Raw genomic sequence first — 72,089 nt, forward strand, 5'->3', positions numbered from 1 at the left:
CGGAAAGCTTTAGACGTTGGATACTCTTCAAAAGTGGGAAGAAGGGCTACTGCAGCGAAACAGATAGGGACTGCCAACAACTGAAATCGGAGTTGTAAAATGTGCCGTGAAAGCTCCCTGTTGTTAAATTGATCATAAAGTTATTAGTAATAAAACGTTTTAAAATGTCGTTCACCACACGGTAAAGCGAAGCCGCAAAAAAAGAAGAAAAATATTTCATGGAAATTATGTTTCATGTAGATTCATGTTACTCTCACGTGGGTGGATATTTTTCCCCTTACATACTGGAGGCTTGTTCACTTGGGTACTGACCAGGGTTGCCACTGACTTTCGAGTAAATGTCGCCAAACGACGAGCAAAAAGTCGCCAGAAGTCGCCATTCTTTCACAAATTTCGCCAAAAAAGTCGCCATTATAGATGTGTGCGGCATACCTAGTAATAAAAATTTCCACTCACGTATAGCCCCGTAGAATACAGTAATATCCAAGACCCCGAAATTATATGGCTGTTTCTCATTGCCAGTCGTATCGCCTACTTCACCATGCGAGTGCATGGTGCTGCTTCTCCGACTAGCCGCAAGATGTGCGTGGTGGCACAAGAATGAATGAATGAAACGCTCATGACATCTTTCGATCGCTGTCCGCCCGTTTCGAAGGTAAAAGGTGGTGAACCTTGGGCGAAAACCATGAAAGCGTTGTTTGTAGACAGCTTTACGTACCCTTATATGAATTAAAAGGATTAAAAGGTTTATGATAAACAGAAAGGCGCGATAATACGGTACAGAAAGAAGAAGATGGACACGGGACGACATCTTCTTCCTTGTGTGCCGTATTATCGCGCCCTTCTGTTTATCATGAACCAACACCAACTCGCCCAACTTTTCACCTTGCTTAAAAGGTTTATTGATGGTAACACGACAGAACTCTTACAGGAACCGATCATTAGTGAGTCTTACACCTTTTCAGTGTGAACTAATCTGATACCGAACGCCACCGACCCTTTCTTATAGTCACCTATATCTACACGCGTCCATCCCATGCGTTATTAATAATGAGGTAGAAATGTAAAACGTTATAGAGCAATTGTTTTCATCGTACACGCTCATCGAGGACTGTAGAAAATGCCCCAATAAATATTTTTTATTGCACGAGTAGCCACGTATCGGCCTCTCTTTGCTATTCCAAAACAGTCTTTACGAGCTGAATTGGGAGTACTGCAACAGTGAATAAGTCGCCAAGCTATTCAGAACAGTTGGAGCTTTCGCGGAACAAATGGTCGAAACACGCGGCCAACCCGTCGTCTAGCCCCTTTAGAAACGAAACTTTAGAGAAGCTTAAAGCACCTAAAGCCATAAACTTATAGTCAAACACCACCTCCTCGCGGTACACAAGACAGTCCACTGACTTACATTTGCTAGAATGTCGCTGGGGAACGTTCCAGTACCTCCTGCAACACATGAGTTACAGGACGGACATACCGAATGACGCATAATGTCCACATTCTACTCAGGGATCTGAAACCAAGAAAAATACAGAGAATGTTGCCGCTAATTTATTGGGAAGACACAAGGCTTAGGATGCATAAGTCTGCGGAGACCTAAGCCGAAAATCGCCAAAAATTCGCCATGTCGCCATTCATAATTTTAGGTCGCCACGGGCCTCTCAAATTCGCCAATTTGGCGAAAAGTAGCCACCATTGGCAACCCTGGTGCTGACCGCATGCAGTTGATTGCATACCTGTACAAAATGCATCACCTTTTTGTTCAATACCGGGTGTAAGATTGATGGTACACCCTGTATTACCTGTAGGGGGCCAACAATAGTTGACTAGCACGTAAGAACACTTACACACGCCAGCAACCAGCAAACACAAACAGTACACGTAGCTCAAGGGAACAGATACATTATGTAAATATGCGTGACCAGTAGGAACTGAGAATGTTCCAGTGAAAACCATTAGTGCTCGCCGCCTTCGTGGCTTTCTTGTAGTGCACTATGCCACCTTCGTCAGAAAAAAAATGAAGGAAATAAAAACACCCCGAGACCATTACAACGGCATGGAGGAAGGCGATCACGCGCTCCGCCGAGCTGACGGGAGTTTCTCGTCCGCTCGTTGGGAGCCCGCGGAATTGCGGAGGAGATGCCAGACGATGGATGCAACGAGGCACCACGCCTGCGCAGCATACAGACAAGTGTAATAAACAAGAAAAATAAGAAAAGGAAAGATAGCGAAAGCTGCGCTCCCTTGCAGAAGCAGCAACTGCCAAGTAAAGCATCGCAAGCCGGGGAGCGCAATCGTATTAACGGCTTCCTCGAAGGCCAGCGGCCCGGAGCGGCGAAATTGTTCCGACTCGGCAAGCCGCGACGTGTACTGAGAAGAATGAAAAGAACGCACAGACACGAGGAAATCAGATTCTAGCGAAAGTGTGGGGGCGCGGGCCGACGTCTATCGGCGCTGACCTTTCCTATTTCATTTAGGTTAAGCTACACTGACGGGCCACTTCCTCTTCGAAACACTCCTCTTTATTTTCTGTTTTCCTCGTCTATCGCTCTTTATTGGGCGAAAAATTGTACGATCGTTTCGCTTTACGAACAAGAAAAAACAAACAAAAAACAGCAGAGCTATGGGTACGCAGAAGAGGAAAACATACATTGCGAATACTATGACCTGAGCATCATTTCTTCGATGCGTCGTCGGGTGCGAACTTCCTTTATCGCGTTTCTACAATGTCCTTTCACGTCTAAAATTTTTCTTCTTTCCGTCTTGTTCTACCGTTCCTATGCTTTCTCGCGTATTCGGGGCTTTCCATTCCGGGGGTTGCAGGCAGCCGATATGCGAAACCACGTGCGATCGACTGTGTATAGTTTTTCGAACTCCGGCTGAAATTGACAGCGAGAAGCAAGAATGAAATGAGAAAAACTTGCTCTTCGCTGTTTGTGGAAGAATAGTGCGCAATGCAGCGCACGAAGCTTCTCGTCCCTGCATACTGAGGCTCGCGGAGGAGGAGGATCGCTATTTACATGCAGCTTACGTATAGAGATGGTATCGAGAAACATGAAATGGCGTGAAATTTGATTTTGTGGCGTTACAGGTTGACGATCGTCGTGTTTTCTTTTTTTTTTATATATATATCTCAGCGAAACCCGAGCCATCACACGTCTGCTGAGTTCTTTTCGTCGCCATGCATGGTCGAAGGAAACCATAGAATTCTGGAAGCTGACACGTGCATGACGCGCCGCGCCTATTTCCGGGCAGACGTGTTCGTTTTGAACAAGTGGAAATACGCATTCGAGACGTTGAAATGTAGGAACAATGCTAGCTATACCCCCGTTTCTTCAGTTGCGTGCAGCGCATCGAAAGCTATTCAGGAGGAGGTGGAGGGAAACGACTGGTAACTAGGAGGATAGTGGTGTGTCAGTCCTCTGTCTTGGTTTTTTTTTCTGTACAGAACATTAGAATTGAGTATTTTATATTCCCAGAAAGTATTGCTCCCAGGGACTTATCTGGCCCAATGTTGTTTGGCTTGAGTAGTTTGACGTGTAGAGACCCCTGAGCACCTACATTTATTTGCCGCGAGCCGTGGGCACGCAGTCGGTTTACCTAATAGAAGTTCGGCTGACACGTCGTAATTGTGTGTTAGAAACACCTAGGTGAGTGTTAGTAGTATGCAAAAACAAGTAGTTGCAGCGTTGAAGAAAAGTCTGCTTGTCCAAACGTCGGCTCCAGCGACAGCCTGTATTCACGAATCTTTCATCTCTTAAGCAGCATGTAGTATAATGGGGCAAATACCGAACTGCATTAACTGCTATACGCTTGATTGATCTTACAGCAAGCATTACAATGCATAAAAAGCTTAGGGTTGGATTAGAGCACGCGTAGTTTGGTTTTTTTTTTCTTTAGCAGTGTGGACACAACGACCACTTACGAGTACCTATCGTGAGAACAGCCTTGCCAACTCGACATCCGCGTCATATAAAACCGGAACACATTACGCATAGCTTGCCTGATGTTCGCTCGATCATCCTCCGATTCCACACGTTGTATCTTATCTAACGTTCTTTTTTAACGCCAGATAGCAACTGCCAGAGTAATATGTGGTCCTTTCATTTCACATTCACACCGCTAAGACCAGACGCTAGGGCAAAGCGAAGCCAGTCAAAATAATTGATGCTCTCCCTATCGTGGGCTTGTCGGCAATCGGCCGTTTCTGATACGGCAGTGTGGTCTTATATCGAGGGGACCTGTCACGTCACGTTGACGCTTTTCATTGCTGCCTCGACCGTTGTTGTTGCCTGTAGCAACTGAAGTGTTGCGCTGATGAGCATGTGGATGATTCCTGGCATGGAAGAAAGAAACAGTTCGGAGGGAGCATTGCCCAATGCGATAGAAAGAAAAAAAAAAGAAGAGTAGTAGGTCAGGCACGCACACGCCAAGCATCGCTTGCGCCTATTTTGCCGGTACACAGAGGCCTCCTGACTTTTAAGTGAAATGCGCTTACAGACCGAAGGCGATCGGCGTCCATCCGTGGTCACGCAGTTCCAAGCGAAACAGCCGCCGAGCTTCGCCGCTAGGTCGAGAGAGGGCGCCACCATCACATAATCGAAAAGTTTGAGGGTTTTGCTACCAGGGGCGCTCCCACGCAGCAGCTAATAGAAAGGCGCTGGCTAGCGATGAGGGTTGCAACGTGGGTTTGTTGGTTACTCATTTGAACAGCTTTTGGTGTAGCGCGAAAAGGAAACACGGACACGAGAAGGCCCAAAGGAACACCGCACAGCGCTACTAGCAACAACATGTTTATTTTCAAGAAACAGACCGCTTATATACCATCAAAATCAGGCAGACAGCTGAACACATGGGATCACTCAGATAATTCGTAAAAAACCACTTCACTAAGCAAAGTCATGAGAGGATAAAACTGTAAATCACCGCTTTCGCAAGAATCCCAACTCTTTAGGTGACAATGTTATCGATGGCTTGCTCACACACAACTCACCGAGCGCATCGATAAGCTCGGCTTCAACTATAAGACGGGTGATCTCTTCTTTATGTTGACCAACAATGACGGTGTTATGAAAAAATTACACCATCTCCCGCTAAAGGGGACCATGAGGCGATGCGAAGCCGGAGCACTTGCACGATCGCTTTTCGTTGGCGTTCGTTGGGCAAGCTACCGACCTCGCGTCGTGGAACGCGAAGAGGGACGCTACGCGCGTCGTATCTTCCATCTAGGCCGGCCGTTAATTCTCACAGGGCGAGCGGGGAACGCGGTCGACAGGCGGGTGAGAGGGGGGCAGCGTAGGAGAGGAGGGAGAAGGGGAGGGGACGCGCATGCGCTCGAGGTCATCGCGGCGTTGCGCAGGAGAGAATTTCGGCATGTCTAGCCCGCGTTTCAGTGGAAGAGTGGAAAGTTGGAGGGGAGAGGGGTATGGGAGAGGGGGAGGGGAGAGTGAACGTGGAGAGAGGAAGGGGAGAGGGAAATTGGAGAGGGGAGGGAGGGGAGATGGGAGGGGAGAGGGGAGGGGAGAGGGAAAGTGGAGATAGGAAGGAGAGAGGGAAAGTGGAAAGGGGAAAGGGAAAGGGAAAGTGGCGAGGGGAAGAGGAGAGGGTGAGTGGAGAGGAGGTGTGGGGAGAGGGTATGCGCATGCGCAGTAAGGGTGGTCACGCCGCACACCACCACCACCACCACCACCACCGGATTGAGCTCCGCCTTAAGATACTTCGCATCTAAAATGGTCGGCAAACGCATGCATGCACCTGGAGTGCTAAAAACCCATCAGGCGCCACTCTGTTCGATTTGTAATGGTGCTCTCTTAATCGCTCATTGACACATCGGCTGGTTTGGCCGACGTATTGCTTTCCACAAGTGATCCCATGTGTTCAGCTGTCTGCCTGATTTTGATGGTATATAAGCGGTCTGTTTCTTGAAAATAAACATGTTGCTAGTAGCGCTGTGTGGTGTTCCTTTGTGCCTTCTCGTGCCCGTGTTTCCTTTTCGCGCTACACCAAAAGCTGGCTAGCGGTGGGTCTTTTCCGCTATGGTCATTGCTAGCCGAGAACGCTAGCACGCGCTCGCCCGAGAACGGCAGTGCCGACGAAGAGCGGATCCCGCCGTCAGGGCTAAGTGAGCAGAGGAAGAATGACCACGCCGATTGCTCAACAGGACACAGCCGTCAAACGGCGTAAGGAAAATCCGAAAGCGGCAGCCATAGAAACACAAGCGAAACGCCAGTATCGAGCCGATCCCGAGGTGCGGAAGCGGAAAAATGCTGCGAAAAGAGAAACTCAGGGCATGGTGTACACCGTGACACAGGGACATGGCGTGCGTGGTACTTTCCCAGCATTCACTTAAAAGTGGAGCTGCTCACAATTTTTTTTTTCGTTTTTCTTTTTTCTTCGAGCATGGTGGCAGACATGTCACCGCCCCGTTATAAAGGGGACGCTCATAGCATCCATCCATCCAACACGAAAGTGTTTTATGCCGGGGTCCACCAAGTATATCCGTCACGGATATGACGTTTATAAATTGGACGCCAACGGGTAAGAAAGAAAAAAATTAAGAAAAAGACACCCCGCTGGGAATCGAACCCACGACGTTGCGGCCGCGACGGCAAGCGCCCGACGCCCTACCGAGATGCTAGACACGGCGCGAACGCGCCTTATATCTTTCACACATTCTCTTTCGCGGCGGGCGGAGCGGGGCGGTGCCGCCGTCTGTGAGATGTGAAAAGAAGTAATGCTTCACGATCGACACCTACTAGCGCTTACTCCGAGATTGCGCGCGATATCGGAGGCCATGGTTAAAGCGTCTCGATACCAGAGAGGTAGACTGGCCGCGCTGGCGTCGCCGAGGCACCCTTGACGCAGTTACGTTCTTTGCCTTTGGTTTCGTGTTAGCGTGCGTCGGCTCACCGGAGTAGTGCAGCTTCCGCGTGCACCAACGGGATTTCTCCGCCGCCGACTGCTTCAATTGCGAGAGCACCGACTAACAAAACTGCTGCAATATGCGTTGCAGAAAGGGCGCGATTTCGACGGGCGAATGTCGTGCCTTGGTGGAGCGAGAGCAGCGCCTGCGAGACAGAGGCCAGCGGGACGCACGAACCTCTACCTCCCGTGTTACTGAAGCGCAGTGTGTGTTATGTATGCGTGAGCACAGGCGTCGGCTACCCTTTACTAGAAAGCACACACCGTGCCGTTTCTCTCCTTAATTGACGACGCTTTGAAGAAGTGCATACCGGGTACCAGTGTTGATTATGAGCTTGTTGATATCATCCTTACGCGGGATTCACGATTCGCTGTGTCTAAATATATGTTCACACCGTCAGCTACCACAGCTGTTTAATCATGATCATGGGCGTTAGTCGTCGCGATAGAGACGTGCTGTCAACATGGGTGCATCCACGTCAAACGGTGCTATAGCTGCCAAACACGAATAGACATTGTACAAGCTCTCATATATCACTACACAATAAGCACTACTTCTGTGAAGACACGTTTCACTTTCGTGTTATACCGATTCCTATGACGGAGGGATCAGCCATGTTTTTTTTTCAGTTTTGCTGAAAAACAAAAGATTTACGAAACGTTTTCCAATTGCCTCACTTTCAACTCCTCTGTATGAGCTGTTCTCTTAGCTCTTAGGGTTGAAAACCCTGAATTCCAGCTTGTTTAGCAAAGAAGGATGCAATGAAACAGATTTTTGAATTTGTGGCTTTGGTTTCGACGCCGCGGGCGCCGCCGACGAAAAGTGGCCTTGCGCCGCCGACTCGGTACGCGCTTCCCGCCAAGCGTTCCTGTGGGACGCGGGCCGCGTTTGCCAGGGACGCCGATGAGTGTTCTTTGCGGCGCGCTCGCAGGTACCGTGGAGTTCCGCGTTCCCGGCGTATCCACCTCGATCGCAGTGCCCTCTGTTCTCTCGACGGCCGGCGTCTCACTTTGAGCCCCCTCGTTCGGCCTATTCAGAACGCTTTTAGTACACTCCAGCGTAGAGGCACCGCATAGAACCACGCTGCAGCTGTTCCTCCGCTCTGATAGACTATGGCTACGTTCACCTACAGCGAACACGATCTGGTTCAGTGCCCGTACGACCCGGATCACAAGGTAAAGCGGACTCGGATAGACATCCACATATCAAGGTGCAGGAGACAAGTCGGCCGCCCGTTTCTTAGGCCTTGCTTGTTCAACCCAGAGCATCTCGTGCCGTCCATGGCGAGCGAGTTCCGCAGGCACCTAGAGACATGCCCTGACCGGTCGTCGACCTTGCCGGTGAGTCGGGAGGATGTGGAGAGGCCATATGTGGTTCCAGTTGCCGGTGCTTCAAGGGGTATTCAGACGGGGGAGGAATGCTCAGGGGAGACGGGGGGATTGCGTATCACGTGACCGCGACGTCACGGATTAGCGAGTGGGCGTGACCCCCCCGCGCCTCCTCGGAGGAGACGGGGACGTTTTCCCCGAAAGGACAAACGATCCCCCTGCGGTGGGGGATGTGGCGGAATTTCGGGCTCTTGTTTGGCCACATTGTTGCACTTGCTCCTGCAGAGAGCGGCAGTGGGTGTCCAGTCTGCAGCTGGATGGTCGTCTGCAGCTCGTCAAACGGGTGGTGCAAGCCACCAGAGTAGTCTAGTAACACTGGTCTCCCCCTCCGTTTGCCTCGTCCGTGTGAGTGGGGGCCATTTGTGGAGACTTCTCCTCGCGAGCTGACGTCACTAGGCTCCGCCTTTACCCCCCGAGCATTTCTCCCCCGTCTGAATACCCCTTCAAGGTCGGTGTTTCCCGAGCCAGAGGAAATGTGGGAAGTGGGGCTCACTGCAACGTCTGAACCACGGGAGCTGCCTGTGCCCCCAGTCTTCCGACAAGTGCACGGGTTGAGGCCTGCAGAGCGACGTCTTTATTACCGCTCGCTTTTTGAAAATGGCCTTCCAGTGGATTACGCGCCTGCTAAAGGGGTATTCAGACGGGGGAGGAATGCTCGGGGGAGATGGGGGGGTTGCGTATCACGTGACCGCGACGTCACGGATTAGCGAGTGGGCGTGACCCCCCCGCGCCTCCTCGGAGGAGACGGGGACGTTTTCCCCGAAAGGACAAACGATCCCCATGCGGTGGGGGATGTGGCGGAATTTCGGGCTCTTGTTTGGCCACATTGTTGCACTTGCTCCTGCACAGAGCGGCAGTGGGTGTCCAGTGTGCAGCTGGATGATCGTCTGCAGCTCGTCAAACGGGTGGTGCAAGCCACCAGAGTAGTCTAGTAACACTGGTCTCCCCCAACGTTTGCCTCGTCCGTGTGAGTGGGGGGCATTTGTGGAGACTTCTCCTCGCGAGCTGACGTCACTAGGCTCCGCCTTTACCCCCCGAGCATTCCTCCCCCGTCTGAATACCCCTTAAGCAGCCAAAAGTTCAGGCTAGCAGTCCCTGTTTCAACCAGCCAACCCATGCTGTCCATGCCCAGGCCGAGGCTAGAAAGCCTCTTGGCGCCCAGGCTGCCTCTCCCAGGACCGTTCTCAACGATGTCAACTGGCCCAGCTGTGCCCAGGCCTGTCAGGCCCAGACAGGCCACGCTCCGACCCGCAAACCTTGGGTCCAGAAGGCTGCCCATACCACGAACAGCCAGCCTCGTAGCACGCAGGCCAATCAGCCCTGTAGCACCAAGGCCAATCAATCCCGTAGTACCCAGGTCAGCCAGCCACGTAGCACCCAGCCCAGCCACAGCCGCGGCACCCAGGCCAGGCAGCCCCGTGGTGCCCAGGCCCAGACCAGCAATCCATGGGCCGTCCATGCTGCTCAAAGTAACCAGCGCCTTGGTGATCAGACATCTCCGACTCCTGGACGGACCTGGGATGACCTGTTCCGCAATACGACGGTTTCAACGAGGAGCACGGATATGAATGAACTTGCGGAAAGGGTGAAGGAGCTGGGATTTGCTGGACCGAAGGGAAAGTGAACGCTGATTATGCTGTGTTCAGTCATTTTTCTTTTGAAGAGGCCCTGCACCCCAATTTACGCATGACATTGTTATCGGCCGTTTGCTTGCTATGGGTCTTGATGATTTCTCTGGCACCAGTGAAATTGGCGAGAGCAAAGTGTTTGATATTTTGTGTCCGATATGGGTTTCTGCGCCGACTGCAGCGTCGTACGTCAACAGCTTCGGCTGCCGGAAGAGAGGTTTCGCTGAGCTTATGCTGGTCATATTTATTGCTTGGAAATAAAGAATATATTCCGCACGCTTGCGATGTACTCATTCTGAAAAATTAACAAATTGTACTGTGTTTAAATACTTGTTAGAGCTGCAAAAAAGACCAGTTTGTGCATAAACTTCAATTTTTGTGCACCTGTGATACCGGTAGCGCTATCGAATGGCCCTACGCAAAGCGCAGCCTTCATCAATGCACCGTACTTTGTATTTCTGCATTAAGGCAAAACCATTCATTCCTTTATGGCAAAACGCAGAATTTCCCTGCACTGTCAACTGCTGGTGTTATAGTTTTCACCTGCCAGCGTTATTCTGTACAGTCAATTTATTTGAGCGTGCGCGCGTTTCTCATTCCACCGCATTCAATTCCGTATTTCTGCATGGCCCTCGGTGGCGTCCCTGGAACCTTTTATAGCGGCGTCTCTTCGTACGTAACGACGCATGGCGCGTCGCTTCCTCGTGGGAGCTCGCGTCCAAAGTCCGTCCAGTTGGAGCAGCTCATCGTTTCTGAGGCGTTTTGACCTCTCATTTGCCAACATAGAGTCGTCTGCTAAACAGTTCGGCACCGAATCCTTCAGAAAGTTTCAGTATAGCAAAATGCAAGCCGCGTTTTGATTGGAACCAGACTAAACTAGCCTGACAAGTCGCTGTGTGAGTGAAATAAGAAAGGGTACGCGAATTTCTGTCGTCTGCTTTTATTTCTAATTTGCAAGTCCAATAACTTCTGTGTGCATGCGTCTACCCCAAAATTCTTTTTGCATTCATCTTCATCATTCAGCCGAAAGCATAAGCTTGGGGAATATTGGTATCGACACTTCGGATAAAACAGTGCGCAGTCATTGTGCAGCAATCAGCGTAGCTGAGAATTTGCAGATCACGGGCACGCTTGCCCGACGATAAGCGAGCGAGGATGCCTTATCTAATGTATGTCGCATCCCTCCTTTCTTGCCTCATCCACTCGCTAGTCTCTGTTCTGGCGTTGATGCCCCATCTGGAAAGCTTCATTACATGGTGCCTATATATGCGTACGCACTTGACCTTAAGGGCTTAGATTTCAGGAGCGTAGAACATGCTTCTCTTCGATTGAACACAGCATGACCAGTGCTCTGGAGACGCCCCTCGACATACCAGCGTCGCCCTGTGGCTGAGAACACAACAACCGCCTTTTTTTGTGACAACGGAACACGATTGCGCTACACACAGCGATATCGGTCGATAGTTGCTGCATTCAGCGCTTTATAGGATATACGCTTCCCTGCACTATAAAATATGAAGAGGACGGTTAATCAGGAAAACGCGCTTGTAATGGGGGTTTATCTGGGGTTTATTTGGGGTTTTACGTGCCAAAACCACGTTATGATTATGGTGCACGCCGTAGGGGAGGGAATTTTCGATTTTCGCGTGCACTGACATCGCAGAGTACACGGGCCTCTAGCATTTCACCTCCATCGAAATGCGACCGTCGCATGACATCCGGCCAGTCCCGCAAATCTTGGGCCCGGAATCTGGCGGGATTGAACCCGCGATTTTTGGGTCAGTAGCCGAACACCGTAACTATTGTACCATCAAAGTGGACAAAAAAAGTGCCCTGTTGGCTACTCTCCACATGAGAATGTGAAAGAGGAAGTACGAAGACCTCGCATGCGCGCAAGGGACTTGGTAATATTTCTTGATACCAAGTCAAAGCATCATTGCAATTTTGTCTAGTTGGCGTAGCTTCATCTTCAAAAAGCGCGCACACGCAAATACTCCAGAAAGACCCGAGGACACGAGCACCGATCAATTCAATCAACAATTATCCTGTAATGTGTATTGATGCCGTAGGGCAAACTAACGAAATAAAAATAACGTATATATATATATGTTACGCTTTGTCTTATTCTCCTTAATGTTTGCAGTGAAATGTGCCAAAACAAGAAATAACCGAGAAATTTGTGCCTCTGTAGGCAGTCTTTAATAACTATGGTAGCACAAGGTAACGGGACACAAGAAGAACACGGAGACACACACACAGCGCTACATTGCAGTCCGTCGATTGCGCTCTCAAGAATTTTGTTCCGTTCGCGATAAGAAAAAGTTGTGCGCAAAAAAGTGTATAAGAACCACGTGGTTCCCAAAAATAAACCATTTAAGTAGCGCTGTGTGTGTGTCTCCGTGTTCTTGTGTCCCGTTACGTCGTGCTACCATAGTTATTCCAGAATGCCGCAGCAACGAGCCCGTCTTGCAGCTTTACTCTGTAGGCAGCCTTCAACTCGTTTACGGTATCGTACCACGGCCACGGCAAACGGCTGTTGCTTGTGAGGCCCACGAAGGCATTCGGCGAGATTGATTTCGTCATCGCAAATCGCTCTCCCGCAATTAAGCAAGAAGCATGGCGAATGAGCCGGACTCAGTAAAATGTTTTGCGATTCCGCAACATTTCTGTTTTGGGGCACAAGTCCACTGAAAGTTTATTTTCGCACAAAAGCCTTGCTGTAAAAACTAAAACATTAAAGTAAAAGAACTTGCATGCCCAATAAATAGTAAAGGGCGCGTGACGGAGGCCAGGACTTATAAAGAGCGAAGTCAATCAAGGCGTAAAGAAAGAAAAAAAAAAGCGAGCGGAGCACGTTTGTGGCGTAGACCAGCGCACATTGAAAAGAAGTGTTCTGCACATGACGTCAGACATAAACGAGTAAAATTGATGCTTGTATAAAGTGGCGATCATCTAAAATGTAGAAAACAGCTTTATCACAAAGTGTGCTCTCAAAATGTCACAGTAACTAATATGTACATTACATTAATTGCCGGCGATGTCCCATGAGACATTTCACACGTACAATTATTGGAATATTTGGAGACGCGTGGGCATTAGAAAGAAAGCTCAAGTCATCTTCGGCGAGAGGATCACAGATTGCAGGTATCACAGCTTGTCGGAACAGATGCGTTGTCTTGCTTCGTAATGCGGCGTCGGTATATATATATATATATATATATATATATATATATATATATATATATATATATATATATATATATATATATATATATATATATATATATATATATATGCTGGCACGGAACATCCTCCCTCAGTCAGATGCACGCGGAGCTATTGGCGTTCACGCGCAGTACATTGGTCGAAGTCTGTTGATGTGATAAGTTCATGATTCACCTACGGACCAGAGCGTTTTGCAAGTTACACACAAGGACGTAGGTCCCAACAAAAGAGATGGGAAAGAAGTCCTCACTACTGGGGCATCCAGTAGACAGCTGTGTCCACTCAGTCCAGCTTTCTACCGAAAACGCGATCGTAAATGCCATGTTGAAACTATTTGAAGAGTAACAGAAAACACCCAACCAATTCTAAGAACACTGAGATCAGGGAGAAAGAAAAAAAATCGTGGACGGAATGTTCACAGGTGTTCACGGTTGCTAAATCGTGGACGGAATGTTCACAGGTGTTCACGGTTGCTAACCTGCTGATGCGGTCGCCGACGTTGACTAGTGGAATGATTCGAGGGCTGCCTGAACATGTGGACCGGAAACTTGAGGTCCTATAGAGAACGACCACGCCGTGTTGTCGTTCACGAAGAAGTCCTCGGCATGCTGGAGTCTTCTATGGCAACACCGGGACGTAAAACACGGCGCGACGTTTTCACGTTGCGGTGTTAGAAGTGTTCGCTCCGAATTGGATGGCACTATAGCGTTCACTCGGCTTCGTATGCCGATTTCCAGACGTCGGCGAGGCACACGGATGAGTGGAACCGGTAGAAGAGCATTAGAGGCACGGTGGTGTGCTCGACGAACACCCAGGACCGCAGGCCGAAGTAACGCGTACCCGTGAACAGCTTGCCGACAGCCTTGCTCTCGAAGGTGTACACGATCCACATGGTGATGTTGACCACGATTAAGAAAGACACGATCTCCCGGCCGGGCTTCTTGTATCGAAGCGTGGGGCTGTTGCTGCACCGCCTCAGGGCGTCGATGATGAGCGGCGTCTGCGTCACCACTTGAATCACCGAGAATAACTGAAAGGACAAGAGAATCACTCGTTTTCACAGCAAGATAAAACTATGATTGCAAAGGATATGTGCAGCTATATGCACGTATGAATGATTTGTTGGAGTTTTACGTGCCAAAAATACGGTATGATTATGAGGCACGACGTAGCGGGCAACCCTGTATTAAGTGCGACCACCACCGGTTCTTTAAAATGTATAAAAATTATACATTTATGTATAATTTTGTATGTAAATTATGTATAAAATTATAAGTACGCGGGTGTTTTCACTACGCCCCCATCGAAATGCGGCTGCCGTGGCCAGGAATCGAACCCGAGACCTCTACATCCACGAGTAAATATACATATTGCCACGCCCGCTTCTTGTTTTATTTTGATGTATTCGGGTTTGAGCAGCAAGGTCGGTTATCAACGCTCGACGCTGACCGCGCCGCAGTGTTCGAGAAGCTTCGCGATTGTAGTACATCGCTTTGTTAAGATTGCGCGCAGGACGCGAATAGTCTAGATTATTCCAGGGCTTGCGCGACCACCAGTGATAAGAGTGGAAAGTTCAGTGCGTGGTGTATAAAAGATGGCGCGTCCCAGCTATGAGCAGTTTATCCACGGCCGACGCCTTGTTCGCCGCTATCAGTGCACAGCGTGTATTGCTGTAGTTTGACTTTCATTTCCCGGCCACAAGTTCGGCCAGATAAACAGTTTCATCTTGAACACACCGACTGCTGTCTTCTTCGACGTCACGACCACGTGACATCTAATGGAGGTGCTGGGTACACCTACCGCCGGTGCTAGTATACCGACAGATGGGATTGCGTGGGTTCGCCATTGACGCGCCGTGTCCGAGCGGGGTGGACGACCACGTGACAATATCTTTGATGTGTGCAGATTATATAAAGCTTGGAGGGCTAATTTGTCGGCGATTGACCTTACGCTCTTAGCGACACAAATGACGGTAATCGGCGGATTTAGCATATGTGGCTAATGTTTTCTTTTTTTTTTCAACTTGCGGCACTAGAACACTAAGGTTGATCTCACGTTGAACTTATTTCTACCTCTTAAACTGTCATCAACTAGATTATAACAGTGAGCAAGACTTGAACACTTATGTCCGAGAGACATAACACTGAATATCCAAAAAAAGGTAAGAAGTTCAGAGGCAGATGAAAGCTTGAAGAGATGAAAAATTCGTGAACACGGTGGGGTGTCGCTAGAGCCAACGTTTCGAAAAGCGGACTTTTCTTCAAGGCTGCAGTTGCAGCCTTAAACGGCAGCCTTGAAGAAGACAAGTCCTCGAGACGCCCCATGTTCCAACACCATTCATAACACTGCGGGTACACGCTCATTGTAGCAACTCGTGCTGAATGATAGCGAGCGCAATGGTAACCTTACGGGAGTCTCGGACTGCCACTCACCTGCAGTGTGAGGCGCACGTAGCTGCCGCCTACTACCAGCTCGGCGATGGCAACCAGAGTCGCGTGGGCAAAGTAGAACGGAATGGGTATGCACAAGAGGAAGTCATCGAGCATCGTGATGGGGTGGCTGTTCACATCCAAGGTGCCCACGCGGCCGTAGGCCAGCAGGCAGGCAGCGAACGCCAGAGCCACGAGCACAGCCTCCTGGCCAAGGTAGACGGCCACTCCAGTTTCGCTGTACCTACGCACGGAGCAAAGGAGCACGTTCTTTTGAAAGAAGCCGCGGCCACGACAACACGAGCAGCAATTGTTTGGTCACCAGCTGCCATTACGAACAATGTGAGTGTGCCGTTACTGATGTCGTTCGCAGCGACACAGGGTGCAAGCAAGTGTGGAAAGTTCCGTGTTTGATAAACGTTGGAGCTTACGCTCTGTACGTTTGCAGCTATACAACTTACTTTGATCAGTTTGTATAGGTGAACGAAAGTGGATCTATAACGTGAAACCAGGGGGCTACTACAAAAAGTTAGCTTAGCCTTGCAACGTAGCGATTTCAAACAGGCGTGCTTTTCAACTGTTTGTTGCGAAAGTAAAAACTGCTTTTCACAGCTTGTGAACTGAAGCAACTGTAAATGTTTCGAAAGGTGCGTTCCTAAAAAGGTCTACCTTGCTATTAAATGAAACCAACAGACAATGAACCCAATGAAGGTATGGGGGCATTATTTGTAGTCTTTAAGTGTAGTCTTTAACCTTCCCTGGCTACAATGTCTGTTTCATAAGGACGCGTCTAACAAAGAAAACGAGCCCTTGATTCATTCCTCTTTCATTTTGTCTTGCTTTTTGCAACATGAAAAAAGGCGCAACATAAAAAAGGGCAGCACTGCAAGAACGCTGTTAGTACAATTCGGCAGAAGTATGATATCAGAAGTTGACATTCAAACCCGGAGTACTAAAGGACTTAGGAAAGGATGGCACGACAAATTAACACGGACATGAAGGACAAAAAGTGTGGACAGGACGAGTGCACGAGGCCGTTCGGAGAAACCAAGACTGCCGTGTAACTAATTGGGCAATTTCATTGACTCGGTATGACTATACATATAGTTAAAATACGCCAGGACACACATACTTTTAACCACGCAGCCCAACTCACCTGTCTTCGAGGAGCGCGACGTAGAAGATTATCATGACCACGACCGAGCCCAGGAGCACGACGAAGCCGGCAAACAGGCCGCGGTTGGCCGAGTGGCAATCGGCTCTGATGATGAGGTTGTTCTGGGCAGCCTCCTGGGTGACCGCCCTGCAGGACTCGGCGGTGGAGTCGTGGCGACAGAACCTGTGCGCGGACGTGCCCACGTTCTGCAGGACGATGAACCAGACTCCGGCCAGCACGAGGTTGAACTCGATGGCGAACGGGTACAGGTACGGCATGGGACGGATGTACGCCGGCGAGAACAGGTCGGCCACGGCGCAGCTCCAGTTACTCTCGAACTCGGGTGGCCGCTCGGAGTAGTGCAACTTGAGACCTGCGAGTGCACGGGGCAGGAAACGCGGACGAAGACGTTCGTTACTGCATGCTCTATTCCTCTTTGCAAATGAGCTCCACGGAATACCGCAAGATGTCAGGAGGGTTATGAAAGGGACAATTGAAAACCACCAGTTTGTAGCACGAAGCCACAAGGAAATCCCTACGGATTTCCCTGAAACGAAAGCTTTGAGTTGAAGACAAATTCGTCCTGGTCCGAAGATCGAACCCGGGACCAGGACGAATTTTCCTTCAACTAGAAGCTTTAGTTTCTGAGAAATCCGCATGGATTTCCTTGTGCCTTCGTGCTACAAACTGGTGGTTTTCAATTGTCCCTTTCTATTCCCCTTTGTTGAGTATAACTGAACTGCGCTAATTACAAAGAAGATGAAACACTTAAATGCTCCTAGCGTTGTCCTTGAACACTTCATACGTCGCACCAGTATCAAGCGTTAATTGTGTTCCATATCCGATTGCCAATTGGCCCTGTGTATTTTGATTTGCTTGCGAAATGACACTTCAGTTCAACGTAGACGATGCCGATTAGCCCATGATTCGAAAAGTAAAGAGCTAAAGAGAAAAGAAAGGACAGGGCAACGAATAATCAGTCTTCGTTGTTGTGTCTAATGAGAAGCATGCTTAATTATAATAATATCTGAGGTTTTATTTACCAAAATATCGATATGATTATGAGTGGAGGGCTACGGAAATTTCGACCATCTAGTGTTCTTTAACGTGCACTGATGTCGCCTCCGCATTTCACCTCCGATGAATATGATTAGTTTGCGGCGTTAAGATTTGGGGCGTACTAAAAAAAAAGGTTGGGTTGACAAAGAATAGCGAAGAAAACACAGGTTTGAACGACACACGCGCGGGACGTGCACTACCTGCGATAAACAGCGCAATAATGCCAGCGCAGAATGACTTGATAGGGGGAACAAATACAAGCGATGAAGCGACAAAAATATATTCGGAGCAGCGCAAACTCGGGTAAAATAAATGATTTAGAAGATACGCGAATAGAACGTGACGTGCACGCCTGCCGATGTGAAAGAGGGCCCACGGAAGCTCGGCCCCATCAGCCATTTATTTGGCAACATGAATATAAGCGAACGTACCTGAGAAGCTGCCGTTTACTTGCAGGGCCATAGGGTTGGAGGTTTTGCCCTTGGAAGCCTTGACGACGTCTCCGTAGGCGTCGTTGACTACGGTGCGGAACCAGAACGTCAGCGTGGTGGCAAAACAGTGCATGATGCCGAACTTGGCCAGTGTGACCCATCGGTTGATTACGATCTGAAATGGCAAAGCGAACAAAATAAAATCTAAGGTTGTCATGAATGTTAGGGCAGTCGTGTCACATCACAAACAGTGGCGACATGGCAAAAGAAAAGAAAAGAAAAAAGAAACGCGCGAAAAGCAACGTAAAAGCTGCGTTCAACTGCATAGTTAATGTCGAAACCCAGAGTAGGCAATGAGCAATTATCCTAGTTGTGAAACACTAGATCAGTGAAGATATTGAGAGGCTAAAAGAATGCTTCCATGCTCTGAAATTAATATCTGGTGCTTAATTGTGGAAATAAAGTAGAAAGACGCAGAAATACGCTCGAATGCGAGAATTATTGGAAATGGAGCTGACTCGTGCGTGAGTTATATTCAGGCTTATACGTCATTAGCCATGCTATTGTGTAACAAGGTTGACCCAACCAGTTTCTAACGCCAAATTACAATTTCCTAGATTTATTTTTAATTTCATCGACTGCAAAAAAAGTAAGCTTTGTCATAAGTAGAGGCCCGATTTTTAGGCATTAAAAAGCTAGTTTTAGGCGCCAAAATAGGCAGGCAAGACATCGTTTTAGGCCTCCAATATCGTAAATATAGACACAGTAAACTTTCACATAAATGTAAATAATTTCAAACGAAGACATGCACGACCTCTATCTACGACAGCAAAACAAAAATGTTATTGCTTAAGATGGCAAAAAGGTGCCAACAGTTCGCAGAACACGGCCTCCCCCGTGTTCTGCACGGTGAGTCAAGTGTCCACTGTTGAATGAACTCAGTCCTAGGACTCCTGGGTGTCTTTTCGGCATGACCGAGAAAGGCAGCGCAGGAGCAGATAGCCAGACCGCTAAAAGACCGGAAGGGAGGGATTCTCCTTTTGGCCAGGTCGAATCGCGTAGAGCCAATTTCTCCCCTGGCAGTTAACCACTGGCGTAGCCCGGGAGGATTCACTACCCCCCCTCCCCCTCGAGACTTTTCAGCTTTGCATGTGTATATATACACGCACACATACAAACGCGCGCACGAACATATTTAAAGTATGGTTGCACCTAAACGTGCACCTAAATTTAAGTACATAGGCCTCAAGCATCCCGACTCCATCGAAATGCAGCTGCCGCGGCAGGGACTCAATCCCGCGACCTTCGGATCAGCAGTCGAGCACCGTAACCTCTAGACTACAGTGGCGGGTAAAGGCCTTGCACATGACAGTATTGTCTCTAAGACACTTAATTTGGCTTGAACGCTGTGTTGGTTTGAACGCTCTCTATTGGACCGGTCACTAGCCATTAAGGATGTCAGTCCAACTATTTATGTGCAAAATTTTCCAAAACCGTGTAATAAAGTTTCCCATTTTGGATGACTGGATAACTGACTGATTTATGCTCAGTATGCTCGCGATACTACAAAGTCATGGCAGTTTCGTGTGGGAACCGATTTAATATACTTTTGCGTGTTCTAACGGCGCTACAGCAAGATGGCATGTACTAACATTTGAATACTTGAAGAGGAAGTAGAGCTGGTAGAATGAGAAGAGCGGCCTCAACGAGTGAACCAGGAGGAGGGCCACGTCGGTGCACACTTCACCGGCGTGCATCCAAGCAATGATCTCCTGGCCCAGAAGCAGACCTTCGTGGATGAGGTGGCCGCAACAGAACACTGCAGCGAGAAACACCGACATTAATGTCACGCGGTAAAGATGGTTAAATGTGATAACCAAGCGAGTGATACGATATCTCATTTACGGTTTGTGCGAGTATATTTTCAGGCCTGTCAAGAAAACGAGAAGCAAGGAAAGATAAGGTCATTCATACGAACGTTGTTTACAATACCAACACTGGGGAGAGGGAACAAAGCGACGAATAGCGGGAGAAAAAAAGGAACAGCAATCGTTTGTTGTGCGCACACCCGAATTTGCAGGGAAGCTGTCTCTTCCCCGCATATCCATATCCTACCTTCTAAACAACAGTTGTACGGGCTTTAAAGAAGGGAATAAAACTAGTGCTAAATGGTGAAGCTTTTATTACTTTATTGAATTTCATAGCTAAAAGCACAATTGCGCCATGACTATGTCGCCATACGCAAGTCTACTAAAATACATACAGTTATAACTGCAAGTACTCAGAAAGGTCGAGTGGCCCAAGCGCAACTACGCTTGTCTTCTGTACTCGTTGCTTCATTTTTTACGTGTGAATCTGCCACCTTCAACGATCATCGCAGAACGGACAAGGGACAAGAAAGGGAACATAGACGAGCGCCGTCTTCCAACTGAGGGTTTACTGAAAAAACGCACGTGTAAGTATGTCACCATACCACATCACGTGAGCGCTCACAAAAAATCGCATAACTATCGAGAACAGGTTAAGCAGAAAACACTTATCGGACATGAAGAGATACATAATGAATAAATGCGCAGAAAAGCCACCGAAAAGCATATCAGTGGTGTGGATCGCAGTTTACGCTGTCAAGAAAAGCCCGCTCTTTTGGGGTCAAGGCAACCGAGGGCTTGCTGACGCAGTTACCCTTGGCAATAATCGAGGCCTCAGTGATCACTCTGGTTTGATCATTTGCATGTTTGGCTAGGACCCCGGTCTGTTCGAACGCTGGAGTACAGCCGCACTGATAACAGTGCTGGGCAAGGAACCCGTCATTTCTCTTTTGTACCTTCAAATTGTGTTCTTGTAACCTGACGTTCAAGCGTCGCCCGGTCTGTCCAACAGATTTTAGACCACAGGAAAGGGGAACACTGTACACAACTTTGTCGGCACATTCAACAAAAAATTGGGGGACGCTTAAGTTTCGCCTTTAAGAGTTGAACGCGATAGCGATATCCTGCCCCTAGTGCGCACTTCGAACACTACGAGTGTTCAACAGAATGCGCGCACTAAGGTGTGTGCCTTATGTAATGGGTAGCATGCTTTAAACCAGGAGCAATTATGCGCGAGAAACTTTTTCGAAGTTGCCATGCACCCACTACGTGGTCTTAAGGGGATACGCGCAGTAATGTGTGTGCCTTTTGTAATGGGTGGCTGTCTTTAAACCACCAAGTCGTTATGATATTGACGTGGTGTGACGCCCGATGGCAATGTACGCTTGTACCACGCAATATTACTGCGATATTACATCTCGTATTGTGACACCTGTATACAGGACTCGTATTTTTGGGAAGCATGAAAGTTACTTTCAGTGCAGCTCCAAGCAGAGGCGTGGCTGTGTGCAGCTATACAATTACAAAGCGCATTATGAACCGTCAGCACTGAGCTGACTACAATCAAAACTTTGGCATGCGCAACAATTTTTTTTTTTTGTGAATATGTAAATAGTCTCGATTTGCAAGGCAATAAAGAAAAAAAAAAAGAGGCGTGGCTGTGTGGTAGAACGCCTGCCTGCCACGCAGACGGCCCGGGTTCGATTCTCACTCGGACCCAACATTTTTTATTTTTATTTGCAGATTTTTCGGTCACGGACAAGATGATGATTTTTCGCTCACAACCAACGGTGTCGACACCGACGGCGGAATTTTTGCGATACGAGCTCTTTAACGCTATCGCGTTAAAATGGTTTTTATGTTTGCCCTTACACTTGCGCGGCGCCTGCTTCACAGGGCATGTCCTAGCACACAACTGATGCAGTTTGTGCGGCGCAGAAAAAACGACAGAAACACCCGAACGTAGGCCTATCTTCTTGAGCCTATGTGACACACGATGTAAGTAAGGAATGACTGCCACCTTCTGCCTTGATGCTGGCTGTTCTTCGCCAACTCTGTTCTGATTTCTGGCTATTCTGGCTATTCTGATTCGCCAACTCTGTTGGCTGTTCTGACATCACATGTGCGTTTTTTCAATAAACCCTCAGTTGGAAGACAGCGCTCGTCTATGTTCCCTTTCTTGTCTCTGTTCTGCGCTGATTGTTGAAGATCGATTACCAACTAGCCCAATCTCAAACTTTGCTTCATTAAGCTGCCACCAACTCGCCCACTGTCAACTCGCCCAACTATCAACATTACTGAGCGCCATTGACTTCAGTTTTCATTATCTAAAAAAATATGTGCAACACATTCGAAATAGGCATTGTGCAGTGTACGGATTAATGCAAAAGGAGTAATTAAAAAAGTATTAAGCAGAGCGCCTCTCAGTTTGGTATATCTTGCATTGAGACACTCTTTGAAAAAAAAATCATTTTTTGGTGAAACCTGACTTGCCACGTGTATGACTAAGGAGACGCGGTGGACATTCTTCGGAGATCATAATACTCTCGTAGGAGAGTACTTGGACCCAAAAGAGTAAGCGTCTCTTTAAAGAGAGTCATACACTCGGCAGGTCGGGACTCATCGAAAGGAGTAACACATACTTGTGCTTTCTTAAGGAAGGAAGGAAAACGGGAGAGAGGAAAGACAGGGATGTTAACCAGTTTGGCATAACCGGTATGCTACCCTGTACAGGGGGAAGGGATGGGGGAGATCGGAAGAAGAGTAAAGAAAGAGAGGGGAACACACACGCACACACATAACGTCACAGCGCAGAGCGGCAGTCTTGTGCGGTATGCGGCATCATTAAAAAGTCTACAGCCGCTCGTGTAAGTCTGTTGTCCTTAGGAATTTGAGCAATGCCTTGGTTGCTTGAACTCTCAATGACTTATCAGGATGACATTGACTTATGGCTAAGAGTGGCTTTCACGAAGTCATATTCGTTTCGAATAGGGATGGCCGACAACGCTCTTTGCGACGCCTGCGGCACCGAGGAGACCTTGCAACATATCTTCTGCGAATGTCCTCGCTATGCTGCGCAGAGACGATCCCTGGTATTCGCTCTCGCTCATCTTCACAACAGACCGTTGACACTAGACACGATTCTCCAATGTTTTTCTTAAGAGTGTATAGAGAAGATAACGGTAAGGAAAAATAGTGAAGCTTGTTGAGAAAAGTCAGCAGACTTGCCCGTCATGCCGGCCTTGAGGAAGAAGCTTCCGCTGTGCCTTCCCGTCAGGTACGTGTATCCGCGCGGCTGGCCCATGTGGCAGCCTTTCCAGTCTATCGCGTCGGCGGTGTCCACGGACTCGGTGTCGATGGTGCTGCTGCTGCCGCTACAGCTGCTGCCTCGACCGCAGGGCACGGTCGAGCGGCGAAAGCGGCGCGCATCGTGCCACGCCAGGTCCGCGTGCAGAAACACCAGCCAAGACAGGCCGAGCACACACACCACGCACGCGAATGCCTGCGCACAGTCGCCAGTTTCGTTAGATCTAACGCGGCCGGGCTGCACGGCAGGCACGACGTATTTGCAGATGTTCGCGAGAGACATCTATATACTTCCAATCGCTCATGTTACGTTCACGCGCTCTCGGTGCAGCAACTGTGACTTCACGGCAACGAGCATAAAAATAAATTCTACAGCTTTATGCGCCAAAACCAATGATAATTATGGGGCACGACGCGGTGGGGCACTCAGTAATAACTTGGAACACATTGGTTCTTTAACATGCCCCTAATTTTGGGTACGAGTTCTTTTTTTTTTTAATTTAAACCCTAGGAATCGAGCCCGCGCCGTCAGACTTAGCAGCGCCACAGTTGAACTGTTAAACTACCGCAGTGGGTATTGTAGACATTGTCAAATTCCGCCGTTAAGCCAAAAGTCGGACGATTTGGCGATTACTGATCTTTAAACCGCAGCGCACACGATAGCCAGGTACACATGTCAGCTTAACAAACAGGCAGGATGGAACACTGGACAAGTTGGTATAGATTCATCTTGGCTAACAGCGCGACTATCTCGGACATAGAAAAGAAGGGAACATGTTTTCTTCGTCCGCGTTAGTCGCGCTGTTAGCCACGATGAGTAACAAACAGGCGTTGTCTGTAAGCTTACCTATCTCCCTGTCTTTAGAGCGCGCTGCGGTTCAAAATTGGAGAAATTCCTTCGTATTCTACCTTGTCAATTCGGATAGGTCCAGGGGGCTGCAGCCTCTCTCACTGGCTCAAAATGCCGCCGCTAAAGAATCCGATAATGTGCCGGAATTTGATTACGTCCTCAATAACATCCCGGAGGCACGTCAGCTGCGGGGCACTTATCGTATTCACCGTTTCGTCACTACTTTACTACGAAAGCATCGACCCGATGAGGTGTTTTGACAACGCTAATTCGCAGACTTGTGTTGTCTAAGAAGTGACGTGTACGGACATTCATGTCGTCGGAAACGTAAGGCGGTGACGAAATAGGCAATGAGTACAAATTGTTCTCCGGGGCTTGCCGCTTTACCCCCGCTGATTGCCAGCTCGATGGCAATCAAGGATCAATCCAGCGCGCGAAGCAGACATAATGAAATGAAAACAACCCACTAGAACGTTTCGACACACAGTTTCACGTCAAGTGTGAGAAGTGTAACGTTCGCGACCTCGAAAGATAAAATGTTTTGCGGTAGATAACGCTGCAGTGAACCGAGAGGTACACCTGGCATTACGGAGAACTGAAATGAATTACCAGACAGCGATTGTATTGTCGTCGCCTTTCGAGCGTACACAGACGTACCCTTAGCCGTTTTATCCGCTGCAAACCTGTTGTCGTGGCGAACAATTTTGTTGACAGGAAAAATGATCCCTAGTTGGCAAAAACTTGTTATTTCGCTATCAACGATCATGATGTTGGGATGGCCGGCACTAACGCAGCCTTTCCCATGGTTTCAGTTAAATAAACAAAAAAGGAAATTGTTGATTCAAGATGTACACCCAACTAGCCAACAAGGTCACCTTATTAAAAAAAGGAAAAAAAAAGAACAACAACAAGTAAAGCATCAAGAGAGTGAGAGAGATATGCGTTCATCGAGGTACGATATGATGACTTATAGGGTTTGGCGTGCCAAAACCGCTATATGTTTATGAGGTAGTCCGCAGTCAGAGAGTGCGGATTAATTGGGGCCATCCTGGGTATTTTAACGTGCACCTTAATTTAGGAACACAGGTGTTGTGCCTTTAGCCCCTTATCTAAGTACCACCGCCGTGGCCAGAAATCGAACCCGCGCCCTTCGAGCTTAGCATCGCGACACCTTATACCCGCTGAGATACCACGGCGGGTCGTCGTGGTGTATTAATGGGGCTTTGCGTCTCAAAAGCCCCATGTGATTATGAGGGACGCCGTAGTGAAGAGCTCTGGAAATATCGACCACCTGGGGTTCCTTAACGTGTACCCTAATCTATAAGTACTCGGGCCTGTAGCATTTCGCCTCCGTCGAAATGCGGCCGCCGCGGCCGCGATCCGGTCCTGCTATTTTTGGGCGGTGTGGTTTGAGAGCTGGACCTAGATGCAGGAGCACGATCAGAGACAGATTCATATGCTTCTGGTCTTATGACCTTCGCAGGGTTGGTGTGTATTAAGTGGGAAAGCATGAGCATGACGCGTCAAACACGGAAATTGAAAAAAGGAAGCGTTGCATTAGACCTGTCTGCCTTACCGCGAGAGACAAGGCGTGAGAAAAGGACAAATTGAACACAATCTGTAATATCTTCTAATACATAACATAGAGCATGTCCCGCCTGTTGCGTTCTTCGTCCCGCCTTTTTATTCTGTTCCATCCTGCCTAGTTGCAACGATGACCGGGAGGTCCAAATCCGGGCTGTCCAGAGGGCCCGCGATTTGACGGAGGGGCTCGCTCTTCCTGTCCCCACGTGGGTGCGGCCCGCAGCCGACCCTCCCTCTTGAGGGGAATCGGCTCCTCAGGACAATTTATAAATAAAGTTCATTGACTGACTGACTGACTTAAGCACAAGCGCGGTCATTTCTGGACATTTCCGGTGGAAACTAATAAATTGTATTTCACCTTCTCTGCTAATAATGCATACGAACAGGCGTTAGTATGGTCAAAGATGAAAGCGCTCAGTGTATGTGGCCCAAATCGAATGTGGCCTGCGCTTGGGGCTTTAACCTTTACAAAAATGTGATGAAGTCGCAACGTTACCGAGAACGTATCTGTAGGCGTTACTCAAGTGCAAGCACAGCTCTGATAACCGCTGGACTTTTTAAATCGGCGCGCGTCACGTAGACCTTTTGTTCACTTGAGTTCAATAGTCTTCATTGTTGAAATATCGGATAAGACGTATCGCCACACAATCGATAAATTGTCACTTTTGACATTTTATGAGTCGTTACACAATGCACCTACCGAAATTCTGGTTACGAAATTTTGTATTAAGGAAGGTTTAGAACCCTACGAAAACACGCTTCAGCTTGTTAGGATATTTCTACGGCATTTAACTAAATACCTTAACTGTTACACTGCGATGACAAGCGACGCTAAAACTTTGAGCGAACCTCGCACCGGGGCGGTGCTATACTAATTATGCTAGTAAAAAACAGCGCGGAAACACAAGGACGAGACAGATGAAACGGGACCAGCGCTGGTCCCGTTTCATCTGTCTCGTCCTTGTGTTTTCTCGCTGTTTTTTACTATGAATGTGTACCAACAAGCTCAAGTTCGCACGCTTCCTAATTATGCTAACTAGTCATTTCTAAGTATGTCCTAAGCAAGGAAAGAACTGAAATAGAAACAAACGCACAAACTACCGTTCACGCGGAGCCCTAAAACAGGGTCACATCGTTTGTGTAGGCACATTGGTTGAGAGCTAAAACTAAGACGAAGCCTACATTCCGTGCTGCCTCACCGGACGAACAAGTTTACGACGAATACATCACCAAAGCATCACGATATTTGAGCTGATCATCAAACGTATATAATCTAGCCAGGGGCGCAGCCAGAAATATTTTCCGGGAGGGGGGGGGGGCGTTCAACCATACTTCATGTATGTTCGTGCGTGTGTTTGTATGTGCGCGTGTATATGTACGGAAGCAAAACAGAAATTTCAGGGGAGGGGGTGTTGACCCTCCCCCCCCCCTAGCTACGCCCCTGAATCTAGTGCATCCTGCTCCAAATTGAATCATATCGACAGAATATAGACATGGTGCTATTAGTCCAGCAATGCATTTCTTCTTTTAAACTTATTTTTTAGGGCATCTATGTTTCATTTATCTTACGAGTGTCGGTAGGCCCAAATTCTTCATACAAGAAAAGATCACCAATTTCGTTCTACACCGCGGTTGTGTATTTGCGAACGACAACGAGTTACTGAATTCTACGGGAAGGCAGAAGTTCACGGGAAGAGGAAAGCTTGACTTTGAATCGGAGGTGCTGCTGTAACTAACCTTTCAACAAGTATAGTCTTGTCTGAAGACAAGATCAGTTGCCGAAACGTCGGCTCCAGCGACATCCCCTGCTCAAGGAATTTTCATCTATTGTAACCACCGGGCAAGAATGCGAAATTCCGTAATTTAAAGAACATGCCTAGCCATTCTCAAAAAGACGTAAAGTAGACGTATGAAGTAAATTGCCGTAAAAAACCAGCATCCGTGAATCTTATTTTTTTTTGTTTTGATTTCACGACCAAGACTGTTTTGAATAAGAGGCTCGCAAAAAGTAAAGCGGCGAGCTATCAAGCGGGACACCTCCGGCAATCAAGGGCCAATGGCTCGAAGTACACTTGAGGTTGTCGAACGCGTATCGATAATTCACGCAGGCAGACGCCTGCATTTTTTTATGCTCTACAAACGCGTAGCTAATCGCTTATCTTGGCTCAGAGACGCAATAGCCTGCAACTCTTGATCGTAGATTGCGTTTGGTTGGGTTTTTCTTTTTGCTGCTCGACAGCTGGGTAAACAAACTGCCAATGGACATTGATATTTCTATGGGAAACACAGACGCCAGTCTATTTACTTCACGCATCCAATATGGCACTCGTAACCACGCTGCCCCTAAAAAAACCCCGGATAGTGTTGCATTATCAACGGCGCGAGAGTAAGAAGAGACGAAGCTTGGACTTACGTCGTCGAGCTCAATCGTGTGTCGACCAATGGTGACGGACGGCTGGACAACAGTCATCACGCCTCCGAGAACCACGATCAGGGTGGCGTAGATGTAACTCAGCAAAGAAGCCAGGTTGCTCCTGCGAGTCACATACACGGCGTTACGAGAGCAACGCATCTCGTTGGAAGAAGCGCCCATGACCCGTCGCGGCGCCTTGACACAAACAGTGCAACAGGCAGGAGTGGGAGCTGAGCGGCGTTCTCGACTCGGTACGACACTCCGCAAGACCAATGCGATTGCGGCTGATAACGAACGGAAACAAAAGCCCGGCTTCGATAACGGGAGCAGATAGGTTTCCCCCTACTGTTTTTTTTTTTCTTTCGTGGTTTCAGAGTGTACATTTAAGAACAGATACGCGATACCACACATCGTAGCTCGTAATTATGCCCGGACTACCCCCTTCATCGCGCAGTGTCATGAATGTGCCCACACAGCTTGTTTTTTTTTTTTAATATTCGGAATGCCGCAGTGCTTCTTTCGCCGCTGATTTTGACTCACTTTAGAATTGTTTCAGTCAAGATGCGTTGTTGTCAAGCTGTGTTTCAGTCAAGCTGCGTAGATGCAGCTTTCTATGATCCTACTTCTGCTGCAAAAGTTGATTGTCTATGGCGAAAATAAAATTTGATTGATTGATTGATTGATTGATTGATTGATTGATTGATTGATTGATTGATTGATTGATTGATTGATTGATCGATCGATCGATCGAACATTATGTGCAAGAGAAGTGCAGAAAAAGAAGCCGCTATTTGGCAACGTTAATAATTGCTGTGCATTTATATAGATAGTGACAAACAAACATAGAAGCGGCAATATTTATGTGAACGGTGTCCACAATTCGTAACGCTTTATTAAGGCGAAAGCCTTGGATGCCTGATCAAACGCGAAAATTGACCGCCGGCGTAGGCGCCCGCATCAGCGGCGTCGGGCACCAGCACGAGTGATGCAAAAAATCATCATCACGTGATGAAGTTACCACATGGTGTCATCGTGAAGTCACAGGTCACTATAATTTGTGACTGCATCATGCAGTCAAATTTTGGCGTGACGTCACGTGACGTAACGTCACATGATGCCGTCATCACATGACGCCGTAGCTTGGTCAAAGGTGGGCCAATCACGGGGGCAGTACAAAACCAGGTGACGTGCTTCCGACCCTGGAGGCAGTGCAAAACCACGCTAGTTGCACAAAGCTTCCGGAGGGTGACGCGCAGGGTCAGCACATCGACTGTAAAGAAAAAGATGGCTTTCGCCTTCGCGTCGTCTCAGGTGAGTGCGTAAGGGACCCTGTGAGTTTTTGGTGACAGCCACAACAGTTAATGCAGCATTGATTTAGCATTCGTGCACTACTTGACTTGATTAACAAAGCTTATGAATTATTTAAAAATGGGTTACGTATTACGACTGCAGTAATGGAACAGGCCAGGCTGCGCTCAAGGTTGGTCCAGTTGGCAGGAACATGAAATCACAGCACAATACGGAAATACGCGTCCATAACATTGCCATAAATGCGCTTAGGCATCACGTAGTTTTCCAGGGCAGTTCGTAATGAAAGATAAACACGGTAATGTGCCAAATGCCAATGACCTTCGATTTGCACGTTTCGAAATTGCTAATAACGTCAGGCTTCCTGACACGTCTCAGGAGGTGAAATCAACTGTTATGCGTGAATTTTCACTGCAGTGTAAAGTATTCTGGTACGTTGAGGCTGTCATTGAAGTATCATTCGGCACTCCCACTTATTGCAGCGATCACGACAATAAACGTTCTCGCAGTAGAACGGAGTACCGCAACAATGCCCAGATTGCTATGCGCAGGCCATGCTCTACAACGCCACCACTTGGACGTGCCAGTTGGACGTGCGCAGACCTTCGAATCCCAAGTGTGATCCAGGCACACAATAGTGGAAAGTCTCGCTGTCTAGCGTAAAACTCACGGCGACCAGCTACGCGTAAATCTGGTGAGAAAAGCGCACCGGGAGGTCGATGAAATCCTGCACTGAGGAATCTACCCACGCCCGGCATCCGTCAAAGGGCCCCGCGGTTCCTCTGTACTTTAATAAAGTCTTGCTCTGTCACAATTGTGTAATATCGCCGTACCTCACTTCCAGAGGCTAATTGAAGTTTGAAGTACGTTTAATAGTATCCGGGATTTTACGTGCCAGAACCGCAATATAACTATGAGGCCCGCCGTAGTGGAGGGCTCCGGTTATTTTGACCATCTGGTGCTCTTTAAGGTGCACTGAGATCGCACAGTACACGGGCCTCTATCATTTCGCCTCCATAGAAATGCGAACTCTGCGGCCGCGATCGAACGCGCGACCTGCGGGTCAGCAGCCGAGCACCGTAAGCACTGCGGTGTACCACCGTGACAGCTTGCAGTGTGTATGTGTATGCATACTTAAGAAAGGTAAATACGTGTATTAATTACCCCTTATGACATGCCCCCACATTAGTGTTCACTAACGTTGGGTGTCCGCTGCTATAACAGCAACACTGTCTTCATTTATTCTTAAGTCAATGGTGGTTGGTGAATAAATACGATTTAGTTGGTCAGTCGAATACTAATGCATCATATCAGCACGAAAGAAACACAGGGCGCGTATACAGGTATAGGACAAGCGCTGCGTCTGTACTTCTTGTATACGTGTACGTGTCCAGCGTTGCTTTCGCGCTGCCATGACGCACGAGTTCTCGATTCAATGACTCAGTTATTACTCTCGCGTATACATATACAACAACCTGAGTCAGTTATGCATTAATTTCAGTCCTTCACAAGACGTTATGCCCATATCATTGGCTGCAGTGACACCGGTCCCAACTGTGATCACTGTCAAGTGCCAGAAACACTTGAGCACATATTTTGTACCTGCCCAGCATACGCACGCGAACGACAAACTGATTTCTTCTACTGAAGGAGTGCATAATAAGCCATTAACTGATGAGGTTGTGTTGGGCCGTTGGCCTGACGCCAACAGTACAACTGTGGTCATAAGAGCGGTCGCAGCTTTCCTACAAGCCACTGGACTGGATGCGCGGCTATAGCGCTGCGCCACCTTGACGGGACTGTACATACTCACCTCCCTTACTTACCATCGTCATCCATCACTTTTTTCTCCCCTTTCCCTACCCCCGGTGTAGAGTAGCAGGCTAGAGCATACTATCGCTCAGGCCGACCTCTCTGCCTTTCTATAAATAAACCGCTCTCTCTCTCTCTCTCTCTCTCTCTCTCAGTCCACCGAAGAGACCACTCTGCTATGCCGGTTACGGCTAAGAGTGGCTTTCACAAAGTCATTTTCTTCTCGTATAGGAATGGCCGACAACGCCCTTTGTGACGACTGTGGTATCGAGGAGACCTTGCAGCACATTTTCGACTGTCCTCGCTACGCTGTGCAGAGACGATCACTCGTCATCGCTCCATTTCGCCTTGACCACAGACCGATGTCGCTAGCAACTATCATCGAACGACATCCTCAAAAGTCACCGACAATCAAGGCGACGAAGGCACTTAACATTTTTAACATTCCTTAACATTCCTTAACAGGACAGCAGACTTTTCATCATGTAAGTACAATAGCGCTAAAAAAGACAAGGACCAAGAAAGACACGACACAGATGCTGCAGGCGTTTCGTTCTTTGACCTTGTTTTTTTTAGCGCTGTTGTACTTACATAATGAATTAAGACCAATTAGCCCAAGTATATCTTCTAGTATAGCAGACCTGCTCGAACGGATAGGCTGATAGTGATGCCGTATACCGCACACGAGTGATGGACTGACGTTGTGTGTGTGCTCCCCCTCCCTCCCTTCACTTTCACTAAGAGCCCTCGTGTACTGACCACAGCATTTCCTCGTTCTGTCTTCGGCTGAGGTCCATGGAGAACGAACGGCTCTGTACCCTCCTACGCCGACGCTGCTGGCGTGCGTTGACGATCGACGAGCAGGGCTCCGACGAACAGCGCTCGAGACACGTCATCGTCGCCACTGCCTTTTCTGCACCGCCATTTGCCCGCAGGCTGCAGGAACGCGCCCTTTGCAGCTGTTTTCGGTAAGCCTGCTAGAATCCAGAAAAGAAGTGCCGGTGAACTAAAGCAAAGGTAAGGAACACCAGATCATCCGCGTCGAATATCAGTGATTAGGGCTGTGTCTTCTTAAACTGCGCGTTGCAAACCCCGGAAGATTTGCTATATCCAGGAAGGAATCATAGATGAAATTACCGGCCTGTAATCGCAAGGCTTAAATTTAAAGAAACACTGTGTATTCTGAAATCTTAAAGAATTTTTTTTCTAGTCGCGTAAAACTGATTTCGCGACCTAAACTGCTCATATCTGATCACGACGGAGAATTACTTGTAGCGAAGCTTCGCGTTTTTCTTCGAAAATATTGGAAGCCCCATTTAGGCAGACTTTCGATCCGAAACCGTAGCGAACAAGAGAAAATTCTAGTTCGAGCTTAACCTGAACCAATTCTTGAAACTCAAGTTCGGTATAACGGGTTCTTGTATTTTCGATGCCGTGAGTTATTTCTTATGAAAATGCAGACAGAAGTAAAACAAAGAAAAATGACTTATAAGTGAAAAAAAAAATTGTACTCGACGGCAATCTGTCGTTGGGACGTGCTAATTGGCCCAAAGAAAAAATCAGCGCAGCTTGTTCTAAGTCACGCAAGGCGAGGTCACCGCAGATCTGGTGGGCACATAGCTGGTCCTCGCTTGGCTAGGCTTTTACGCTCTCACCTCTCTCTTTCCCACCCCTCTCTATACTATACTAATCACGGGTATGCTTGCTTTCATTTTTTTCTTTTATATTAGTCTATGTCTTTATATCTCTTTCTATGTCTATTTGTTTCTCTGTATTTCTATCCTTTTCTGTCTTCCCTTTCTTTCTATTTCGCGCATTTTTTTTCTTTGTGTCGCTTTCTTTCTCTCTGTACTCGTGCTACCCTCCTCCTTTCCCTCCTCACCTCTCTTCCCTTTCCCACCCCCTTACTATACTATACTATACAAGGCTGTGTTATGCTCTGCTAACGTGCCTGGATAGCCGAGTGGTTGCGACGCTCGCCTTCGGATACTTGGGGCGCGGGTTCGAGTCCCAGTTCGCCAACAGTTTCCCTCTATCTTTCTTTCTCTCTTTCTGTACTCGTTCTCTCGCCAACCAGAGTAATTGCATGCCACGCCGGACAAATCTGCGCACGTTTTCTATCTACGACACACGGCAAACGTCGACCATAACAACTCTGCTGCAAAAGTTAATTTGCAATAGTGCACGTAGACGCTTCGCAACATAGCGCTTGTCACTGCGTCTAGATACTGAAACAACGTAAAATCGATAGAAGTCCACCCACTGCGGCTTTCAAGCATGGCACATGCCGACTGCTGCAAATCTTCGCAAAATGCACATTTAATAGCGTTAGTAGCATTCCGCGTTCTTCATAGCTCTTCGTGCCGGAAGCTCAGCACCGGGTGTACGTCAGTATATGACGTCACGAATGTTATTACGTCACGACTTACCTATACATATTAACATTAACTAGAACTAATACACAAGAAAGCCAAGGAAAGTATAGGGGATGTTATTTGTAGTAATTACGATGTAAATGTGAAGAAAGTAAAGTGGACGAAAAGTTATCTTTACGCCCACTTTACTTTTTTTCACAATCACATCATAATTACTACAAATAACATCCCCTATACTTTCCTTGGAGTTCTTGTCTTTTAGTTCTAATTAATGTTGTGTCTAGCAAAGAAAAACGAGCCCTTAAATTTCCCCTTCTTTTAATCTATACATATTAAAATAATCAAGAGTTGACATCGTCAAAATCCACTCGTCCTCGAAATAGTTCGATCATGACATGATATCAATGCGTTTTCAATGACGTCACTCTCACAAAAAAAACCCACAGTACGAGATGCTGGAGGCCTTTTGTTTTCAAAAACCAGCTACAAACTACACGCTTCGGACAATACGGGGCGATATAAGCGTTTTTGTGCCTCTCTCAGGCCAGCACTCTTTCGTCCATGGCAATTTTGGTTAATTATAGTCGGCGCCTGTTTCCGTGCTGTAGTATACATATCGCAAAATTTGTGAATTGCTTGCTAAGGCTCTTAGTCATCACGTTGAAATTGCGTGGCACGTTCCTATTCTATTGTTTTTCAGTCGCTACTCGGATTCACCGCGACAGTTAATACAGCTGCACGGGCAAGCTTGAATTCGTACGGTGCCAAGTTTTGAAAAGCTTGCTCTCCGCAGAAAGCAAACTTGCAGAAAACAATACGGCGGCTCCGCACGCAACAGCGACACTGGGATTTTACGCGCCAAAACCACGATATGATTATGAGGCGAGCCGTAGTAAAGGGCTTCGGAAATTTCGACCATCTGGTGTTCTTTGACGTGCGCTGACAACGCACAGTACACGGGCCTCTATATTTAATAAATAATTGTTGGGGTTTAACGTCCGAAAACCACGATATGATTATGACGGACGCCGTAGTGGAGGGCTCCGCAAGTTTCGACCCCCTGGGGTTCTTTAACGTGCACTTACATCTACGTACTCGGGCCTCAAGCCCATTTCGCCTCCATCAAGCATTTTTGCCTTCATCGAAAATGCGGCCGCCGCGGCCGGGATTCGATCCCGCAAGCTTCGGGTGAGCACTCAAGCACCATAACCATTAGACCACCATGACGGGGTCCTCTAGCATTTCGCCTCTGTCTAAATGCAATTGACGGGGCTAGGATCGAACCCGCGACCTTCGGGGCACCAGCCGAACACCGTAACCATATGTACCACCGAGGTTCACCGCAACAGCGACAAATCGCTTACGAAAGGCACATCGTCCTGCCTAGTGGTACCCTTGTGTCACAGAGGCAGACTAAGTGAAATTCAATAGTGCAATGACGTGCATATACTGACCGTAATTTCTGGGCTTCCCACGAAGGTATCCAGCTGAAAGCTTTCCGAAGGCCTGTCCAGTTCATACTTCCGGCGTGTCACGGTGTGACCGACAACACCGAGCTCTCGCGCCGCGCTTGCAGTGCATGGCCCGGAGTTCGACATGGCCCGCAGTCACCTACGAAAAAAAAAAAAACGCGACTAGACGGCACACAGGTATACTGCTTGCTGTCGCCAACACGGCAGCGGGGTCCACGAGCGCGGTGGTTTGCTGTCGGCGGCGTGTTGTCCTCGTGTGCGAACACGTATGAATAGAGTGTGCGCCGAAGTCATCACGACGGACAAAGAGAGCGTTCGTGATTTGGTCGCGACACAAAGAAACGATAGGGAAAGGGTGCATGATTCAAATGGCGGAGCGATAAGCCGATATCGTCGCCATCTATTACCGAGAGGGGGATGCGCCGTTACGCAACGCTGATTGTAAGAACCCCATGTGCTTGCTTGCGCCTACGTGGCGTGTACGCACGTTATTTCGTAACAATGCTACCTCGATTATAACCCGGTGGCTATTTACGAGCGGAGCTAAATATTGCGCGCCTGTAATGGTGCCTGTCATTTTGTCGTTTGGAGCCTCAATTTATGGGTTCTGCACTGCGAAAGTTTGCTTGGCTGTGCTGAATTATCTAAGAGAAACTAACAGGTTACCCAGCTAAATAGGCTACTCTTAGTTTTATGTGTATACACATGCCTAAATAAAAATTTTAGAATAGGCAGCGCACAAATGGGCAACGAACACGTACACAAAACCAAGGGCAACAAACCCGTCCTCCCTTACCAATCCGCGCACTACAAGCTTGCAAAGAGAGCAATTGCCAGATCACGCTTCCTTGGCGCCCTCCAGATCTCCTGTCCGCACAAAGGTGATGTCAGCTTCACTAACCAGGTGAGCCGCCTTAGGCGCTCTGGGTATCCGACGAACCTCTTGGTTTCGGTCGCAGAAGGCTTGCAAAAAAAAGAAAACAAGTGCTGCCGCAAGCAGGAACCACCGGCGTACGGTGGTGATACCTTATGTGCACACCATTTCGCACAATCTGCGAAAGATAGGCCGGAAAGCCGGTGTCGACGTTGTGTTCTCGGCACCAGTGCGATTGTCGGGCCTGTGCAAAAATGGGAATGGCGCTAAGACGCATACGCAATCGTGTGAAATCAAGCACCGGAACCCCTACGTCGCATGCACAGAAGAGGTGATCTACAAGGTCCCTCTGACCTGTAACAAGGTTTACATTGGTCAGACGGGCAGGTGCATAAACACACGGCTAACGGAACACAACCGCCACTTTGCAGCAAAAGATTCTGGGCAGTTGGCCTTCCATTGTAGGGATTGTGGCTGTGCTCCCACTTTAACAGGTACGGAGATTGTGCGCAAGGAACGCAAGAAGGAAACCAGAGAGGTAATAGAGGCCATAGAAATTGACAAATGGAAAGATAAGTGTATCAGTTGCCCCTCGGTTGCGTTCTCTGAAAAAGCGCGCCGATACCTTGGTATGTAACCACATACTGTCTGGCAAATGTTTTATCAGAACCACGTGTTTTTGTTGTCTTTTTTGTTTTTTTTTTTTTCTGTTGTTTTTTGTTGTGCCTTTATTTGTGCGGTTTCCTCGGGTTTTTTCGGTCCTCATCGTATCCACTGCTGTCAGAGCGCATGTGCGTGTTCACGTATACATAAGCCGGGTCTTTCGACAATAAATCACCAGTTGCAGTACAGCGCTTGTGTTTGCTTCTTTTTTGTGTACGTGTTCGTTGCCCATTTTTGCGCTGCCTATTCGAAAATCATGGCTCACCAACCAGCCCATCAGTACATTAAAAAAAAAATTTTAGGCCTTTTCTTAAAAAAAGAAGATATTATTGGTAATAAAGCATTGCTTTATTTACGTTGTTTCGTGCATCTAAATTTCTTCTGTAAATCGTAATAATTTTATTCTACAAGTTATCCTGTTCTTAAGGTTTATATAAAGTAATAAAACTAACAAATTCCTGGACAATCCCCTACAGTGTTTAATCGAACAAGAAAAAGATAATTCACGCCGACCAACAGTCGCGCGCTGACGTCGCGTCTCATGAGAAAACGAAAAATGCTGGATTAGCCGTCACAAATCTGCACAAGTAATGCTCGAACTATATCTTAAAGGGCCTCTAAAAATACAAAAAACGTGCGCAATATTCTCTCCTGGCGTTTCTCGTCTTTCTGGCGCACTTCGTGACGCATAACAGTGATTCTCGTGACGTCTATATATATATATAGTGCATACTCTCCATTGGTCCATATAAGCGAAATATCAGATGTGAACTGTCTCCTGCACTGCGTTGCCATGCAGCCCTTGATCCGTTCTTCCTTGCCTCGCTTGGCTATCGTGCGCGATCAACTGATTTCCCTTCATTTTTTGTGTTTCCGACTGCGCAAACAGAGATAACAGCGTGTAGCCGACAAGCGCGAAATCTTGATAGGCTCAACGCTTAGTGCTGACACGTTACACGTGCTTTTAAGAAATAAGTGGCGAGGGGGAGATATGGCCTGAAGGAAGGGTAGCGAAGGTAGTGAGGCCTGCTTGATGTGCTGTAGGTGGTGCTAGTCATCAGCTAAAGAAATAGCGATGTTAGAGTGCATCAAAGAAGCGTCCGATGTGTAGGACACTGGGCATACATGGGTTAAGAACTTTTATGACTGAATTTGCGAGTGTGTGCGATCAACTCGCAAAGCAAAGAGCATTTATATGTATTCTTGTTTTGAGCGCAAAATGCATATCGCGAAGAGGGAACAGATAACAGACAGAGAGCGAAGCGCCAGAAACATTGGCACTGCCGCGCACGCACTGAATATTCCGTTTGTCGGTGCAATTTCCTGTCTGTATCTTCCTATTTCTCTTTTCACGATACGCATCAGTGTGCTAGTAACGAGTTTACTTAGTAAGTCAAAGCACCAACTTGACCAAGAAGAAATTCCTTTGGAAAGGGCATTATTGCTAGAGTGCTCACGATATCTTTATTCTTTTTAAAGAGAAGCTTCATTCGTTGAGCCAGGGGAAAGAAATCTGTCATACAAAAGAAATGCTACGAAGCAGGAATTCACGGGAAATTACACTGAAAGAATGCTTATTTTACTGAATACTTATGTCGTGAACGTTGGCCTGCCCTCCACAGGTATCGCGACAAAATGCCGAGTTCAGCACCGCGATTGTTTTATTCAGAAATGGAACTCACGATCACTTGTTTGATTGAACCGCAAAAGTTGCCGGTGCAATCCATGTCCCATTTCAAGTAACGCCTGACCGATTTCCAATGAACTGCGCATTTTCAGTCAGCATTAAGCACGGTTTTCACTGTACAAATAATTTCGAGGAGACAAGAGGCATATACTGCGGCTGGGCGGGGTTAAGGTGGATGATAGAAACACGGGTGTGCATTCTTTATTCTTAGCGGCTCTTACGCCGCCATCTTGAAATTTGATCACATGACCGAGCAAGGCCCCCACCCCCCTCCAAATCCCTCACCGGGGAAGGGGGGTGCTTGCCCGGGATTTCACGGTAAATATATAATCAAATGTCAGTAATCATCGATAATCGCGAATAGTTATCACAGTGACGTCCGGAACAACGTCGGAAGGTCTAAATAGCTTTTCCTTGCACTTATTCGATGCTTCGTTGTAACATCGTTGCAATGCGAGAGAGACCACGCGTTTTTCCGCGTGGTCTCTCTCGTTGCTAAGCAACGTTGTCTACTGTCTCACCTCGCAGATGGGCCTCGGTCTCTTGAAATATCAATCCTTTGTTACGAGCACAGCAATAGCGTCGCAGCATCTGCAACTTTTGCAGTTGCAACATCCGCAGTGGCTCAGTGCTTACGGGGCTCGGTCGCTGACCCCAAAGACGCGGGCTCGATCCCGGCCGCGGCGGTCGCATTTCGATGCAGGCGAAATGCTAGAGGCCCATGTACTGTGCGTTATCAGTGCTTGTTAAGGAACCCCAGGCGGCCAAAATTGTCCGGAGCCCTCCAATACGGCGTATTTCGTAGCCTGGGTCGCTTTGGGACGTTAAACCCCATAAACCATGCAACTAACATTTTGCAATTGCGGCGAGGTTATATGCTGAGCGTATCCTCTGCCACTGTTCCTCTTTGGAGTATCTACAACTTCTTATCACCATGATATCTATTGTAATCGGAATGCACAACGGAAGTCCTCGTAACAAAACATATTGGCATCCTGGCCTCGAACACAAGCAAGTACGGTATAGCGCTGCCGCGATAAAAGCCAAGTAGAGTGCACCACCACATTTGAGTGGGCAACAATAGGAGGTTTTTTCTTCTTTTTTTTGCGTGCAGATTAAACTTGTCGTTTTCGCATCTCTTGTTCCATAGCTCCTCTTCCTATCTCCTTCCCCCATGCTTACTTCCAACGTTAAGGGCCTAGCTAGCTTCCTTGAGTTTCTTCCTCCCCTATAGCTTTTTAGTATTGGTTTGCGTCCGCTTTTAAAGAGCTGCGGAACGCACGGTTCTCTCAGACGAGACGTGATCAAGCTGTTTGCGTCGATGCCTGTAGTGCAAGTCCAATTGTTCTCCTTGTTTGCTAGCTCACTTGGTCGAAACAAACAAGATAACAAAAAATAATTACACGTTCGAATGCGTCAGTGCATTGCGTACCCATGAAAAGTTTTTGCAGTCTACACGTCGACGAATCTAACACTTTATTGGACCCAGGGAAATGAGGCGAAGCTAGTTGTACCTGGCCCGCATATGCGAGTCTATACCGCCTCCAACAACGGACGTGTTGCCTTCTTTATTTTGATCTAAAGGAAAGTGACGTGTTCTTGAATGTTTGTGTTGCCCACAATAATTGTCTTATCAACTAACCACGTTCGTCTTCGCTGTATCTCTTAACATCTTCCCGTACACAGACAACGGAATCATTTTTTAAAATATAAAATTCACTCATTTGTTCACGAAAGCCTCCGGATTCAGTTTCTGGTCACATGGGAAACCAAAACGGGAGGCATCGTATCACACTTGACTGGTGCTGTCCGGAATACTAACTTCTAAGGTGCCAGGAAACCTGTCGCGTGAATATAAAGGTATTTAATGATGTTCGAATTTAAAGGTCTCCAAACCACCCTGTCCTGAGTCGGTTGGAGGTCATTCGGAGAAGCCAGTGGACGCAAGATAGGGTTACGATGACGATGGTGATGCATCTAAAGGTAAAGTTTTAACATTATTGGTACGTTACAGTCTACGTACCAAGCCTCCAATGCACGATTTTTTTTTTCTACCAGAGGAGTTCCTCCTAGAAACTTAGGATCACGCACCTTCGCTTGCACGTTCACTCCACAATGTATCTTGTATTGCAAACAATAACCACCCTACTACTCAAAAGGTGATTCTGTAATCTAATTGCGATAAATGGGTAACTAAATGTCCGGTTTAACTTCTTAGCGCATGGTTTCAAAACTTTTTACCATGTCATGTGGTAGGCGTGCGCCAAGCTACAAACTTCGTATACCACATGAGACATTCTGGGAGCCACAGTGTTAACTGCCGCCTTGCAAGCGCTGACGAGCTTAGATTGGCAAGGGCTTGCTAGATCGCTTATATCGGAGATACCAGTTAGCGGATAGCTGATACAAGGGGTTCTTGTGATATCCCGACCGAAAGCAACATCGTTTATCAATCTGTTTGAACTAACGGGAGGCGCGCTCTTATCGCTGCGATACGCAAGTAAAAAAGGGGAATCCAGTTTTCCTTCACGATATACTTTTGTTTTCATTGTCCGGGAAAATTTGTTATCACGGCTCCGGGTTAATCCGAGCTAGAAGGACGCCCTGTAGAATGACTTCTCCGCCCGCAGCCGCAACGGAAAGAAGGTGGCGCCGTGCGTCCGCTTTCGAGGGTCCCGGGCCGGAGTGTCTGACGTCAGCAGCTTACCCTCTCGGTTCCAACCCCTGCGCCTACGTGCAAAGCAAATGGAGCATAAGCAACCAAAACACTGCACGTGCGCCGAATTCGCTCTTACAGGCCAACAATAGAAAAACCAACGGAAACCACAGTTGAAAATGAATACGTAGGGGCGTCACAGGGAAATGAGATATACAAAGATGAACTTTGATGTACTCATTTTTTTATTACTACAAGAAAAATAAATGAAACCATGTGACGAGGGGTCACCAACAAAGAATGCGTTACTCTTAGTAAGTTAGGGTATGTTTTTAGCTGAAGGACCATGCAGAGAGTCCACAAAGGCTAATACGCAAGTCCTTAAAGCTCAACTGGCAGCATCGCACGCTAAAGAGTGGGCACATGGGCTTCAGAGCGCTTTGAAAGACTTATAAATTTTCTTCGCACACCACCCTTTGTTCCTCAGGCTATAATTTGAAAAGATGCATTGCAGAGCGCGTTATTGTTCTATACAGAAAGTCAAATCGTTGTGAAAGAAGCGGAGTGAGATTGAACGCGATAGTGGCGTGGTGAATCGATCCCTCGCATCAATTTTGCCCACTTGAGTTTGTTGACTATTTTCTGTGGAGGAAGGCAATAACTGTCTTCCTAGCTCACCGTCGCCGTAATCAAAACCTCGTTTGCGGTCCCCAGTCTCCAGCATACCCATGAAGCACTCCATTGAATTACGTACAAAATGCAAGAGAAAAAAGTAATATTCAGCTTTAACGTATTCACAGTATACGGCGTGTCAACATGCCTGATAAGGACTGAACCTCGCTGCTTGAAGGAACGAATATTCGATAGTCCTTTACCTCTTCAATCCCGCAGTACCCAATAGGATGCCTTGCTTTTAGTCCTTTTCAACATTAAATCGGAGACGACTACGATTTAATATAATCGGGCTGTATATAAACTCTGATGCATGCATAGATAAAAGAAAGTGGTTTAAACGCATTGCTTTGGTCTTCCTTTGCGAAAGTTGCAGAGGATCCCTAAGCACGTCCTTACGAGATAGGAACACGAAAGAGTTTCATTTGGATGGTTGTTACGGAGGGATGCTGCAACGTGGTGTTGCTGTGGTGTGTTATAATAAGATAGTGCGAGGGGCCGAATGGTGTTTATTTAGGCGATTTGGTACAATGAAAGCCTGCACGGCGTCATCGTTTTCTTTCGACTTTCTCTTTTTCGTGGTTGGTGACTCGAGTGTCGACCCTATGCGTTTCAATTGACACTCGTCCCACGAGTCCTTCTATGGAAGGGAGCGCTTCGTCGACGAGTCTTCTGCCGATGGCGAAGCTAAGCCTACAAAGTCGACATCGCACTCACTGCAGCTACTTGTTGAAAAATCACTATGCATGCTGATGCATGTGCAGAAGTTGAAGGACAACTGATACGGCGGACAAAGGCGCGCTTCCTTTGAGTAGGGACTTCCCGTCCTAGTGCGGGAATTCCCCTCTCCTACTCCGCGGCTTCACACTTGAAGTCACACTGAAGTCCTTGCGTCACTTATTGGCACCGGTGTCAGTTGCAGCGGAAGAAGTCACGTGTTTTCGGATGTGGCTTTTGCGGACGCCTTCCGTGTACGCGCGTTCTACAACCTAGCCAAGTGGCACTATTGCGTTAAAAAAGTTAAGTCAATTTGGTCTACACGATTGTATCGTCAGAGACAACGAAAAGCGCCCGTAAAGCGTCCTCCAAATACCGCAAGTTATCACGAAAGTCTAGAACGCAGCTTGAACATCTGGGCCTGTCGCGTGATTTTAGGAATCCTTCTCTGCGTTTATCGCACAACAAAAAACGGCTGTTACAACAAGCAATCTAAGGAGCGCCCGTGTCGTCCACTTCTCGTGCTTTGTTTGTTGCGCCCTTCATTTTGAGTCTGAATCGAAGGAGACGGTTACAATTTTCCACGTTCGTGGATGTCCTGACGGTAGCATCTAACTGGGGCAATGAAATGGGGTTTCCGGGCACCTAACGCCCATTTCGGTAATAAGAACAGACTTGAACAATAGACGTGTCCCTGGGCGTTTTTAAGATCTGAGTAGGTTAATGACTTGCCTGCATTACAGTATGGAAGGTAGTTTTGTTCTCATGAATTCATTCCATTGACATCAACCAGCTAGTTTCTACATTCCGTGCTTTGTCTTACACCTCGAACTGGTTAAGGAGCGTTCGCAGAGAAGAAAGAAAAAACACGAGAAAAATTATTAGGACAATAAAAATCTGAGCTAAATGAAAATCTTAACATCGACAGCTATATGCTGTCGATGTAAGGTTGATGTCCTTGTGGCGCAAATCCTTCGCGGAGGAAAGCCGGCGCTTTTTCTGTCCACTTCTGTTTTATTCCGGTAATGTTTCGAGCCATTAACATTAGCAAAAACACAAAGCATTTCGCATATGTTGGGCAATGCCGCGATGTGATTATCATTCAGAAGATAACTAAATATTTAATGGTAAGGTAAATTGTTAACATCGTTAGCCAGAAGGCAAAAATTGTATTCTGCTTAGTTTGTTATTCACTCAGCCAGCTACGCTTTTATACTCCGCACCTGACAGAATGTAGTGCACTGTGGTATACGACAGTTCTTGGAAGTGGAGTTAACATACTACAAGCTGTTGTTCCCGCAAGCGTAGTTCCGTTTGCTAACATAATTATCAGATGGCAGATTTTACGGACGGCAAGACAAGCGTACGTGACTTGAACTCTATAGAAAAAAACGCGTATTTCCGCGAAACCCGTGATTCAATGTTCCAATGGTTCTCGCGACCCACATAAAAATAGATGAACTCAGAAACGTGATTCCTTAAGATGACATAAGTTCACGTTTGTCCTGAAGCCATCGTCCGGAGAGCCTTTGTGCCAATCTGCGTCATCAAAGGCTTTCTTACTCCCATATTTCCTTACATCAATGAGGAGTAATAGGCCAGAAATACAGGCCTCCAGGCCAACCACTCCTCCATTCTGTACTCCCCCCCCACCAAATATTTGAACACCTTCATGGGTGTTTAAGTGGTGTTTAGTTGTTCTGTGAATAACAGCCTCAGATATAAGGGCCAAGATCGAATCTTAGGTGGGAAAAAATGTAATTTTCTTCTTGAACGAGTTAGTATTCCACGCCCATGTGCTTAGACTTAGGAGCACGCTGAAGAAATCCAGGTGATCGAAACTAATCCGGAGTCCGCCACCCCGGCGTGCCTCATAATCATATCGTGGGTTCGGCCCGCAAAACCCCAGCAATTATTGGGTTATCATTCCACGAAAAATTGGTTATCTATGCTAACAGGCTGCGAAACAGTGCAATAATTAAACTTTTTTATCTCTCGCTGCAAAATTGTCGTATCAGATAGTTCAAAGCACACCTCGCAGTCAGCATCACTAGAAAGTCGCTGAGGAAGTCTTTTCGCATCGTACATATAGTTAAGCTCGCTGTTGAGTGTACTAAAAATTATATCCATAAAGAACTACAAAACACCCTTAAGGCTGCAAAATTTTTAGAGCGCTCTTGCTAGAGACTCGATCGAGCATAAGCGACGGCTATTGGGTATGTTGTACGGCCTATAGGGAATCCAAGCTCAAGTTTGGGCGCGACGCTCGCGCGGCCGAGCTATGCGTTACTGGGGGCAGACGCTGCCGGCGAAGGCGGTTTGGCGCCATATTCGACAGCGGCGGCGGCAAGGACACGTGCGCGCATGCGCTCCTCATTCGGGCCGGGGCTCTGCTAGTCAGCAATAGTTACGTTGTGACGCACCACAGATGCAAACCAAGAGCTCTGCGCGAGCGCGAAAGCGGAGGCAGCAGTGTTGTGGCGAAAGGAGACGCGTCGTGGATATTCCCAATTACGATAAGAGCGGTGGCGCCGCTTCGACGTTGCTTTGGAAGCTTATTATGCATCAGCTTTTGCCCCAGTACTGATACCGAGAGGTGCCCAGCGCAGCGTAGTCGTTCAGGCTGCGCAGTCGTACACGGGCATACGCTTGTGCAGCACGGGCTCCCTCATGAAGTCCAGCTCCACGGCGAGCGTGAGGATCGTATTGCGCGGCCTTCCGTCGGACAACGCCAGTGCCAGGGCGCATGTCGAGGCCGCCGAGCAGTAGGGGTCGTGCTGCGCCGGCAGCCACTGGCACTGCAGCCACGAGAGCCACGAGCGCGCGAAGTCCTCCACGTCGCGCCGGCTGACCACGCACCTGAACGCACCGAACACACATGCTTTATTAAGGCGAAAGCCTTAGATGCCTCATCGAACGCAAAAATTGGCCGTCGGCGGCGACGGCACCGAACTGAGTCATTGCAAAAAAATCATTATCACGAGATGACGTCACCATATGACACCATCACGACGTCACAAATCGCCAAAATAGGTGCGTCACTATGACGTAACAAGGCAACGTCACATGATGACGTCATCACATGACATCGTCGCTAGGTCAAAAATGAGCTGATCACGGCGGCAGTGCAAAATCAGGTGAGGGGCAGAAAGCTTGCAATGCCTCCGATCATGGAGGCTGTGCAAAGCCAAGCTGGGTGCAGAAAGCTTTCGGAGGAGGGCGGGGGAGGATCAGTAGAACGATTGAGAAGAAGAAGAAGATGGCTTTCGCCTTCAAGTTGTCTTAGACGAATGCATAAAGGACCCTGTGAGTCTTTAAGTAGCATGAGCAACGAGTGACACTCCTGTTCCTCTTCCAAGCACTTCCGGTCGAGCACTTACTTCCGGTTTTCCGAATATTCATTAAAAATCTTCTAAAAAGTAAAACTGGTACAAGATCTACGGTTCTTGTTCAAGTTAAGAGTTATATTGGATACATATTATATTTGGGCATAAGTTTACCCAAAATAAGGACTAATTAACTGTCAGGACAATTAATTAAAATTAATTGAATGAGTTCATCGAAACAGCGGAAGGTTTCCTTGTGTACAGGAGCTTTAGTACAGCTAGTACAGCTGGGATCATTGCGGCACCTGGCGGGGCACATCTCAACCACGCGCTTCTTTCTACATGGCCTCGGAGATTCGCTTCGTCAGCGCGACGAAACACAAGGCTAACCCAAGGAATACACCAAGGCACATGAACACCGAGCTAGGTGCGAGCGCCACTACCGCACACCTAAGTGAAGGTTTAGGGTTGCCTCCGATTTTATGAAACAAGCCTCTACAAAAGCTTGTTCAGACCAGATGTCGGTGCACTCACTCGTGAATGTACTCCCTAGCACTCATTTACACTCACTAGCATTATCTTGCACTGGCTTGCGCTCACACACGCTCATGTCAGAGGTGTAAGTATGTGTGCGAGTGAATGACAAGAGGAGTGAGTAGACGAGAGTATGAACATGAGTGTTGGTGTGCGTGAGAAGACCTGAATGCAATGAGAGTGCGAAGCCTCAGAAATGAAAGATAATGGAGTGTGAGTATGAGTGAGGGTTCGCTTACCCTGCCGACCTATGCTTTATATAGAAAATATGAATATCTAGAAGTATTTCAGAGCGCAGCTCTTAGGCGCCCGTTCCTGCGTTGAGCGGCGTCGGCGTCGTCGTAACCAGCAGAGCGAACGAGGAGCTCAGCGGAGGATGAAACTTAACAAACGAGAGGACCGGCCTAGTTGGTACAGATCCGTCTTTATAGGAAGCGCAAAACTACACACAGGGACAGCAAGGAAGACAGCAGAAGGACAGCAGAAGGACAGCAGCAGTAAGCGCTTGTGTAGTGTCTTTCTTCCTTGCTGTCCCTGTGTGTAGTTTTTAGCTTCCTACGAAGATGGAGGATGGAAGACGCGATAGCGAGGAGAGCGCGAGGAGGAGAGACTGACAGTGGCGAGACGACAAGTTCCGCGGCGGCCACCCGCAGCGCCTTAGTAGTGCGCGCCGGCACTCGATGACGTCATCACTAAGGTATGCGGCGAGGGCGTCCACCGATACCATATATGGAAATAAAGCGCTGCATGAACGGAGGCCTGTCTGCGCCAGCTGTTGTGAAACGCGCCCTGTCACCGATCCCGTTAACAGGGATGGCAATCGCCGGGCGGATTCCAAGGGCCGGCGTCTCGGCCCTCCGAAAACACGCTACGAAAGCGCGGACAACTTAGAGTTGGTCCTTTTAGTGCGCCAGCGAACGCCGGTTGTGGTCCAAAGACCGAGTCAGAGCCGAGAGTCGATAACACAAACGAAATATATTCTCAGTTAAGGCAGCACAACGTCACAAACACATGCACACTCGGCTGGTACCAGTTACAACTTCACAATATAACTCGGATGGTGTTAACACAACGGGAACTAAACGAACAGATCACGCGCTACAAATGCAATCTGATGCATTACAACTATTCAAGGACAGTTAAAGTCCTGAATATACAACGGCGTATCCAGCCCGCTATTCTTGGACGGTACTTGAATGCTTCTCTTCTAGGAAACACTCACGCCAACTCCAGCGGTGATCGCGTAGTTCCCTCCGTCGACGCAACTTGTCACGGCTCACACGGCGTCGTCATCCGATTCTTCCAGACCGACTATCAACTGACCGCACAACGTCATAAACACGTCTTCTTTGACTGACGGAGCCACACTCAGCATAACTTCACCATCTCCGGGCCGACTGTCTCACTCCCTCCTCGCTGGTCGTGGTTGCACGCTTTTATCTCCTCTCTCCCGGGTTCTAGAAGCGTCGGGAGCGTTCTCCGGCGTGCAGCACAGCCAAAGCTATGGAAGGATCGAGATTTCTCTCGCCGGTTCTACTCGCGGCGGCGTCGCTCGGCGTGGCGTCATCTTTCCCTCTAGAAAGATCCAGGCTTTGCCGGGCGTTTGATCTGGTTGTCTACATCTGGCTCGAGTGGGTGAGGAGGAGCGCCGCGCCGGCGTCTTTTGATACTTGTCTTTTCGTTGTTCGCGCTTCTTGGGCAAGCGGCCGGCGCCGTGGTATCTCGCTGCCGTTTGAAAGCGGCCGCGCGCGCGCTTTATTGACGCGCTCGTTTGTGACACGCCCACACGCGGCCTTCCGCGGTCTCCCGGTTAGCGAAGCAGTCGCGCCGCGCTCCGTCTGCGGCTGTTGATGCGAAATGGGCTGCACGAAATTGTCCACGCCAGTCACGCTACTCACGGTGTTCTCTTCTTAATTAAAGCCGTGTGCCTAGATACAAAATAAGCTCAGCCAGTTCTTTCTGAACATTGAGCGACGCAACTGGTGGTATTGCGTCGTCCGCCGGTGCTGCCTGAACAGCTGCGCGACGACGCGTGTTCGACAGCGTGCGCTTCGACATTGGCGCGGTACGAGTGCGGCGTCCATGTGAATATTTTTTAGGGCCCTTCACCAAAAAAAGAGAGCGAAAAAATTGTGAGCGTGGTGTGGCGGCACTTACGGTGTCATTGTATACTGCTATCAGAATCGGCTCACCAGCTCACGATTCCTGGTGCGCATTTACCAGGATCCTCCCATTTTACTCAGCGAGAGGCTCATGGTACCTATACTAATCATACAGGGGCGACAGAACCAGATGACCACGGCAACCGGTCACTGGCAGGTTGTTAAAATGCGTACACAATCATGCTCTAAAACTGGAGGCGGCGTGCTACGTAGGTTACGAGAAGCAAGCCATGAAAAACAATCGAGCAAAAGCGCTTGTACCAGGAGAACCTCATGATTGGAGGCCAGGCGACCACGAAGTATCGCGGCATCGTGGCACCGGGGGCGGTCCTCGTTGAAGTTGGGACCGGCTGGACTACGTTGGACTGCGGCCTTGCGCCGCCGCCGAAGCACGGCGGTCGCGACTTTCAGTAGCCCTTGGTGCTTACGCCGATAATAATGATGATGAGGATGATGATCCATGTTTCATGGCGCGTACACAACAAGGGGAATGAGCCTGTACTGATGATTACAATGATTGCGGTGGTCATGAGTCCCTTCAGTAACGGCCCAAGCCCAGCATATAGGTACGGGACAGGAGTAATGGTTGCGTTATGATAAAAATGCGAAAACACAATAAACCGGTCCTGAATGGAACATATTTGCGTAATACAGTAATGTAGAAAGAAACAAAGGTAAATAAGTACAGAAAAATAATAAGCACGGGAAGTTAATGGTTGTGATTAAAGATACCTTGTAGGGTTTCAACCCGTTTCTTTTTATTACTGTCTTCTTAGTATTTGAAGTTTGTGACTTGGTGAAGGACATTTATAAGTCGAGCGAACGATAGACACGAAAAGAGATGAAAAGCCAACTTTCTCTGATGGGTTCCTATAACCCGCAGCGGGGGTCAAGAGGGTGGAGCATCCTCCCAACGTAGGAGGTATTGGGTTCGATTACCAACGCTGATGGGCACTCACCGGCTTTTTACTTATGGGGAGAGAGGTACCCCGACCTGGAGCTCGCTGCTGCTGCTGCTGCTGCTGCTGCTACTACTACTACTACTACTACTACTACTACTACTACTACTACTACTACTACTACTACTACTACTACTACTGCTACTACTACTATCATCACCCCCACCACCACCCCTGCCAAAGCGCCACAGGAACCTCCGCGTTGCACGCGGCTGCTTGCTGATGGCCGTTGAAACGAAGCTGCAGTGTGGATTCTAGATGTAGTGGGGGTCTCTAGGAAGCCTCAGCTACGTTGCCTTGGCGACAGAGATACCAGCCACAGTGGTCTAGTGGATATGGTGCTCAACTCCGCGATTCTCGGATGGCATGGGCATATACTGCAGGTTACGCGATAATGCTATCGCTGACTTTCACAATCAAACTTCACCATTTCTGCCGAAACTATTTATTGGTAGTCTTAACACTCTGACAAGGAAATAGTGCGTTAGGTTTAATTCCACACCGCTAGGCAAGCACTTGCCTCTTTAGGAAAAGCGTTACATTTAGTTACGGACTAGGGTCCAAGCTGTGCCGTGGTCAAGCTTTACATTTTGTATTCAGAGCGCTACTAAGTCTTCTCTGATTTAAGTTTCCGATCGCTTTAGCGCTACTATTTTTTTGCCTAAGGGGAAAATGCTGACCACATACAAGCCGAAAGAGATTGATATCACGCCAATATGCCGAGTCGCAGTTAAGCCGTGAAATGCAAGGCGTTAATAAAGTGTCGCCGATAATGTCACGCAAGGCCGGCGATTGCGGGACAATTCTAGATACCTTTCAAACCAGAAAACACACCATATACTTTTAACGCGCCGCCGTTTAAGAGCGACTCCTGGGTGGTAATAAGCTCGTCGCCCCTTTATTCTTTTAGTGCGACCCGAATGACCCCACTGGTGGTTCGTAATGTGAGCATACCCCCCAACAACCCTGAAAAAAAAAAAAACAGGAGCACGACGAAACACCGAGCTAGCACTGGCGCAGCACGACTGTCATTCGGCCGGGCACAAGCTCAACACCTTCGCACACGAATATTCAAGGAGGTTCGGGCACGGTCTACGTCACAGAGGCACATAGCTCCCGTACCGCGCACAGAAGAGCTGGCAGGCCCGTTACTTCCTCTCCTCCTTCGTGGGCCCATGGATTCGCTTTTCCGCAGGAAAGTAATTCAGCTGATGGTGAAGGCGTCTTCATCGTTGTCATCTAGGGCCCCCAAATTACCCGTGTCGTTCGATGAGCCATGGCCCCGAGGGGGCTGTTGCGGCTCGGTCTCGGTCTCACCCTTAAGCGTGATGGTGCCGGAGTTGCTGCTCACGACGAACATGACCACGGTGCCCACGATGAGCGCGATGACGCACACGGCCATGATGATTTCGATGAAGAGTAGGTAGCTCTTTCGGGTGCGGTACGCGTTCCGCGGGTCGTCGTGCATGCCGTGGCTCTGGTCTCCGACCGCCTGGATCTCGGAAGTGACCGTGTCGGCGAAGTCCTTGACCGGTTTGGACGTCTGCGCACCGGCTGTGGACGCACCGGCCGTGGTCGCGCCGCCCGTGGTCGCGCCGGCCGTAGTCCCGCCGGCCGACGGCCTCCGTGCCGCTGCGGCTATCGGTTTCGCAGGCCTCACCGCCATGTTGCATGTAGCTGGACGTCAGTCCTGGACAGCTGTATGGGCTTCGCAGCGGCCGCGGGACGGGCCGGCTGCTCGTGGCTGCCGAGCGTCGTCTTCCTCGTCCCGGCGTCGGCTTACTGTGCTGGCTTCCTTACGCGTCGATATTTACATGGAGGCACGTAAAGGGACACTAAAGTGAAGCGACGAATCGGTTTAGATTGATAAATTGTACTCTGAGAACTCTAACGTAATTAATTTGACCATCATAGGTTTATTATTAGAGGAGAAATTCAAGGTCAAAGTATCATTTTTAAATTTCGCGCTGAAATCTCCGCGTGTGACGTCATGGATTTCAAAGTGTATTTTTAACATTTTAGTGGCATTGGCTCAACGAAATTTCCTGAAACTCGGTATGTTTAGTCTACGGACCCCTGAGAGGACAATGTATTTCATTTTTACCGATTACGAGCTACGTACGACCAATACTCCATCTCAGAATTTCCCTTCAGCATTGAGGAAATGCTGAGGAAGCTACAACGCCCCTTAGCCAATAGGAAGGGCGAAAATACCTTGAGATGCATTCATCCGCACCGCGTCGTCTCCTCGTCTGCGCGCCCGCGTTGGGCGTGTAAAGTGAGCAGACGGCAAAAAGAGAGAACATGGCTGCACCCATCCACGCTGGAGCCGTCCGCCTCGAATTTATCACGTCGTCATCGTACGCTGTGTGGCCCGTAAGTTCCAAAGTGACGGTTGTGCCTGCTTTACATTCATTTCCTGACGCTTCTACAGCAATGTATTCGTGACTATATTGCGTTATTTTCATGAACCGTTATCAAATGCTCGGCACGATAGGCTTAGCCGGCGGGGATAAACAAAAGTATGATCTCGCCAGTAACGACAAAACGTACCTGATGCTTTCTCCTCATCGTAAAATGGCACAGAGCGATGGCTCATTTCGCCATTTATTTCTTGCTGTCAGCGTTGCGGGCAAGTAACAAGCGCATGTCCGGATCGAAACGGGCGGTCGCGTCTGCATAGGCGCTGCCACGTTGATTTGTAACCACAGTTACCGGTGGTTACTGATAGAAAAATTAAAGAAATACCACGTAAATGCGATCAAAAATAAACATATCGCGCACTGATGTAATGCAACACGTGCTAAACAAGCGCAAATGTCTGTACCCTGCGAATTGTAAGGTAATTATATCTGGAACTATGTTTTGCTGCGCAAGCATGTGGCTTGCTTACACCCCGTAGCTTTGCTAGTGCTGAACGGTAGTGGTGAGATGGAGTATAGAAGATAACGTCACGTTTGGTGCTTGAATTTCAAGGTGGCGTCCCCACCCGCATTTTTTTTTCGTGCGTTTTCTCACTTACCAAGCGTCTTCTCGCGTTAAGAGTGGTGTTTTAAGTATTGCGAAAAATAGGTTCCCCCTTCAGTGCCCCTTTAACGACCACGAAGAGTTGAGAAAGGTGATTGGGCTAGAAATTGTCTATTGAAAAACGTGTCTTTCGCAGTTTCCTCATTATGATATTGTTGCAGAGACGTCTACGCAGGTCTTCAAAAGTGTTTAATTGAATCAAGGCATGAATAAAAAACAGCGCCAAGAACAAAATGAACACGGGTGGAGGCGAACACAGCACCATAATTTGTTGTTGTCCTCTGACCATGGAACATACCCAATGCAGGAGATTGGCGGAGTAGGGGGTGAATTTTCCCATTATTTTCTGTAGCGTATCAGTCCTAGATGCTATAGTTAATTAACCTATTGATCTGAAGTGCCAGTTATCAGTAATAAAATATTTAAAGCCGGCAGAAATTAGCGAGATATTCTTTTAGTCGCAATGATAAATTCCTCAACGACGAAAAAAACATACACGTGGCTGTGTCCCAGAGTATATAGTAGCCCCAAAAAGAAAGGCTAACCTGTCCTGGTAATTGCAGGCGCAGTTTTCGAAGACGTGTCACTTCTGCCGTTTGTTTATCTCCTCCCGCTTTCATTTCTTTGCTGGCGCTGTTTATTTCTTCAGGTTAAGTTATGCACTAAACAGGCCACTTCGACAAGCCACTTAATCAGGACGATTTTGCGTGCTAAACCGTTAATCTGCTAGGCTATTTTTATTTCATAATTTAACAGCTTAGCCGAGCACCGAGACCGTGCCTCGAGTCAATATTTCTGTTTGTCTTATGTTGTGACAGCAATTTGACACTCGAAGTGTCCAATACACTTCGAGTGTATTGGACACTGAAGGTGAAATTTTGCCGTCGTCGGCGTGGTGGTCGCGAGAAAGCTTCGCTCCGCATTCGCGCCCTTTCATCCTCCCAGATAGTTTGCTCGGTTACGACGATGCCGGGAAGCGCACAAGAGGTTGACTTGAGAGTTCAACCGCTTTGCAAACACCTATCCCACGCAGTCTGATACCTTTTAAACCATTTGTGCAGGCAACATGACTATCGTCTACGCAAACACGTGCAGGAACTGCTCATTCGCTGACATTCCTCGAGAAGCAAAATTAACCAGAGTATTTTGTTCCAGGACACTCTATTGACAACATAAAGCATCCGTTGTTTACGTATAGAGAGAGTGCGCTAAAATACAGTTTCATACGAGGCGTTTGTTGACTCGTATTTTTAATTTTTATAAGTTACAGTGAACTTTGTTGGCTTCGTACCCGACTTCTTGTCTTTATAGACGCTCCGCACTGCTACCACGAAGTTTCGGCAAACTATCGTGGTGTTTCGAGTTTATCCATTATTTCACACATCCCTAATATAGCTGTGATCGCGCCGTTTGTGCATCAGAACAACAAGCTGATTGCTCTTTGCACGATGTGTAGCGCGAACGGGGCTCACAAACGACAGAGAAATATGACTTCTCAGTAGACTTCCGTACCCGTTTGCACCACAAGGGCATAACTGTTAATGCAACTCAGGTTTAAGCAGCTTAAGAGGAATCTGGCAGCTCTCTGTTTGCGAGGCGTTGGTTCGGGCAATTTGGTGATGCACTCCGTGTTTGCTTCTAGCGCGGTATTTTTCTGGGGCGATGATATCTCGGCATGAAGAAAAACAAAAGACACAGAAAGGGTCGATTACGAACACCGAATAAGAGCAGCGTCGTAGATGTTTTAGCTGAGGCATTGCACTGAGCTAAAATCGAGCTGACAATACCGCTTTCTCGAGGTGATCTTATGTTTCGAGACCAGAACTAAATCACTTTAAAAATAAAAAAGAAGAAAAGAAAAATCAGCCGGCTCCACGCCGTGGCACAGAAGCTGTAATTAAGACGATGATGGCGATGACTTTCGGTAGAGACAAGTCATCATCATCATTTCGAGAATCATAATCATGAACATCGTAATTCGTTTTATTTATTTGAAGAATAGCATCATCATTATCATCATCATTTCGCTTTATTTGTTTCTTTATTCACACCCCCTCTGATCACGTGACCTGCGTGTCGCCCACTGCTACTACTACTATTACTACTACAACCACCACCACCACCACCACCACCACGACCACTACTACTACCACTACTAGTAATAACCACCACCAGTACAACTACTACCATTACTACTACTACCACCACCCCTACTACTACTACTACTACTACTACTACTACTACTACCACCAACACCACCGCCACCACCACCACTACTACTACTACTGGTACTACATACCACCACCACTACTTCTACCACCACCACCACCACCACCGTTACCACCACCAGTACTACAACTACTACTATTACTAATACCACTACTACTACCACTATACTATATACCACCACCACCACCGTTACCACCACCAGTACTACAACCACTGCTACTACTAATACCACTACTACTACCACTGCTACTACTACTACTACTACTACTACTACTACTACTACTACTACTACTACTACTACTACTACTACTACTACTACTACTACTACCGCCACCACCACCACTACTTCTACCAATGCTACTACTACGACGTCGGCACAGGATAAGACAGCTTGGCTGTAAAAATGAACTAAATGCTGAGGGGTCGAACTGTGTGCAGCGCTGCGCATAGAAGAAAGGGGTGAAGAGGCGCTGTACACGGAAGTGGGCAACTTTACAAACATGCGGGGTAAGCAGAACGGGGAGAAAGGGAACACGGCGCATGGCGTTCGGCGAATCACCCGCTAATTTTATGCCACCAGATGGGACGTAATGAACATGACTTTATACCTGTACACCGGTGAATTGCGTTGCTAGCCTCATTTTCATCAGCCGCACATGGAAATGCACTCTGCAAATGGAGGTGGCGCGCCGTAGTCTCTCAGGTGTGTGTGTGTATGTATTCCCGAAGCGGCTCGCCTCCCAGCTCCATTACGCATGCGACTCTTCGCGCAAAGTGCGCCTAACTTAACTTTACCGTTTCGTGGCATGCAGGGCCTCCCCTTCGCTTCCACCCAGGAAGTTTCTAAAACTTGCACCATACTGGAGATACGGCGAAAGTCGTGTCGATTTGCGGGTTTCTTCATTGATGCATCAACCATACAGCAGGAAAGAATGAAGGTGTTTTTTTTTTTTCGTGGGGCTCGTTTCCTCGTTAGAAGCAATCAAAAAAGAAATCCAGCAGACAGCGATATTAATTGTTCCCTTTTAACAGCAGTGCAGTAATTATGACGTAAATTAAAATGAATTGAAGTGAACGAACAATCACCGTTTTCATCGGTGGGATCCGCACCCACAACCTTCGAATTAGGCGTCCTGTGATCTATCAAATAAGCTATGACCGAAGGCTGTTTCCCGTCCACTTTGTTGGGTATTTCTGTACATGTAATTCCTGGGTGTGTTAGCCAGCGCTGCTCGTAGCCAAGGCGGCGAGCGTTGAACACTCTTTTTGCCTGACAGCATGTGATAGTGTGAGAGCCATAGCCGTGCGCAGGGTTCCCCTTCAGGAGGGGGGGGGGGGGGGGGGGCGGAGGCGGACGAAGGTTCATCGCAGCGCCATCCTCCCTATTAAGTCAATGTATGAGGCCGACTTTGCGCCCCCCCCCCCCCCCTCTTAGGTGACTAAGAGGGGTGCCACCAAACTACCCGTTGAAAAAACTAAAACATTATGGCTTTTAATTTACGCGCGAGCTTGGCTTCCAGATACATATACACTTATAGCTGCCCCAATCTCTCAGGGATACGATTCCTTGCCTGTAAGCCGCATAAGGTCGTTCGAACGTTATAGTGACTCTACTGCCAACGGCGCCATCACGGCTGTATGAGTGATGTGTGAAATAATGGACAAACTCGGAGCACTATGGTAAAGTGGTGGTGATAACCAATGGATAACCTCACGGCAGCAGCGCGGAGCGTCTACGAAAGAAAAAAAATGGAGATAATGTCAACAAAGTTAGCTGTAACTTATAAAAATTAAAGATACAAGTCAAATAACACCTCATATGAGGCTGTGTTTTTGCTAACTCTCTTTATAGCTAAACAAAGGATGCATTATATTGTCAATAGAGTGTCCTGCTACAAAACACTCTGGTTAATTTTTTAAAAATTTGAATCAAGCCCCGACGGTATATCTTTTAATAAGAGGCACTTCAGCACATACGCCGGCCAGTCGTGGCTAGCAAGCAAGCTTGAAAAAAGGAAACGTGGGTAGGGTGCTGAACGCGTGTCAGAGGTACGAGCTCGATGGAAATACTTGGAATAGCACCAGGACTGAGTGATCGAAAACTTGTTAAACTCCCTAGTTCCGACAGCGTGATTCAGGACTTCGGCATTCGCAACAAACCGAACAATATAGAAGTGGTCACAAGGCACAGTATCTAAGGTACCTTACTGTGCGTCGACTTTGTGTGTGTATGGGATAGAGAGAGAGAGAGAGAGAGAGAGAGAGAGAGAGAGAGAGAGAGAGAGAGAGAGAGAGAGAGAGGGAGAGAGAGAGAGAAAGAATACGAAAAATGCAGGTAGGCTAACTAGACCATGTCTAGTTTGCTACCCTACACGTGGGGAAGGGAATGAGGGGATAAAAGAGAGAGAAAGAAAGGACACGCGAGTGTACACAATAAATATGCACGGTGCAGCATATCTACTGGCGACCACTCCATTCATTTGCTTTAAAGTACTACAGAAGGAAGAAAGGAAGGAAAACGGGAGAGAGGAAAGACAGGGATGTTAACCAGTTTGGCATAACCGGTATGCTACCCTGCACAGGGTGAAGGGATGGGGGAGTTTGAAAGAAGAGTAAAGAAAGAGAGAAAGAGAGGGGAACACACACGCACACACATAACGTCACAGCGCAGAGCGGCAGTCTTGTGCGGTATGCGCGTCATTAAGAGTCTACAGCCGTTCGTGCAAGTCTGTTGTCCTTAGGAATTTGAGCAATGCCTTGGTTGCTTGAATTCTCGATGACTTTTCAGGATGACATTGGAGAATTGTTTCTAGTGCCATCGTTCTGTTGTGAAGACGAGCGAGAGCGAATATGAGGGATCGTCTCTGCGCAGCGTAGTGAATACAGTCGCAGAAGATATGCTGCAAGGTCTCCTCGGTGCCGCAGGTGTCGCAAAGAGCGTTGTCGGCCATCCCTATTCGAAACGAATATGACTTCGTGAAAGCCACTCTTAGCCATAAGCGGCATAGCAGAGTGGTCTCTCTTCGGCGGAGTCCAGATGGTAGTTGAAGTCGCCACAACTCGTTTAGGTGGTGTTGCCGATAGTTTTGGCTTCTTGAGGCATTCAGTGTTGAGTGCGAAATATTCTTTGCGATCCTTTGAAGCACGGCAGCAGCATCATACCTTGAAAGGGGTATAGCCTCTTCCTTGTCGCTTTGCAAAGCTGACCGAGCAGCATTATCGGCATGTTCGTTGCCAAGCACGCCGCAGTGACTTGGCAACCATTGAAATGTCATTTGGTGTCACTACAGAAGGGCTCTTGAATTACGTTAGTACTTAAGGGCATCCCTAAAGGCGCAACTATTTCGTAAAATTTAATAAATGGTTGATTCAAATGGCTCCTTTCTATGACCTTTCAAATGGTCATAGGTGAAAGCAAACTCACTCGTCAGACGTCACAAGGAAGCTGCACCTCTTTACAAGAAATCGATAAAGAGCAGAACGTTACTCTCTCGTATTCAAGCGGGACATCGCCGAAACCTCAGAAACGACACAAAGTTCTCGCGGGGTACTTTCTTCCTACACCTTCTTTTAAAAAAAAAGATTGTTCTTTTGCTAACGGTGAGGCGGTCATTGCTTAAAGGATCGTTCGAGCTTCAAGTAGGTCTGTGGGCCAACGCGCATGGGCGCATCCGTCGAGATCCGAGAAATCACCGGGAGGATGGGCTATGGAGAAAGGGTAGCAGCTAGCTACGGGAGCAAGGAAGCAGAACGGCATACTGCACTGAGGCGCACGGGCGACGTGGCGAGCAGGGTCGTCCCCCTTGTAGTCGTCACCGTGCCCCTTTCACCAACGTGAGTGCAGTGGGCTTTCTTCGTCGACAGGGCTGCCGCTCGCTTACGTCCCCAGCAGCGAGCGGGGACATTTTCAATCACACGCCGACACGAAAAGGGCGTTTCCCCGGACCGCTCGACTCGGCTAGGCCGTCCAGCGTCGGTGTCGACGCTCCTTCCGTTGGCTGCCGTTCAGCGAGGCGTGCCGTGCCGTGTGTGTGCGGTGCGGTGCTCAAGGACATACATACCATCGAGAGGTACTGTTCACCGCATTCCGCAAGGATGTCATCCAGGGGCGTGACGGGGGGCCGATGCTCAACCGGACGTGGGTTCTTTTTGTATTGTCGTCCTGTACATTCATCTTCTCAATGGACGTGTCGTCGAGAGGGCCAACGAGTGAATGGCCGGTTGAGATAGTGTGAGTGAGTAAGTGAGTAAACGAGGAGGAAAGGAGCAGGAGCGAAGCGGACGAGTAAATGAAGTGAATCCTAAAAAAATGAATCGTTGGTATAATTGGTCGTACATAACTGACTGAGACAAATTAGCGCAAGGAATGAAACGACTGACGAAAGAAAGAAGACGAAGACAAGCGCTACTCGCAAAGTGAGTGAGTAGCGCTTGTCTTCGTCTTCTCTCTTGTGTCCGTCGCTTTATTCCTTGCGCTAATATGTCTCAGGCAAATCAATTAAATGCTTTAAATGAGTGCGTGAGAAACACGTGCTCAAGAGGGATGAAAAGCACGGCACGAGTGCTAATTAATTAATCAATAAATAATTATATGCTGGCTGCGCAATATTGAGACGGATGTACCCTACAAGGTTTGAGTATGTGCTATCGTGAGCGCTATGAGAGGAAACGGGCGAGCGCGTGGCATATAGCTTTGAGCCCGACGTTGGGCGATTCGCGGCGGCGGCTGACGGAAACAGCGAAACAGTGCAAAAGGGCGCCACGATTCCGCTAAACATTGGCACTCCCGCCTCACTAGGGCTCATATAAAACGGCAGCTGATTGCTTGTCACCGGCCGCTCGCGGTGATAGGACGGGAGAACGAAGCAGAACGCGGCGATCGCTGTTTATCTGTTCATCCGCTCGTTTTCACGGGGGTATGTGCGTGCGTCCACGTGCGTCTGTGTGTGTGTGTGCGTCGCAACACAATAGGCGATACGATTTCAAGCCATTATCTGTACCATATGCTCCACGTGTCGTTAAAGACGCGTGGAGGGAGGGACAACAGTGCACGGAAAAACGTTGCCCTTTCCACCTTATTTTTAACAGCGCCATCCGAGTGTCGATCGAATTGGCGGTTTGAGGCTACTCGCCACGCCCTCGCGTGTTCCCTCTCACAATGCTCATGATAGTACACGCAGGGTCTGTGAGAAACTGAAGAGCTTTCTCCACTTGCTAATGGGATGCACTGTCATGAAATCAAAAGTCCAAGCGCTCAGTGAAAGCACAGGAAACGACAGGGGATAGGCGTGGGAGACCGCGCTCAGAGTCGAGCATATTGCTGGTAAACCAGGCGCAGGCCACAGCAAAGACCAATGACCATCTGGACTGAGGTGGCCACTTGCAAAGGTGAAGACAACACATCGGCTCTTCAAACAATACACATTTCTTTTTCTTATTTTAACAGCGAAGCAATTCTTAGTCAAGACTTTCGTGTCCGGGGGCCTTGGTAACGCTGATCATAAACGGGTATGTACCACTACTCACCACCGGTTCACTAAAAATGAAGAAGAAAACTCGTCATGAAACGGGTATGTGCCACTCTACGGCCTGTCAGAAAGCTATCATCGTCATAAAGGGGTATGTGCCACAGAAATTGGGTAAATCTCACTGCTCACAACTGGTCCACTAAAAATGAAGAAGGCAACAGTGGAAGCTTCTGTGTATAAGAGTGCTATGGCCAAGATGCAATAAAACTATACTACCACCTCAAAGCTTAACAAAGAGTGTTTAATGAAGAGCAGTGATACAACACGAAGAGACACAGTGATACTTCACGAAGAGAAGGCCTCCGGCTTCGCTGTTTCATCAGTGTCTGCGAAGCGGAGCTGGTTGAATTTTCTTTCTTTCTTTCTTTCTTTCTTTCTTTCTTTCTTTCTTTCTTTCTTTCTTTCTTTCTTTCTTTCTTTCTTTCTTTCTTTCTTTCTTTCTTTCTTTCTTTCTTTCTTTCTCTCTTTCTTTCTTTCTTTCTTTCCCTATTTACTTCTTTCCTTCTTTCCCTCCCTCCTTCCTTCTTTCCTTCCTTCTTTCCATCTTTCGTTCCTTCTTTCCTTCTTTCATCCTTTCTTTCTTTCCCTATTTATTTATTTCCCTCTTTATTTCCCCCTTTCTTTCTTTCTTTCTTTCTTTCTTTCTTTCTTTCTTTCTTTCTTTCTTTCTTTCTTTCTTTCTTTCTTTCTTTCTTTCTTTCTTTCTTGCTCTCTTTCTTTCTTTCTTTCCCTCTTTCCCTCTTTCTTTCCTTCTTTCTTTCTGTTACCAAGCCTTTGTAACTATTACAACGGCAAATACATTCATTTTAGACGTTTTCACGTGCTGTAGTTGATGCAGGGCAATCGCCTTTCTTCAACTTTTTATTTACGAAACTTGGTTTTTTATTTATGAGAGGCAGCAGCGCGAGGCTTGAGCCGTTACCTTTTTTAATCGCCCGTCAGACGAACCTTGAGCATGAGCACTGAAATAAACAAATAAAGAGAAAGAGAAAGGAACGAAAAAGAGAGAAAAGGTAGCGAAAAAAAACAACAACACATGCTTTCCAGCGGATATGCCCCAGACTGAAACAGCGGCCGCCTGTTACAGATTTCGGAACCAAGTCTCGCCACTCTTTCAAGGGAAGATGTCAGCGCGTGATGAAGGCTCACATCAGCAGCCAAACTAACGTACGAAAAAAAAAAAAAACAGTTCTTGAGAGAAACTTGCCACAGGATGGCGCCGCGAACAAGCTGCTATTCCATTCCTTTTCTTCCTGACCTTCTCGCTTTCAACCAGTGAAATGTTTCTTTCCTGATATATTGTGAAAAGGAGTAAAATAGCTCAACTACGACCGAGACAACTGCCAAAACATACGCGCATCCTTTAAGATGGTCATGGCCATCGCGGTTATAAGGCTTCTGAAGCAGGCAGAGAAAAAAAAAACACGTGAAAGAGCAAAGAAAAAAAGCAATGCAGGCAAAACACTGTACCGCTCGTTTTCCGACCATCAATCACAACCTGAAAGTTTCAGAGCCGTTCCTAAGAATCCGCGCAGCTGTCGCAACGCAGTTTAAGAACGTCGACGCGGAGGGAACACACACGTGAACTTACAAACACACGCGCATCGGTGCTCACTCGCATGCGCTTGAACATGTACACAACTACAGAAAGCAAACGTGCATACAGACGTAGAGAAGTACCGCTTCTACGATATCTATCTTCCCAATCCTTTATTGCCGCCATTGGTTCAGTGCAATGTGGCGCGTAATATGTATACAACAGCAGCAGTGGATAAGCAAAGCGATAAGTGGGGGGCAGAATGGCTAAACGGAGCGTAAACCGATTTTGAAGCGCCGGAAGTGTGGAGCTTAAATGAAACGCAGATGAAGAAGGGCGACGCGTTTTGTAACACAACAGGAGACGCGTTTCCGCTGGAAATGCACGGAGTAGATTGGAGGACTGGTAATGGTTTTAATTATGCCATCAGGGAGGGTCTACCAGAAAGTTTCAATCTGCCTATAGCACCGAAGCCATTTTCTTTCCTTCTTTTGGTCTTTTTAGAAGGCATTCGCGCTTTCTGCGAAGTTCGGCAAAGAAACTGTCGCGAAGGAAACTCGTTTGCGTTCCAGATTAGAAGGAGAGCTGGCGGGCTCCCGTCTCTGAAGACGTCCCGCACCGAGAGTGAGAATTAAATTATTCAGACGGCCCGTCGCTTGACGCCGCGTGCCTGCCAACGTAAACTCGACAGGACTTCATTTCGCATTCGGCATACTTCCGGTGGAGAGGGAGACAAGTTATACGTGGGCGCTTACAACATATTAAGAATAATAATAAAACGTTACCAGTTCTTTCTGTGTAAATGAATACCCGTTCCTCGAAGTTATTGTCTACGTGCGTTTTGATCACCCGAGCTGATGGTGTTTTGTTGTCTGACAAACAAAAACGTGCGAGTTTAACGGTATTAAAAAAAGGAGAGACACTATACTGCAAATGTTTAGGCAGATAGTGCCAGAGAGGATTGTTCTAGTTCAAACATAGGTGTCGGCACTGTAGTTTTTGGATTATATATTTCTTGCGCCAATGCGATTAACATAATAATAATAATAATAATAATAATAATAATAATAATAATAATAATAATAATAATAATAATAATAATAATAATAATAATAATAATAATATAATATTAATAATAATAATTATTATTAATATTTAGCGCCACCTAGTGCGTGTTCCCACTGGCTTCTGGCTTTTCCTCCCTCTGACAAAGGGCGCGACGCCGTCTGTATCGCGCCTTTTCACCTATGCTGAGCATGACGTCGGCGCTGACGTCGACGCCTGTGGCAACCAATGAGAACGCTCCTGTGCGCTTGGTATATAGTTCTTAACCGTTTCTCTTTCTCCTCATCCTCTCCTTTAGAGGCGATTCGAGAGAGATCAGAGAAAAATCAATCATGTCGACCAGTACACGTTTTCTTCTTATATGTTACTGTGTATAGTTTGTGTAGTGTGTATAGTTTCACAACTTCCGTGTACACTCCTGCGCAATTGCAAAAGAGGACACAACGTAGATACTTTACATAGACGCGCATATAATCTGTCGATAACGCCACCTTCATTAGTGCCTGAGTGAATTGCGCTATATTAAAAAATTCGCGTTGCGAAATGAATTAACCACAATGCAGGCGGATGCCATGGCCCGGTGCGTTCAGTTGTTTGAAAATAGATTAGATCGAAAAACTACAACGAAAACTGACGAGAATGCCTGGGGACGCCATTTATCGATCGTGACAAGCGCAAAAATGGCGAATATTCCTGGAATGTTACAGACACCCCCCCCCCCCCCACACACACACACCAAACCACGTGCGGCACTTTCTTTCCTGTCTCTCTGCGTGCAGCAATGCGCAATTCTTAATTTGCCCCTACGAACGCTTGCTCTGCTCCCATAAGGTATGTAAATCGACGCAGGACGAAAACTGCAAATGTGTGTACCAGACGAGCTACGCGGTAGAAAAAATAAATCTTTCTTCTTCAAAGATCTCGAGCAAGGGGAACAAATGATATAAAAACAAAACATTCTACTCATTGCGCATGAAACGTAGTACAGAGTTAAAAAGGAGAAAAAAAAGACCACCGAAAATGAATGCGCGAAAGAAATGCACCTTCCTCAAATCCGGAGATTTAGTTTTTACATTAGCAACAGCGTGCTTAAGGAATGTAGCAGGCCCACGAAGAGGAAATGGGAATGAAGCAGACCGAGAACAAAAGACGGGGGCCATTTTCGGCGTTCACGTTATACGGAAATTATGAATTCCGGGAGCTTAGGTTTAAAGTAAATACATTTTCAATTCTCTCGTTTTTCTCTTTAGTGTCACGAGAAACGCTTTGTTCTCGCTTAAGGCCTCCTAAAGCAGAGTGAACGTCGTCAACAGGACCACTTTCGTTATTAAAAGAAAGGAGATATTAGACAAAAACAAACAAGCAATACAGAACACAAACCGTTCAGATTAGTCCAAGTTCATGCATTATACTAACGTAGAAGAAATGATGCATTATTACTTTTGCCTGCATCGCCATCCTTTAGTAGTCGTCGAAGAAGGCATGGTAGCAGCAAGAATTGCCAGAGCTTTGAGTGACGTCTTATTGCATCATAATTACATATTACAACAGGGGTATCATAGCAGACCCATCTCTAGGCTAACATTCACGGTAATCATCAAATCTTACGTATCTTCTTGTTTTTTTTTCTTTGTATTATTTTTTCGTTTCTCTTTCCGTTACCTTAAGGGCACACCGCCTCGAGTTGAAAACGACGGGGAAGATAAGATTTGAGCGGCTCTCTCTCCTGCCTTCCCGCCACGTAATCGCAACACAACCCGCGCTTATAAGAACTCTCTCGGCACTTCCTCAGATTCACGCGATGCAGTCCCCTATCCTTCGAGGCGGTGGCGGCGCCTCGCGTCGTCCATCCGAATCACAGGCTCGCGTTTCTCGCTGGAATCGCATCCAGCAAGCGCGTCGGCGGTCGCTTTGAAACTGAAATATAATTTCACGATCATCCTTCTGCGGAGCTCCCCTTCTATCTGACTCTCTTCTCACGGAACCTGCACTTTATTTGTTTAAAATAACTGCTCTCTCTCTCTCTCTCTCTCTCGCGCGCGCGCGCGTAAACAGTGCGTGTCGACAGCAGGATGCACAAGTCGACGGTATAAATTAGTAAATGCAATTTCACCCGTTTGACACGCGGTCCACGACGTGTCAGAGGTAATAACGCAATGCAAGGCGAACAAACAAGAGGTACTGGAAAGAGCGTCAACTTGCAACTAGACTTATTTGAAGAAAGGTTCCCTTTTATACACTGCAACCACGTTCACAGTTTGCGCAGAACAATCAGGTACAGCCACAAGTTTATGTAATTATGCTCTCAAAACAATGTACTGCTGCTCTACGCACGGGCACTGACGTATCACTGATACAGACATCTCGTGTGACATTGACAAAATATTTTGATAAATTTTAATAAATGTTTCTTATATAATTGTCGGGGTTTAAAAATAAACGTTTCTTCGCCTTGCGTTGCGTTGTTACCTTTCGCACACTATGAACCATCTAGTCCAACAACATGTTTTACTGACCACGACGTCCACATGCAGCGTAATCGTCAGTATCCCCTATCGTTATCCTCCTGTCCGAAGACACGGGTACAACGTGATTTAATATCTCGCCACAGGTAGCAGCCTTCAATAAAGTACTCATCAAAGATTGCTTGAAGGCTACTTTTACTAAAGAAAGAAAGCAAAGAAACAGCAGCAGTGTTGAGCGAAATAGATCACTATATTTCGCTGATGTCGATAGTGTCTGAGTGAACACGGCCGCTGCAAAACAGCAGTTGGTGTTCGCTGCTCCAACGCTTCCTTCCAACTCGCATTCTCTGACCGCTCCCTCGATTTCTCGCGCGCCTGCTTTGAACAGCCTAAAAATGAAAACGTACGGAGGGATGAAAGCCCTAGGTGGAAGACTCGAAAAAGAGTTCGACTCACAAAAGCGTGGCGGTTACAAGCAAGAGTCTCAAGAAAGAGAACAACAGACCAGGAAAAAGGACGGCACGGGGAAGTGGGTCTCACAAATTGAACGTGATAGATTGTCGAAGCCGAACGGTGAACAGCCGGGGAGGAAAGAAAATTCAATTCGGCGCGCCTTGTGCGTCGAGTGACTTGCAATTCCTGTCGCTGCAAACGCCTCCCTTATACCGTGCTCGTTTAGTGCAACATGAGTGGACATGTCACGCCACTGAAGAACGGAGTAAAATAAAGACTGCAGTTATTTGGTTATAATTATTTTGTTTTCTCTCTGGGTGTAACGACGCAAAACAAGAAAGAGACAAAGATGATAAGTTTGATGCGGTCGGCTATCTCTACCGTCTAGTTTTTCCTTTTTAAACAAAACAAGCGGATGCGGAAGCTTGGCTTTTAAACGAGGTATGAAGGCTGACTTTCGCAAGGGAGGGGCCACGATGCGAGCAAAGGCGCCGTTCGAGCACATGAGGTTTGTTATCATAAGCTGACATAAGGGGTAAGAAAAATAGAGAAATAAACACCGTAAGAAGGCATACGCGTTCACGGGCAACGCCGTTTGCTATACATTCAGCGACGAGTGAATAGCGGGGTAGAGCGGGGTTGTGATGACATTTTGAGAAGATTATCGTCGAGTCCGTGGTCCCCGCGGTGTTTCTTTTTTTTTTTTGTAAAAAATAACAACAAACAAAAACATACCGCGCCCTAATCACGCGTGGCACACACCCGCATTCCCCGCCCCGGGTTTCTCGTGTATGCACCACGCGCGATGTAAGGTCAATATTTCGTGTCTAAACATATCTGCATTTTACATGTTTTTTCAATCAGGAAATCACAGGTTATCCCGAGCAATATCGCCATGAAAAGACTGTCTTTATTCATAATAATCAAAATAATGCTCAACATATTCCATTTTCCACATGAGTAGGATATGAGTGACACTTTGGCGCTACGTGCGTGTTAGCGTCCCACAACCGTAAAACTGCAAACTGCCACTCGTGAAGCTCCCTGTGTCAAAGGAAAGGAAGCGTCGACAGAAGGACGCAAGAATTTAAATCAGCGTACCCTTCTTCGAGCGTACATAAATGCGATCCTCGATGGTGCACCGGTGACATGCATATTTGTGTGCGCCATTTTTCAATAATTTATGCTCTCTCGATTGCGGCCTTGTCAGCGATCAGCCGTTTCCGATCAGGCAATCTGATCTTTAATCGAGGTGACTTGTGATTTCGCGTTGCACACATTTAATTGTTGCCTGTGGATATGAACGCGTGACCGCCGTTATTGCCTGTAGCAACAGTAGTGTTGCGCTGCTAAGCACGTGAGCGAAGGTCCAATATCAGGCATGGAGGAAGGAAAACGTTACGAGGAAGCTCCTAAAGAAAGAAAGAAAGAAAGAAAGAAAGAAAGAAAGAAAGAAAGAAAGAAAGAAAGAAAGAAAGAAGAAAGAAAGAAAGAAAGAAAGAAAGAAAGAAAGAAAGAAAGAAAAGTAGTAATTCAGGCAGGCACACGCCAAGCTTCGCTTGCCCCCATTTCCATAGGGAAGGGTTCCTGAATTTTATTAATTACCATGTTACTTTGTGTCAAGAATAGGAGCGCAATGCTCAGTGTAACCTCGCGCAACAAGCACCACGTGAACGCCGCCTCACGTTTACGTTACTATAAACGCGTACGACGCTTTGTATATAGGTATGTACTGTATGCAACCCGCGAAATAAGCTCGCCACATGCCGGGTGGAACAGTGACAAACGGGCAGCAGCCTCTGAATCGACACCGAGAGAAATTGGTGAGAAGGAGAGAAAAGGGCGTGACTGACTATGACTGAAAGAGAGCAAAGCATGCGCTCACACGTTCTCACGAAATCGCCACTTATATTGAACGCCGCTTCGGGTTCAACAAACGGAATCGCTCTGCTATGTGTCAAGTTACTCTCTGTAATTTGCTTTCCAGTTCTTTTTGCCGCATTGAGAAGGCGACTTGAAAGCTGGTGCGAAGATACTTGCGAATAGCGTTTGCCTTAACGGATAAGTCACTACTGGTTACGAGAAGACGATTTAGACTTCATTGTATAAATATCACAGTTTCGCCTCAAGGGCGAAGCAATGAAGGCGTTAGCAACAAATTGGAACATTATACGAAGTAAAGCCAGCAGGAAACTCCTTTAGGATCCGATCTGGTGTAATAGTACCAAAAGCTTGCGTAAGAGAATACGACGTCTCCAATGAGAGAGATGGTTTTCGTGCTGTCTCTCGCTTCAACACGATGTAAGCAGTGAGAGCACAGCACGCAGGTGTGAGCTGTCTACTGATCTCTGTAGAAACAACGCGCGTGCCAACGTGCTACCGTGCCCTTTTGATCAAAGCTTACAGTCACTGACCGAGCAATGCATTCCCACCACCGGCACCCCTTCATGCTCCTTCGCCCGATGGAGCCGCCCGGCGCGTTTCATCTCTGCTTGAGCCGCGCCCGTTTGCAGCCTTTCCAAGCTTTCACGCGCACATAGAACATACGACGCGCGAGGCGACGTTATCTATTTGAACTTTATGCGGAACATGACGGCAATGGCGACGGCGACGGCAAGAATGCGCCTAAAGAACGTCGAGCCACAATCGAGCCATAAAAGGTGTTTATGACCTAAACGTTTTGCATGGGCATATGTCTCTGACTTTGGTTTACGCTCGCTCCGCTAATACAATTTCAATTGTAGAAATCGCAATATCAGGCTGTTTTCTTTCTAGAAAACTGCACGGTGTCTGCCTCCTTCTGCTTTGCCTCGCACAGCGCTGACCATATGCAAGATAGATAGATAGATAGATAGATAGATAGATAGATAGATAGATAGATAGATAGATAGATAGATAGATAGATAGATAGATAGATAGATAGATAGATAGATAGATAGATCAAACGAAATGCAAGAAGGTTGAGCGAAGGAAGGGCAATTATAAGGGCTCGTTTTTCTTTGCTAGACACAACATTAATTAGATCTAACAGACGAGAAAGCCAAGGAGAGTATAGGGGCGAAACACGTTCGCTCATTACACCCTTGTATTCTCGATTAGCTCCGGCTTCGCCTATGCCTTCCTTGGGTTTCTTGTAGGCTAGATTTAATTAAGGAAGGTTTAGAGTAATACAACAAGGAGTTCACGAGAAGAATGCACACTTTTGATTGTAAGTACGACATGCAAGAAAGAGCTGCCATTTAAGGGCACTGAAAAGCCGAGACTCTTTCTGCCTTGTCAATGTCTCGCGACCCGTTCGAAATAGAAGTGAAAAACACATTCGCTCATTACACCCTTGTATTCTCGATTAGCTCCGGCTTCCATGTGGCGTCATTTCAGTGCGGGACGCATGGGACGGCGTCTTACACACAACGCGAAGACTCCGCGTGGTGATGATTAATTACCGGAAATAAAAAGCAGAACGCGAAATGTGACTATGATTAATTGCCATCGCTTCACTGCTTCGTGCTTGCTCTCCGCGAAGGAGAGCCGCTAAGCGGAGCGTGGCGTGAGTCGTTTGTGAGCCTGTCGCTTGTGCAGTTTTCACCACGCGTCGGTTGCGTCGCGTGGCGGAGCCTGCGTGTGTGAGAGTACGCTTTATTTTAGAAGCAGAAGCTTCCTACACGGAGCTCATGCTTCCGATTGAAAGTGCTTTCATGCTTCACTGTGCTCGTTGGTGAAGCACCCAGGGCCATGGAGACTCGTGTAAATACGCCGCCATAATGCGCGCGAATTAATATGCCTGCGATTGAAGTAAACGGTTCGTGTTTGCGACAAGGTTTCTTGGTTCAGCATGGTTCACTGTGGAATTTTCGGTTGATGTGTATGTGCAACGATACACGTGAAAACACAGAGCACTATAGTAGGTCTGTCTCCTTCTATACCTATTGTGCGTAGAGTCAAACGGTAATATTCTTTATTTTTAAAACGCAAAATTTACTCACCTCAGGTGTGATGGTGTGCGCCAGCTTTCAAACCGATGAATGTAAAAATTTATCTAATCTGCGATGCATTTTTCTCTTTCGTGCTAAACTTCTTTTCCTGTTAATGCACGTTTTTAAATGACACGTTTGCAAAATTTGCAAACACGAATGGACGATACGGGGCGCAAGGAGACGTACTTGTCACTCACTGGGATTATAGAGCTGCGTAACAGTTATAACTGCATTCAGTAAAGACACATCCATACGTTATGATTTCATTCATATAATTAGCAGCACTAACGCCACTGCGAGATAGCATGTCACGTGATAGCGGTGCGCGCATCGTGAGAATATTGTGGGTTGATTTCTGTTTTCGAACTCACGTTTCTTTCATTTGAGCTCTTCAATTTCTATTCCCGTTTCTATTCTACAGGGAAGCGATAGGGATATTTTACTCTCTCAATAACAATTAGCTCAGCGGCCCATAAAAAGATGTTAGCCAGATGTATACTTTAGTGCCAAACTGAAAGCAAACTATAAGGAGTTTGCGCACTAATATTCAACATACACTCGCAAGTTCCAGCCTAAAGAATTGTTAAACATAGAGAACCGTGCTATCCGTGCGTTAAGTTAGGAAAATTGGGTTACCGCCATTTCATTAACGAAGGCATGAAAGTCTCTGTCGCGCGTTCTGGAACCGCTCGTACGTAGTGTACATGCATGCGCATAGTTCACGACGACCGCTATTTAAACTTGGTTTAAAAAACTTAGGATAGTTGCGCCGTTACGCCTAGTTAACTCGGCATTACGGGACGTTACTGCGAAGGAAAACTACCTCACCGAGATTCGGGGTAAGCGCAGTCTAGCGTAAGGACACACCTCGTTAGCGAGTTAATACTGGCAAGGAAAACGAACCGAGAGCCTCGTAAGAGGTTTACAAGAGCTATCTGTGCGTGAAATGTCAGTTAATCAAGTTTTGCTCAAGCGAAACCGAGGAAGACGTAAGTCAGCGAAGAGAGCACCTGCGTGGAAAACACGGGACTTGTTTACCACAGGCAAGCATTCAGCGAAAATTTTGTGCCATAAAGGAAACGTATTGCCCTGAACGTTCTCCATATGTTCGCTTTTTCTTTTGTTTGAATCTGGTGATGAGGTCCGCACGGAAGTTGTTTGAAGCGGCAGAACGGCGGCGAAAGCGAAGAATAGAAAGATGATTGATTGCTCCCGCATATGAGCGTTAGAGATGGGGCGGCGTATGAGAAAGTTCCAGAACGCGATTAAATTAAATTAACGAAACAATAAGCGAGTAGAATATGGGAGGTTCGAGAGGAATCTAATAACCTCTTCGTTTCGGATCACGCTGCTACATAGCAGCAGGTGCTGTATTGAATTTACTTAGTCTTACAAAAGCTTATTCTCCCTAAGCCTCGGTGCGAATCAATATTGAAGCTACAAAACTTGAAGCAAAATAGGTCGTAAAGAAAGGAGTGAATTCACGAGAACATGCACATTCCGCTTCAGGTCTAAAAAAAGAAAGTTCTGTTTACTTTCTGCATTGGGACACAGTAAAAGAAAATCTGTAAGTGGTTCTAATCCTTGACTTGGGTATCTGGTAGTGGTACTAGTATGACGAGGTTTGTGTGTGTTGGTGTAGGCCTGGGGTTGACTGTGTTTCACACGCTGCTGAAGCTGATCTCCGAGGCTACGCAGAAAGAAGCGCGTGGTTCAGATCTGCTCCACGAAGCGCCGCAACGATCCCAGCTGCACCCAAGAAAAGCGTCCGCTCTATCAATGAATTCAATAAGTTCATTTTCATTAATGATCCTTAAAGTTAATTGGCCCTTATCTTAAGTAAACTTATGCCACCTCATATCATCCGTATCCAAACAATACTCTTAAGTTGAACCAGCACACTGATTTAGCACCAGAATTTTTTTAAAGCGCATTTTATGAATATATTGGGAAAAATGGAAATAAGTGCTCGACCAGAAGTGCTCGGAAGGGGATCAGGAGTGGCACGCGTTGCTCGTGTCCCGAATGTGTGGCGAGAGGCTATGATTCGAAAAAGGGCAACCGCCACCTACGCCGTATAACCAAGCGCGCAGATAGTGAAAAAGGCGTAGCTGAAACTCTTCGCCGACCACACTTCAGTCTGCATTCCTACGCTTAAATATCTGCTTTGCGCTGAGATTGCAAAAATTGCGGTATAAAATACTCACCAGAGATGAAGGAGAGGGGAAAGGGGGGGGGGTGCTTCCAAAATGTAAGAGGCCTTCTTTGCGTTTTGCATCTCCAACTGTGTGTTTGCCTGCATGTTCGCCGCGTGTGCATGGGAGCGCATGCGTGT

At 47.4% G+C, this 72,089-nt stretch overlaps 1 protein-coding gene across 1 annotated transcript; it reads right to left on the reverse strand.

The window, feature by feature from the left end:
• Positions 1–13,605: 13,605 nt before the first annotated feature.
• On the reverse strand, positions 13,606–35,548 carry LOC119383041 (proton channel OtopLc). Its single transcript, XM_037651019.2, has 9 exons — positions 35,209–35,548; positions 32,139–32,353; positions 28,260–28,380; positions 23,335–23,608; positions 19,891–20,057; positions 18,239–18,413; positions 16,749–17,121; positions 15,596–15,836; positions 13,606–14,193 (listed from the first exon to the last, which is right to left on the reverse strand). The coding sequence occupies exons 1-9, from the start codon at positions 35,350–35,352 to the stop codon at positions 13,873–13,875; spliced, it is 2,031 nt and encodes a 676-aa protein (XP_037506947.1). The 5' UTR covers positions 35,353–35,548; the 3' UTR covers positions 13,606–13,872.
• Positions 35,549–72,089: the final 36,541 nt, after the last annotated feature.

Source organism: Rhipicephalus sanguineus, chromosome 2 (genome assembly GCF_013339695.2).
Source record: "Rhipicephalus sanguineus isolate Rsan-2018 chromosome 2, BIME_Rsan_1.4, whole genome shotgun sequence".
In the NCBI taxonomy this organism is placed as follows: domain Eukaryota; kingdom Metazoa; phylum Arthropoda; class Arachnida; order Ixodida; family Ixodidae; genus Rhipicephalus; species Rhipicephalus sanguineus.

What these genes read in the sequence shown, in the direction of transcription:
- LOC119383041 (XM_037651019.2), bottom strand. Translation starts at nt 35,352, where the DNA reads ATGTCGAACTCCGGGCCATGCACTGCAAGCGCGGCGCGAGAGCTCGGT. An exon ending in TCCTCTTCAAGTATTCAAAT is followed by an intron (nt 18,414 to 19,890) that starts GTTAGTACATGC and finishes TTGCCATTTCAG; the next exon opens with ATCGTAATCAACCGATGGGT. An exon ending in AGTAAACGGCAGCTTCTCAG is followed by an intron (nt 17,122 to 18,238) that starts GTACGTTCGCTT and finishes GTGCACTCGCAG; the next exon opens with GTCTCAAGTTGCACTACTCC.